This window comes from Pristiophorus japonicus, chromosome 15 (genome assembly GCF_044704955.1).
Source record: "Pristiophorus japonicus isolate sPriJap1 chromosome 15, sPriJap1.hap1, whole genome shotgun sequence".
NCBI lineage: Eukaryota > Metazoa > Chordata > Chondrichthyes > Pristiophoridae > Pristiophorus > Pristiophorus japonicus.
Genome location: NC_091991.1, coordinates 89,558,627 through 89,630,715, shown reverse-complemented (window position 1 = coordinate 89,630,715; position 72,089 = coordinate 89,558,627).

The following is a 72,089-nucleotide window of genomic DNA, read 5'->3' as shown; positions in this document are numbered from 1 at the left end:
CATCCGCTGTGTGCCAGCCAGAACACTCCACACCTTCAGTGGAAGTGGGTGCGAGGTGCCCACATATACCGCTCCATCAAAATTGCATCTAAGCTGCAATTGGGTGCTAAACCTGCAGGTTTCTGGTTAGGACCTCCAGGCAAGTTCAAACTATGGTAATCAGCAATTAGGACCAACATGGTGTACTAAATCTTCACTTTCACATAGGCTAGCCCTATTAGCATTGCACCCATTTAGCTACTGTTGTCATTCTTTGGCCAAAATAACCAAATAAGCTCCGTCTGCATCTCTTTAGGCCAATATCCAAATCTAATGATTGTTGTATGCCATGAGTTGAAACCGCCTCACTAATGTTTCTTTGGTCACTTGTCACTGCACAGACAAGTGTCCCGATGCACATCACACTGATTCACAGTGATGGGACAAGGTGCACAACATACAAAGACAAAAGGAGCGTTTTGCCCCTTATTACATGCATGGAGAGAAAGTGTGGGCGGTCATATGTTCAAAGCACAATTTTCCCAAGCGCAGGCTGAGAACTTTGCCAACCTTTGCATAAATTGTGTTTTAAAAATCTCTGGTCGTACTTATCCGCAGCAGTCATTGTGGTGACAAACCAGCGTATGTGTCTGAGGAAGGGAAGCATTGCTCCAGGTCTACTGAGATTTAAATATTTGAAACAGGAAAAGGAGCAAGCTTCTCCTGTACTGAGAGGGATCGAAGCTGACACTGGGCACGGAAGGTATAAGTCCGTTTCACATCGCTGACAGCCTTCATCTTGATGAGCGCAACATTAAATGGAAATTAGGTATTGCAGGTAGTCTGCAAGTTACCAACAGCAATCCTGGCTTTTGGTTCCAGGCGTGAACTCACGTGGGTTTGTGTTCACAGTTACAAAATGGCCCAGAACACCTGTGAGCTAATCATCCTGGCAACTCTCACACCCGCCCACGACTTAGAACATAAGAATATAAGAAATAGGAGAGGAGTAGGCCATACAGTCCCTTGAGCCTGCTCCACCATTCAATAAGATCATGGTTGATCATCGACCTCAACTCTACTTTCCCGCCTGATCTCCATATCCCTTGATTCCCCTAGACTCCTAATATCTATCTATCTCAGCCTTGAATATATTCAGAGACTCAGCATTCACAACCATCTGGGCGGAGAATTCCAAAGATTCACAACCCTCTGAGTGAAGAAATTCCTCCTCATCTCTGCAGTAATGGCTGACCCCTTATCCATAGACTGTGCCCCCTGGTTCTAGACATTCCAGCCCAGGGAAACAACCTCTCACTCTACCCGGCCAATCCCCTTCAGAATGGTGTTCGTTTCAATGAGATTACCTCTCATTCTTCTAAACTCCAGAGAGTATAGGCCCATTTGACACAATCTTCCACCACTAACCCTGGTAATATTTGGGGTCAGGGGAGGTCACTCAATTGAAACTTCCCTGGAGGGTGCTTGCACATTTCCGGTACAGGCCTTCCCCTCGAAACAACATACCATGACACAGTTAGTGGGCGTTGGAAGGAGGAGCTTGATCGTCCAGTAAGTTGAGTGACGTACCTCATGGCCCCCTTTGAAAGGAGACCAATGGGGGAAAGAAAACCTCACCTCTACTGTCAGCAGTCCAGGCCACGGCCCTTGGCCTAGTTCCCCAATTTGTGCCATAAGTCATTCAGCTGGCCGCTATGCCTCTTTTCACTGGATGTACTAGCCACTGAACCTGGTCCTAGACCAGGGAAACAGGATCTCTCAGGGGTAGAAATGTAGTTTCTACTACCACCCGTCACCGCGCATGGGAGGCGTCTAACCTGCGGCAAAGGCCGACCTTCGACAGCAAGCGCTGTCCACGCCTGCGCAGAAACTCAGTCGATTTGCCAAAGGCGCCAAGAGCTAACGCTGTATCGGCCAATGCCATCTGCGTGATGACATCATCCAGCGTACAACGCCTCCCTGGCGCCTCTAGCGCAATATTTAGTTTGAACGTTGGCCTTCCCAGCCGGCGTTCTTACAGCCTGGGAAAAGTGGTGAGTAAACAGCGGAACTCGGGCGGAATCGGCCAGGAGCAAGGTACGTTTATTTCTTTCTTTCTTTCTTCATTTTATTTCACTAGCTGTAACAGTGGGGAAGTGTGTGTGAGGGTCGGAGAAGTCTGCGTGCGTTTTCTTTATTCCCTTTTCTTCCCGTTTCCCAGCGAGCACGGCGGCAGCTCCCGATGGGAAGTTCAGTCGGCTTCCTGAGCTCCCGCCCGAGGATAAGTTTGGAACACCACTTTTTAGCGCTGCTCTCTCATCTTTGGGCATAAAAAACGAATTTGGCAGTTTGAGCCGGCACCTAAGGCCCGGCGGTAAATCATTACTCGTTTGGTGACATCGCCTCAAACACGGTGGTACCGAATTTCGAGCCCTCAGTGTAGGGAGACCCAGCCTCCAGCCCAACCCCTTCTGACCCCACCAGACACCCAAGGAGTGGACCGAAGCTTTGCCCCTGACAAGCTCCGATGTTGGGCTGGGAGCTGGCCTATATGGCTGTGTCCTTAATATCTCTTCACAGCAAAAACTTAGCTGCTTTCCACCAATGTTTGCAGCTTTGTTCACAGACCGTGCCTTAAATGATCAGGGTAACGGGAACTGCCCCACGATTGCTTTGATAATTGAGCAGCAACAGTTCTGTGCCAAGTGTAGAAAAAGTGTAAACTGGCATGTGGTATTCCTGCATGACTTAATTCTTTCAAGATGCTGAAAGTTGTTTTGCAATTCAGCAAAATATTTATTTTTGCCGACTAAGGCAACATTGAAATTCTCAGCTGCTAAGTACAAAGGGATTGTCTTCTCTCATTATAAACTCGAAGAGCCTGTCAGCGAGGAATATGCTCGTTTCTTGAGGTCTCGATGATGTTGGGAGGAATTTGATTTCTGTTGTTAAATCTTAGCTCAGTGATGTTGGGAGGAATTTCCCAGCCGGAGTGAAACTCCCTCTCCCTCCACTTCTGTAATCGAAAGAGGGGAGATGGCGGCTGGCTTCGTTTCAACCCATCAGACATCAAATAAATGCAATAACATGAAATGGTTTCACATGATTAAATCGACTTCATTCCTTTGACATATTTCCTGAATTCTCAGGAAAGATCAGCTCCCTTGTCCTTGACAAAAAATGCTCTGTTCTATCTCTCGTGCCGTGTGTGTAATTGCATAGACTGCGGGAAAATAGAAGTTTCCCTGGCTGAATATATATTTTAACGGCTTCCTCGAAAAAGGTAAAGGCATTGCTTGAAACGGTGTCTGATGTGTTATTAATGATTGACCCTTTCCACTTCCCCCGTTGACTGTTTTTCCTACGACATTTCATCTCCAATCTGTCTTATCAGGAAAACTGGCAGGCGGGCACCAGTGAATAATAAGTGTATCCCGGGGTGACTGTTGGGCTACCTCGTCTGTCACAAGTACAAAGGAATTATATGAAGAAGATGTGAGATTTTAGTAACAGAAAGCAAATCGTTTGGTGTAACAAGTCTACTTTTTTGATGGATCTCATTAACTTCCTTCCTGGGTTCCCACCACATCTGTAGGGTACAGTTTCTTATTTTTATTGCCCTACCCCATCTCCTTTAACTATGTGCTGGATTTATGGTTACTCATCACATTCCGTTACCTTGCACAAGTGACTATTCTTTGTATGCGACAACACTATAAGACATGACGTCAGGTTCCACATGTACGCTGGTGACAATCTTGTACTGATCAAGATTGTCTTGAGTGGCTCTCTGTGATGATCTATACCAGCTGTCTGCTATCCTTCGTGATTGCTACCACGAGGAGAGACTGGATCGACTGGGCCTGTATTCATTGGAATTTAGAAGGATAAGAGGGGATCTCATAGAAACATATAAAATTCTGACGGGACGGAACAGGTTAGATGCAGGAAGAATGTTCCCGATGTTAGGGAAGTCCAGAACCAGGGGATAAGGAGTAAGCCATTTGGGACTGAGATGAGGAGAAACTTCTTCACTCAGAGAGTTGTTAACCTGTGGAATTCCCTACCGCAGAGAGTTGTTGATGCCAGTTCATTGGATATATTCAAGAGGGAGTTAGATATGGTCCTTACTGCTAAAGGGATCAAGGGGGTATGGAGAGAAAGCAGGAAAGGAGTACTGAGGTGAATGATCAGCCATGATCTTATTGAATGGTGGTGCAGGCTCGAAGGGCAGAATGGCCTACTCCTGCACCTACTTTCTATGTTTCTATGTTTCTACCGTTCACAGGGAACCTTACCCGCCAATCTCATGTATTGGGAGCTCATGGACATTATGACTGCAATTTCCCAACATGGGCATTGCATTTATACAGAACCTTTCATGACCTCAGGACGTCCCAAAGTATTTTACAGCCAATGAAGTACTTTTGAAGCGTAGTCACTGTCGTAATGGAGGAAATACGGCAACCAATCTGCACACAGCAAGGTCCCAAAAACAGTAATGAGATAATGACCAGATAATATGTTTTTAGCAATGTTGGTTGAGGAATATCCGAAAGGAAAAGGAGGTGGGGTAGTTCTGTTAATAAAGGATGAGATCAGTGCAGTAGAGAAAAATGATATTGGCTCAAAAGATTAAGATGCAGAATTAGATTGAGTGAAGATAAGAAATAATAAAGGAAAGAAGTCACTGATGAAAGTAGTCTATAGACCCCCTAACAGTAGCTACACTGTAGGACAGAGTAGAAATCAAGAAATAATGGAGGCTTGTAAGAAAAGTACTGCAATAATCATGGACGATTTTACTCTTCATATTGATTGGACAAATCAAATTGGCAAAGGTAGCCTTGAGGAAGAGTTCATAGAATGTATTCAGGATGGTTTCTTAGAGCAATATGTTGTGGAACCAACCAGGGAGCAGACTATTTTAGATCTGGTAACGTGTAATGAGATAGGATTAATTAATGATTTCATAGTAAAGGATCTAGGGAAGAGTGATCATAGCATGATAGGATTTCAAATTCAGTTTGAGGGTGAGAAAGTTGGGTCTCAAACTAGTGTCCTGAACTTAAATAAAGGCAATTACAGAGTTGGCTAAAGTGGACTGGGAAAATAGATTAAAGTGTAAGATGGTAGATAAGCAATGGCAGACATTTAAGGAGATATTTCATAGCTCTCAGCAAAGCTATATACCAGTGAGAAAGAAGACTCTAAGAAAAGGATGTGGCTAATTAAGAAAGTTAAGGATGGCATCGAATTGAAGACAAAGGCATACAATGTTGCGAAGATTAGTGGTAGACCAGAGGATTGGGACATATTTAGAAACCAGCAAAGGATGGCTAAAAAAATAACGAGAGAGAAGATAGATTATGAGTAAACTAGCAAGAACTATAAAAACAGACAGTAAAAGAGCTTCTACAGGTATACAAAAAGGAAGAAAGTAGCTAAAGTAAACGATAGTCCCTCAGAGGATGAGACTGGGGAATTAATCGTGGGAAACAGGGAAATGGCAGAGACTTTGAACAAATATTTTGTATCGGTCTTCACGGTAGAAGACACAAAAAGCATCCCAATAATAGATAATTAAGGGTCTATAGGGAGGGGGGAATTTAAAACAAACACTATCACTAGAGATAAATTACTCGTCAAACTAATGGGACTAAAGGTGGATAGGTCCCCTGGACCTGATGGCTTGCATTCTAGGGTCTTAAAAGAAGTGGCTGCAGAGATAGTGGATGCATTGGTTGTAATCTACCAAAATTCTCTGGATTCTGGGGAGGCCCCAGCGGATTGTAACGCCCCGATTGAAGAAAAGAGGGAGACGGAAAGCAGGAAACTATAGATCAGTTAGCCTAAAATCTGTTGTTGGGAAAATGATGGAGTCAATTATTAAGGAAGAAATAGCAGGACATTTGGAAATCAGAGTGACTATTAGCACTAGTTTTTTTTGTGTCCCTTTGTCCATGTGCGCACTGGACCCCACCATCGTTTTGAGCATGGGCCCCGCGATTCGGTCGCGCATGCGCAGTGCGACATACAAGGAAGCTTGACAGAAAGACAGCCGTGTGGAGCTGCCGCAGGAGCTGGATTTGCTTCTAGCTTTTGGATTATTTGGAACATTTTCGCGGCCTTCTGTGAGAGAGAAACATTGGAGATAGTGGGAGAGTGAGAGAGTGGGAGGGGTGGGATTTCTCCAAAAGCTCAGTGCATCATTGGAGTGGATGAAATCCGGAAATCACAACACTGTCACTATTCACTTCATACCGAATAAACCTGCTAATACATGACCCACACACAATGCCCCATCTATGGTGGGGTGGGGGGGAGGGGGGGTAAGGTCAGGAACTTGTGCTGGGATGGGGCAGGACTTGGGCTGGAATGGGGTCAGGAACGTGAGGTGAGGGTGTCAGAAACTTGGGCTGGGGGAGCAGGAACTTGGGTTGGGTGGGGTAAGGAACTTGAGCTGGGATGGGGGAGCTCTATCCTGTCTGGGGTCTGAAGTCAGAATGGCTGGAATTACACTTTGCGAAGTCACTCAGAGCTTGGGCTGGGCGCTTCCAATTACACATTCCAGAAAGACTTCTGGGTGTGTCTTATCCTCCAAGGGGACCAATCAGCAACCAGGTCATGTGATCATGGACAGCCTATCAGAGACAATCAGAGCATTTTCTCGTGCAAATAGCTGCGTCCTTTAAAAAAAATCAAACAGAGTCAGCATGGTTTTATGAAAGGGCAATCATGTTTGACAAATTTGCTGGAGTTCTTTGAGGATGCAACGAGCAGGGTGGATAAAGGGGAACCAGTAGATGTAGTGTATCTGGATTTCCAGAAGGCATTTGATAAGATGTCACATAAAAGGTTACTGCACAAGATAAGAGCTCACGGGGTTGGGAGTATGGATAGAGGATTGGCTAACCAACAGAAAACAGAAAGTCGGGCTAAATGGGTCATTTTCCGGTTGGCAAACAGTAACTAGTGGGGTGCCGCAGGGATTAGTGCAGGGGCCTCAACTATTTACAATCTATATTGAAGAATTGGATGAAGGGACCAAGTGTAATGTAGCCAAGTTTGCTGATGATACACAGATAGGTGGGAAAGCAAGTTGTGAGGAGGACACAAAGAATTGAAAGGGATAGAGACAGGCAAAGTGAGTGGGCAAACATTTGGCAGATGGAGTATAATGTGGAAAAATGTGAGGTTATCCACTTTGATAAGAAAAATAAAAAAGCAAATTATTATTTTAAAGGAGAGAGATTAAAAAATGCTGCGGTACAGAGGGACCTGGGGGTCTTTGAACATGAAACACAAGAAGTTAGCATGTAGATGCAGCAAGTAATTAGGAAGCCAAATGGAATGTTGGCAGTTATTGCAAGGGGGATGGATTATAAAAGTAAGGAAGTTCTGCTGTAACTGTACAGGGTATTGGTGAGACCACACCTGGAGTACTGCGTACAGTTTTGGTCTCCGTATTTAAGGAAGGATGTACTTGCACTGGAGGCTGTTCAGAGAAGGTTCATTAGGTTGATTCCTGAGAGGAAGGGATTGTCGTATGAAGAAAGGTTGAGTAGTTTGGGCCTGTACTCATAACATAAGAACATACTATGCTTAAACAAAGGGGACTACAGTCGGATGAGGGCAGAGTTGGCTAAAGTAGACTGGGAACACAGAGTAAACGGTGGCACAATTGAGGAACAGTGGAGGACTTTTAAGGAGCTCTTTCATAGTGCGCAACAAAAATATATTCCAGTGAAAAAGAAGGGCGGTAAGAGAAGGGATAACCAGCTGTGGATAACCAAGGAAATAAAGGAGAGTATCAAATCAAAGACCAATGCATATAAGGTGGCTAAGGTTAGTGGGAAACTCGAGGATTGGGAAAATTTTAAATAACAGCAAAGAATGACTAAAAAAGCAATAAAGAAAGGAAAGATAGATTACGAAGGTAAACTTGTGCAAAACATAAAAACAGATAGTAAAAGCTTTTACAGATATATAAAACGGAAAAGAGTGACTAAAGTAAATGTTGGTCCCTTAGAAGATGAGAAGGGGGATTTAATAATGGGAAATGTGGAAATGGCTGAGACCTTTAACAATTATTTTGCTTCGGTCTTCACAGTGGAAGACACAAAAACCATGCCAAAAATTGCTGGTCACAGGAATGTGGGAAGGGAGGACCTTGAGACAATCACTATCACTAGGGGGGTAGTGCTAGACAGGCTCATTGGAGTTTAGAAGAATGAGAGGTGATCTTATTGAAACATATAGGATTCTGAGGGGGCTCGACAAGGTAGATATAGAGAGGATGTTTCCCCTCGTGGGGGAATCTAGAACTAGGGTACATTGTTTCAGAATAAGGGGTCGCCCATTTAAAATGGAGATGAGGAGGAATTTCTTCTCTCAGAGGGTCATGAATCTGTGGAATTCTCTGCCCCAGAGAGCTGTCGAGGCTGGGTCATTGAATATATTTAAGATGGAGATAGACAGATTTTTTAACAATAAGGGAGTCCAGGGTTATGGGGAGGTTGCAGGGAAGTGGAGTTGAAGCCAAGATCAGATCAACCATAATCTCATTGAATGGCGGAGCAGGTTCGAGGGGCCATATGACCTACTCCTGTTTCTATTTCTTATGTTATATTAGGGGTGTTACATTTGCAGTTTTCCAATCTGCTGGGACCTCCCCAGAATCCAGGGAATTTTGGTAAATGACAGCCATTGCATCCACTATCCCTGCCGCTACTTCTCTTAAGACCCGAGGATGCAAGCCATCAGGTCCAGAGGATTTATCTGCCTTTAGTCTCATTATCTTACTGAGTCCACCTCCTTCGTGATTGTGATTGTGTTAAGTTCCTCCCCCCTATAGCCCCTTGGCTATCCACTGTTGGAATATTGTTAGTGTCCTCTACCGTAAAGAATGATACAAAATATTTATTCAGAGTTTCTGCCATCTCCATGTTCCCCATTACTAATTCCCCGGTCTCATCCTCTAAGGGATCAACATTTACTTTAGCCACTTTTTTCCCTTTCATATACCTATAGAAACTCTTGCTAACTGTTTTTATATTTTGTGCTAGTTTACTTTCATAATCTATCTTCTCTTTCTTAATCATTTGCAGTTTTCCAATCTGCTGGGACCTCCCTAGAATCCATGGAATTTTGGTAAATTACAACCAATGCATCCACAATCCCTGCTGCTATTTCTCTTAAGACCCTAGGATGCAAGCCATCAGATTCAGGGGATTTATCTGCCTTTAGTCCCATTATCTTACTGAGTACTACCTCCTTAATGATTGTGATTGTGTTTTTATGTTCGTATATATATTGGCCAAGATACCAGGAAGGCTCCCGAGCTCTTCCTCAAAAATGCCATGGGATCTTATTCATTGATATGAGATGGCAGGTGGTGCCTCAGTTTAATGTCTCATATGAAAGATGGCACCTCTAGCAGTTCAGCACTCCCTCAGTGCTGCACTGGGAGAGTCTGCCTGCATTATGTGCTCAAGTCTCTGGAGTGGGGCTTGACGTGTTGCTGGCAGCTGAAGCTCTGTAAAAGTTGTGTACATTTGTGGTATCATCCCTTATAAGATCAGTGTTGGTGCAAAGCATTTTCTGCTTCATAACAACATTCAAGTTATGGTATGAATCCAGGGAAATATTAGGTGAACAGCAGAGAAATATCCATGCCCTTAAGTATTGTGACTGAGATAAAGGAAAAACTGCACAAAAATACTTAACGTCTGTCACAGGGAAATGGATACAAAAGCCAGAAGGATGTCCAAGACTTTAGGCACCCCGATACTGAAAAAATACTGGTGTCATGGGAGTGATGCAAAGTGAACTTACTAGGTTATTATCTTGGATAAGAAGATATAGTTATGATGAGAAAAGCTAGAACTGTATTCATTAGAGCAGAGAAGGAGGAATTCAATTTATGATTCAAAGTTTTGGAAGGGCTTGAGAAGGAAAATAGTGAGATTATTTGCACTGATCAGTGAATTGGTAACAAGGGGCATAAATTGAGGTTTAGTAGCAAAAAATAAAGAATTCTGTCTCGCAAAGCATTATTGGAATGTGGAATGTTAATGGCTATTGAAGCCATGTGAATCACAGAATTTAGCAGGGATTAGATAAACACTTGAATTGGAATAATATCAAAGGGTCCAGGGAAAGAGCAGGGAAAAGGAATTAGAGCTAATAGCCCTTATATGGAGCTCACTCTGGCACATCATGATGAGTCAAATGACATCCTCCTGCACTGAATTATTTATCATTCTGTGAAAGCCACTGGAATCATTTAGAGAATAGCTGGATGTTGGATGATCGGGCTCCTCCTGGATGGATGAGCTGGAATGTGTATTGATGTTCACATCAGTTTATCACAAGGTCGGTTCAGAAGAGGAGATCCTTTGGCTCAATTAATCTCGTCCTTCCAGAAAACCAATCCCTGTCCACCCTTGACAGCCTCTAGCTATTTCTTAAATTAATGTAGTGCCCTGTCCTCAACCGCCCTTCCTGACAACCTGTCCACCTCTATGTAAAGGAATACTTCAGAGCATCTCCCCTAGTTATGTGGGTTATATGCCTGACCCAGTGCCCTCTCCTTCCAGGCATATGCAGGCAACCAGTGCAGCATCAGCTCTCGAAGCTTTGAGAGCAGTGGTAAGCTGGGAAAATTGATTGTTCCAACAAAATGAAGTAAAACACAAGTGCGCACACACACACAAAGAGACACAGCAGACCCCTCCAAGTAGACGCAGGCTATTTCAACTCAGGAATGGGGGGACATTAGTGTGATTGCTGGAGCAGATTTTGAGCAGGTTGTTCGTATTGTGTTCCTAACACAGATGAGACTGCACACAGGGAGGTTAAAGTAACAGTGACCTCAGTCTTTATTAAGACACTCCAGAGTGAGGAACAGGCCTTAGGGGCCGGTTTATATACAGTGCTCCCAAGGATGCTGGGATCCCTTGGGACTTCAGAGGATGCGCTCCCTGGTGGCGGAACATGGGAGTGCATGCTTTACAGATACACAACAGTTCTGAGGAGAAAAATCAATGTGATTGCTCGTTTTCAAATCCACACACGGACAAACAATTGGCAGATACAAATGTGGCTATCTTTCCAACGCTCAGCTTCAGGAGAAAAATTAAAGCAGCAGATTATTTTAGCGAAGCTTGTGTTGAGCTCACAGTCTGTGAAACTATTTCAGGATGTCACTGCCAGCAGTTTTTTAAAAACCCTGATGTTATACATGAAAACATTAAGTGCTGGGTGTAATATATTTGCTTCATGGGTTCTTTGCTTAAGAATTCATAGCAACACATTGCTATTTAGAACTAGTTGGTTTATTAGCAAAGGTTGAACAATCACACTACACATTACCAGTTCATCGACCAGGCTCACAACCACCTGCCTCATCGTGGATCCCCCGAACCCAACTGGCTGGGGTTTTATTGAGTCTTGTGCACATCACGTGACTGGCTAAGCCACTCCCAACTCAACAGCTCCACAAACCTGTGAGCATAACCTTAAATCAAGAGTCACCTTTTCGTACTGGCACTAGAACCCACACATTTCTGAATAAAACTTTAAAGGAAACTTAGTTCAAATTAAACATTTGGATAATGGACTCCAGTCCCTCCAGCGCCCACCTCTCACAGAAGGCCACGAGCGTACCGGTGGACACCGCGTGCTCCATCTCCAGGGAGACCCTGGCGCGAACGTAGCCGCGGAAGAGACAACTGCTCTACAACTCTTTTCATTGTGAACAAAAATAAATGTTAAATCAAGTGCCTCCTGATTAAAAAGGGGGCGGAGGGACACTCCAAACACTTTTCAAGTTACCCTTTTTTTGTTTTTTTTAGGGCAGTAAACACATAAATTATACAAGTGCCCCCTGGCTACTAAAAGGCAGTTGGGGGGGGGCGCAGTCGCTAAAAACCGGCACAATAAACAAATTCAACTTTAGTCAAACATCAAATTAAAATTTGGTTGCCGGGGGTGATGATGCACTCCAGTCCCTCCGGTGCCCACCTCTCGCGGAAGGCTGCGAGCGTACCGGTGGACACCCGTGCTCCATCTCCAGGGTCACCCTGGCGGGAACGTAGCCGCGGAAGAGACAACAGCGCTAAAATTGGCAGTTGTTGAACTCGATGTTGAGTCCAGAAGACTGTAAAATGCCTAAACAAAAGATGAGGTGCTGTTTCTCGAGCTTGCGTTAAACATCATTGGAACAGTGTAGGAGGCTGAGGATGGAGAGGTCAGAGTGGGGCGGGGAATTAAAGTGACAGGCGACCGGAAGCTCGGGGTCACACTTAGGGACTGAGCGGTACAGTACAGTACATTTGTTTAGTTTTCAAGTTGGTGTTGCACTGCACCTGAGCACCAAGATTTAATAATGCATCATTGTGTGATGCTGTGAACGCATTTACATTTTATATCTGACTCTATGGGCTCAAAATTGCCCAGGAGTTGTTCCGTTTTTTTTTGGAGCAACTTGATTTTTCTGGAGTATCTTAAAAATCCCCATTTTGCACATTCAATTTGCGGCAGTGTAAATGAGTTAGTTAGGATTTTTTTAGTTTTGTTTAGTTTTTTTCAAAAGTGGATGTTACCAGCCACCTATGCCTGTTTTGGCCATTTAGGTCACTTTGGACAGCTAATAGTTGCTCCAAACTAAATTAGGCCAGTGTATGTGGTCACTTGTGGCCGCACAGAAAACCCTTGCGGAAAGTTAAGAAATCAACGCAGGTAGGTACGCATGACTCGACTAAAGAATGTGAATAGGATCAATATAATAAACTTCGCAAAGTCAATTTACTATACAACAGAAAAATTCATGAAAACTTAAACTACAAAAATAAAAGAAGTAGAGACAAAACATATTTACATAAATACCCAAATAAAAAATAGAAGTACCTCCTACTCATAATTCTTATGTTCTTATGTAAGAAAGTATTTTCATCAACAGGGTTAAGGAAAGTCTTGAGTAAGCTCATTAAAATTACTGGCTACACAGTTATCACCCCATCCCCTCCCCCCCGGATCAAAACTCCCCCCCGCTCCCCGATCAAAACACTACCACCCTCGAACAAAACTCTCCTCTCCCCCACCGATTAAAACTCTCCCCACACCAACCTGTTTGTTGTAGCCTTAGCCCAGGAAGGCAGCGGGCCCGCCTGTGCAGCAGGTCACTCAGCCCGGGATAGGGGCATTACGCATTGGGTCCCATGCTGCAGCACGCATCATCATCATCATCATCATCGGCAGGAGCTACTGCGCATGCGCGAATGCTCCAGTGCGCATGCGGAGAGCTGCCGGCGCTGTTTTTTGCACAGGGCCCTAGCTCCGCCCCCTAAATGACAGACCACGCTGCTCCAAGCCATGGGAGAGGCCACAGAGCGGCCAGAATCCGAAGACATCTTTTCGGCGCCATTTTCAGCCCACAAAGTTGGCACATCTCTGCTGAGTGTGCCGAAAAAACAGGTGAGCCAATTTTGAGCCCGTTGTTCCTTTATCCTTTGCCCCAGACCAAAGTGGGGTGACAGGCATTGCTGGAAGGCGGGTTAGATTATGTAGATATTCGCAAAGCTCCCCTAATTGTTTAGTTGGTTAGCACGGTGAGCAAACGATCCATACAAACCAGAAAGGTGCCATGTCCAGCCTTTGGTCTGTGTGAAGTCTGTTGCTGATTGCCATCCAGTGACCCTTGTTATGGTGCATAGATGTGGATGTGTTCTGAGATAGGATTGGGTTTAGATGTGATGTCCCCTCCACTTGAATAGCCTGCTAATGCTGCTGTCAATGAAAACCGCAACAACTTATATTTACGCAGCCTAATTAAAGTAGGAAAACATCACAAACCTCAGATTTTACCTCTGTTTCAGGTTTAACGTTGGCCGGCTGGGTTTCCCAGGCCTCGGGAAACCCGGCAGTTGAAGGGAGGCAAGAACAGTTGTGTGCAACAGGTAAGTGTCTTTCCAGCACTGCTTGTGGGCCAGAAGGAGCAGGACTGCTTCCCCCAGGACCACCGAGCTAACCTGCAATCAAAACCCCCTCCCCACCCCTCGAACTCTCCGCTCCACCACCTTCCTCACCGGCCCCCTTCCCCCAATGTCTCCATCCCATCCGATGTCTCCGATCCCCGACCAATCTCTCCAGCCCTCCACTCCAAGTCCAACCCGACCACAATCTCTCCAGCCCACCCTCTGATGTCTCCCCCCCACCATTGACCCACAGTCCCTCCCTCCCTCATCTCCGCTCCCTTATTGTGGCCTGGAACTGCAGACCTTCCACCAGACAGCCAGACTGCCCCGCAATCTGTTGGCTGTATCCGAGCATCCGAGACCATAAATGTTAATCAGGTTCTGCTGGTAAATTCGGCCGGACCTCTGGGAAAACTGTACTTCCGGGTTTCCTGGCTTCTAAACCGTCCTGGTAACTCTGGGTTATAATCGTGCCCATCACCAGCGGTAAGAAAGGCAGCAGATGCGCTGAGGCAGAGAGTGGAAACGGGCAATGTTACAGAGGTGGAAGTAGGCGGACTAGGTGATGGAGAGGATATGGGGTCGGAAGTTCAGCTCAGGGTTAAATTAGAGGCCGAGTTTGTGAGCGGTCTGTTTCAGCCTGAGACAGTGGCCGGGGAAAGGGATGGAATCGATGGTTGGAAAACAGAGTTTATGTCAGGAACCGAAGATAAATGGCTTTGGTCTTCCCAGTGTTTAATCGGAGGAACTTGCAATTTCCCCCAGGACTGGATGTCAGATAAGCAGCCTGACAACATCGAGGCAGTGCAGGGGTAGGCAGAGCTGATTGTCATCAGTGTACATGTGGAACCTGACGTCATGTCTTTGGATCTTGTCGCAGACGAAAAATTTTCATTTGTACAAGGTTATGGAAGGTGACTAGTAACAATAGATCCACACATGGTTAAAGGAGATGGGGTGGGGGCAATAAAAATAAGGAAACTGTACACTGGGTAATTAGACTTTCTTATTTCAGTTATAGGACAAGGATTAGCTTTGTTTCCAGCCCAATGTTAGAACTATTACCTAACCAACCCTCCATTGAAAGAGTATCCAAACACTCTTTAAAGTTGAACTGCTCAGCTTGGTAATCATGTCTGAAGCACATATTGTGGTACTAAAAAGAGGGCTGGGAAATTTGGAAGAAAGATGGGAATCCTCAACAGAACTCAAATCTGCTTTTCTCAAACATGTTGCAAACAGCCCAAGGATTCAATGATATTAGAATCATTTTCTCCCCTTTTCTACCGTTACAACATTGTTCTATGTTCGCTAGTCACCCTCTGGTGCTTTTCTAACTGGCTGGTTTTCATGTTGCAGGCTGTACAGTGAGTGTGAGAACTGCCTCACACCCGTGCCCACCTTTGCCTGATAGCCAGACATATGCAATCTCCAGCAATAGTGGCTCGATAATCACCAGTCAAAGAAACTGAGCCATTCTGTCCCCCTCACTCCTTAATAACACCACCCCCAGACCCCCATCGCAACTTAGCAATTGAATGGGGTTGAATTATCAATGTCTTGATGGATAGTCAACCTGTAAAAATCTGGGGCTGGATTTTAAGCTTTACAGTTTTCGGGACGAAAACAGAAGCGGGGCGAGAACGTTATCGGCCGGGAATAGTGTACGCTTTGGTAAGGAAGTTTTTGCATCTGGGCCCTGCGCCAGGGGGTGCAGCATGAAGGGAGACGTTGTACACTTTTCGTGGCGCAAGGATGGGAAACTTGTGAACTAAAGTGCCGGGCCGTGTGCGCTCCAGGAGCGGCCTGGGGGGTGGTTGGGAGGGGGGGAACCTTATAAAATGAAGACAAAAACATTCCTAAAATGTTGCCCACACCACAACAACACAAGTTGCCCTTACCTTCGGAGTAGTTTACCGACCTCACCGCCGTCGGCTATGCTGGACTGCTCTGATTTCCCAGGCGGTCATTGCGGGCGCACTTCCGGGCGGGCGAGAGGCGTTAGATGCAGGAAGAATGTTCCCGATGTTGGGGAAGTCCAGAACCAGGGGTCACAGTCTAAGGACAAGGGGTAAGCCATTTAGGACCGAGATGAGGAGAAACTTCTTCACTCAGAGAATTGTGAACTTGTGTAATTCTCTACCACAGAAAGTTGTTGAGGCCAGTTCGTTAGATATATTCAGAAGGGAGTTAGATGTGGCCCTTACGGCTAAAGGGATCAAGGGGTATGGAGAGAAAGCAGGAGTGGCGTACTGAAGTTGCATGATCAGCCGTGATCATATTGAATGGTGGTGCAGGCTCGAAGGGCCGAATGGCCTACTCCTGCACCTATTTTCTATGTATTTATGTTGCACACCGCCACAAAACCAGACCAGGGGATTGCAACGGGGTGCAGGAGACCTCAACACCACAGTTCACGCTACTCCGGGGTGAAACCCGTAGCGCAAAGGACCGGAAAATCCAGCCCCTGGCTCTTCCTGATTAACTCCGTATCATCCCAAATCTGCTACAGCTGAACCTCGGCATGCTGCATCCACCAAAATATTTGCAATATAATTCCCTCCTTCTCTCTCCCGCACACCGTGACCTTCAGAAGCTCCGTCCTTTATGTGCAGAAGTCCATTAAGGAGTGAACTATTAGTGCTGAAGCCAGCCTGGTGGAGCATGCTGTTTGGGCAGTCTCTAGCTTGCCCCAAGGCAGTACAGTATCAATATTCACGGCTTCCTGGCCGCTTACCAACTGCCAGAACACATTTTATAACAAATTGGGCTTCAGTTCTGTGTGGATGGGAGCTGGCTGGTCATGAGTTGCTTGTGTCCTTGGGAGGCTTCAGAAAACGGAAAGAGATGCACACCCACAAAAATACGTACACCATATTTGCAGGACTTGTTTTCACCGATTGACTTTTGTTTATGCACTGCACAGCTTGTTTTAAGTGGAAATAACATTAAACTTCACATCTCAAATCCATAGTGTTTTGTGATCTGAAACATAGGGGGTTAAATTGCATAACCGCCAGGCAACAGGCGTGGGGATGGCGGTCCGCGATTAACTCGCGCCCGTTCATTGCACTGCAGGCGGTACTGTAAATTGGTGCTGCCTATTGATTTCCATGATTCCTGCTTTCAGACAGTACTACCCGCGCCGTTCATTGGTTGCATGCGAAGGATGCCCGATATCGCGAGTGCATAGTGCTACTTAAAATCAGTCTGCGCCTCTTAAAGGGGAGGTGCATTGCAGCTGCAAGAAGGGGTGGGGGTCATTTGAAAACCAAATTTGACACTTTGAAGAGTGGCTGAACATGTGAGAGAGCGAGCATCAGACTCTTCGCAACCATGGTGTCATATTTGACCCTGAAATGAGCTTCTGGCCACATATCTGCGGCATAACTAAATCCGCCTATTTCCACCTCTGTCTCCCATCTCCGCCCCTGCCTCAGCTCATCCACTGCTGAAACCCTCATCCGTGCCCTTGTCCTCTAGGCTTGACTACTCCAACGCAGTCCTGGCTGGCCTCCCACATACTACCCTAAGTAAACTAAAGGTCATCCAAAACCCGGCTGCCCGTGTCCTAACTCGTACCAAGTCCCACTCACCCATCACCCCTGTGCTCGCTGACTTACATTGGCTCCTGGTTAAGCAACACCTTGATTTCAAAATTCTTATCCTTGTTTTCAAATCCCTCCATGGCCTCACCCCTCCCTATCTCTGAAATCTCCTCCAGCCCCACAACCCCCCGAGATGTCTGCGCTCCTTTAATTCTGCCCTCTTGAGCATCCCTGATTATAATCGCTCAACCATAGGTGGCCATGCCTTCAGCTACCTGGGCCCCAAGCTCTAGAACTCCCTGCCTAAACCTCTCTAACTCTCTTTCCTCCTTTTAAGACGCTCCTTAAAACCTACCTCTTTGAGCAAGCTTTTGATCACCTGCCATAATTTTGTATTTTATGGCTTGGTGTCAAATGTATTTGTTTTGTCTTTTAACACTCCTGTGAAGTGCCTTGGAATGTTTTACTACATTAAAGGCACTATATAAGTTGTTGTTGTTTGCAAACTATGCAAGTTGTGGAATGAAGGAGAGACATCCTGCATCTGTAGGGGGGCAGGAGGTCCTTCAGACAGCTGCTCAGGAGGCAGTGGGAACAAGTAGTGGCAGAGGTCAATGCCAGGAGCGTTGCTCCAATTATTTCGATGCAGTGCAGGAAAAAGTTTAACGATCTCACATGAGTTGTCAAGGTGAGTGAGTTCAAAAGCCATATCCGACCAACTGCGCCACTAGCCTCAACTACTGTTCAATTCACCACATCCCCATCATTCATCTACCTACAATCACTATCAATCAGGACTCAACCCTTCAGTTCATATGCTTTACCTCACCTTCACATACTTAGCACTGCTGCAAGTCTCACACCACACACACTGGCAGCTATTCACCCATGACAGCCACATCACTCAAACATATTGCAGGACACACTTCCTTCTTTCTTCCAAGAGAAGGCGGTTCATAACAGGAGGCAGTAGCAAAAAACTGGAGGAGGACAAGTGCACCTGCATGTTTTAATCCCCATGGAGGAGACGGTGCTGGCTATCTTGGGAAGTAAGTGGCATTGCTGAGGTCAAGGCCACTGGCAGCATGGGGGGGAATTGATGATGAGGGTCTCTGCATACCTAATCCTCCTTCTCTCATTCCACTTCTCCCTCGTCCTGCAATCTCTTCTGACTCGTAAGCTGCAGATGGTGTAAGCATACACTTCTTACCTTCACCTCTCTCCTCACCACAACACAACCCTTTTCTGATTTCAGATAAGCCAAGAACTGGAACCATCCCAGTCAGAAGAGGAAGAGGCTTCATGGGACATCATCATCATAGGCGGTCCCTCAAAACGAGGATGACTTGCTTCCACGCCAAAAAAAGGATGAGTTCACAAGTGTTTCAATGAAGGACCCGAACTACATCCTGAAGGGTGGAAGATGCCTGTGCGTGGATTTTTTTAACGTGTGGTGGCCATTTCACACCAGCCACCACACGAACTTGACAGAGCTAGGTCTTGGTCCAGTGGCAAGGGTTACCCAAGACACCTGGAGACCAACTCTGCTGCATGGACCTAGTGCGCACACATATCGCAGTGTAGGCTGGCCCGTGCTGCCCCTGGGCCCCTGGCCCTGAACTCACGTCTCCCGTGGGCCACGATCACATCCCAACACAGTCTCTCACAGCTCCTTCGCCCGACCTCGCCGCTCCTGCTGTACCTGCCCATGCTCCAATCACCGACCTGGACCTTGATGACGTCACTCTTCGCTGCCATCGCCCTCTTGCACCAGCTCGCACTGCTCCCTGGAGTAGTATACTCCACGCTGCTCCTTTTATGGTCCCGACCTGCCGCTGGTGTTCTCACGCAGGTCGGGGCCTCCACGCTGCTCCCCGAGGCCTCCACGCTCCTCTCTCGGGATGGCAGAATTCCTGCCACTCTGCCAGTGCCCTTGCTGGTACCCATCGGCCAGCTAACCCAGATTGCTGCACCCGGGCCAAGATGGCACAGTCTAAAACTGGGCCTTCTAGGCCCAGAGCTGTTCGAGAAAACCCTGCAAGGCCATCTGCAGTCTCCTCAATTGAAGGTCAGTAGCCTTTCACCACTCGTGCTGTAACCAGTGAGAAAGCACCTCGTAGGAACACTCGTAAAGGTAAAGGCACATTGAAGACAGGCACTAAGGGTGATTAGTTTTGCTTTGTATGTCAATGCAGTGTAGTCACTGTTGGAATGTAGCAAACACAGAGCCATTTTGTGCACAGCAAGATCCCACAGACAGCAATGACCCGATAATCTGTTATTTAGTGATATTGGCTGAGGAATAAATATTGGCCAGGACACCGGGAAGAACTCCCCCGTTCTCCTTTGAATAGTGCTATGGGACGTTTTACATCCACCTCAGAGGACAGACAGGGCCTCGATTTAATGTCTCATCCAAAAGACAGCACCTCAGGCAGTGCAGCACTCTCTCAGTAATGCACTGGAGCATCAGCCTAGATTTGGTGCTCAAGTGACCGGAGTGGGGCTTGAACCCATGGCCCTGTGACTCAGGCGAGAGTGCTACCACTGAGCCACAGCTGGCCCATTATTTGATGAGTTATTTAATGAGGGAATTTATACATTTGTATTTGTGTATGCATTTGCGGATGTATTTTATTTCTGTGGTGAACTGAGGGATAAACCAATACATGGAGCTGAATTTTCGGTACTGGCCATTTCGGGCGGTAATGGTAGCGGGGCGGTAAAGTTTACGCCCAGGAACAGTTTGCATCGGCAGCCACAAAATTTACCATCTGGGCCCTGTGTGGGGCGGGGCGCTAAGGAAAGCATTCCACACCTCTTTTAGGGCGCTAGACCGGCTGAGCAACTGAAAATAGCGAGCTAAGGAACTGGCCTCGAGTGCCCTGAGACAGGCCTCCCTGGGGAAAAAAACACCCCACAAAACACACAAAAAACATTCCCATAGCACTATTCAAAGGAGAACAGGGGGAGTTCATCCCAGTGTCCAGGCCAATATTTATCCCTCAACCAACATCACTAAATAACAGATATTCTGGTCATTATCACATTGCTGCCTGTGGGATCTTGCTGTGCACAACTTGGCAACCGCGTTTGCTACATTACAACAGTGACTACACTTCATTGACATACAAAGCAAAACTAATCACCCTCAGTGTCTGTCTTCAATGTGCCCCACATTAGGATAAATCGCAATGATATAAATAAACAAAACAATCAAACGTGTTGTGTCCTTAGATGCTCCAACAATGACCCCACCAGGCAATATGCTGTACTTGAACTGTAGTGACCTTAGTCCTTTATTAGTTAACTCCAGAGTGAGGATTACACCTGGTGGCCTGCCTTTTATACTAGGCCAGGTACACCTGTACAGGTAACCTACGAGTTTCTCACTGCTGTGCCCGCTGGTGGCACACCTTGATATAGTACCAACAGAGGCCATGTAAGATATATGACATCACTCCCCCCCGAACCCTTAGTGCAAATCGCCTCTGCATTAACTATGCTCTGGGCTTAGCTCTATATGGGTTCTGTCTGATGGACCTCTGGTGGGCCGGCTCAACCTTGGGTGGTTAGTTGGTGCAGTAGCATGCTGGTGGTTGCTGTTTGTGTGTGTGTGTTCTTGACCACTCCATTCTCCCCCCCTCCCACGTTGGTGTGGTGGAGGCTCCTGGCATTCATGTACCTACAAGCTCAGTTAAGTGTGTTTTGCATTTTTTTTGTCTGTGTGGTTCCGTGGTGCGACAAGAGCGTTAGATGCCTTGGCGATGCAGTGACCGGTGCGTAAGGACAAGCTAGTTCCGGAGCTGCTGGATGGTGTCCCTGCAGTCTGGTGGCGGCTTAGTGCCCAGTGCTGGCAGTGGGAAGTCGGTTGGCTTTCGTAGCTTGCTCTCGGGTCCCTAGCGGCCGGCAGGTTCACAAATGTCTGTGACCCCCCCCCACCCCCGTCCTTTCTTTACACCTTGGGTCCCAGCTGCTCCCTGAGGAGCTGTCGTCTAGCAGTGCACAGGGAACTGCTGACTCGCTGGCCTGAGCGTCACTTGGTTCGGAATCCCGGCTGGTGCTTGTTTCCTCTGGGGAAACATTGGCGGGTGACCCTACATCTAGGGGTATGGCCTTGGGGCAGTCTGCTCCTTCAGGCTTGTGGCCATTGGGGCCATCAGTTGCCTGAGAGATGGAGCCGACCCAGGGCATGGTGCTGTTGCCCTGCTGAGGTCGCTTGCTCCGCAGCTCGTGTGTGTTGGCTGCTTGTGACCACACTTCGTGGTGCATGACTCTGGTCCCCGGGATGCAGGCTACAGAATTGCGGAGCCTGCTGGACCTGTGTGCACCCGATGGGTGTCTGCCCATTGCATTGGTCGCATGCAGGGGGAATCCTGCATCGCACAGCGTTTCCTTGCTTATGATGGACACTCTAGGGGTCCGAACACGATCACGCGACTTTTCCTCGCTGGTTGCATGTATACAATTCCGATCATCTGTTACACATTTTACATGGTCAGTTACACACTTTACATAGTCCGTTACACTTTTACTCTCTAACTTACAATTCTTGTTACATTGCTTAACTGTGTGGAACTGTCCCTTTAATTGTAGTGGGTTGCAGGCCTGCTTTAAGAGAGCCTTGCTTGCTTTACCCCAATCCGCTTCTCCGTTTGGTGCCACGTGTTGCTCCATCAGCACCTCGTGGTCTGGTCGCGGCCATCTTTGTCTTCAGCGCATCGCCTCGTGGTTTGGGCGCCATCTTTTCTTCATCCACGATGTCGACCATGGTGATCCTCTTCTCCCCGGATTCTGCCTCCGCAGTAGGGAAGTCACTGCTGGATCCGATTTTCTCCCTCCAGAGTCCTGCCACCGGAGCCTGGAAGGTGCGTTCGGTTCATCTCAGCTGGATCATCTCCACACAGTCGTGCTGAGCAGGCTGTGTCTCGGGTGCCGTGCTGGTCAGCTCATTAGTACCGGGTCCACCCTCAGGTGTGGGCTTGCTTTGCCTCTGAGCGCAGAGGGCTTCGATCGCTGGAGGGGTGAAATCTTCCCACTTCCACTGGATCTTCTCCATCCACCTTCTGCCGAGCAGCGTTGGTCCATCACCTGCAACAATCCACAGAGGTAACTTGTGTACCGCTCCATCATGGAGTACCTTTACATTCACGCTACCAACGACTGGGATGATTTCACTGGTGTAGGTGCACAATTTTGCCTGAACCGGGGCCAACTCGGGTCATTGAGCCGGATTGTCCCATAGCCTCTCAAAGGCTTCTTGATTCATCACTGACTGGCTCGCCCCCATGTCCACTTCCATGAAGACTGGAACGCCATTTATCTCGACTTCCATCCTCAACGGGGAATACTCGGTGGTGCAGGTAAACATGCTATATACCTCATCGTGGGGCTGAGCTGCCTCTCTGTCTAATGATTCGTAATCCACGCTGGATTCATGGCCATCTGCAGACTCCTCATCGACACAGTGAGTCCTATTTCCTTTACACAATCACTGGAGGTGGCCCTTTGTGCTGCAGGCTTTGCAAACATAGTCTTTAAAACAGCACTGGTGAGCCCTGTGATTCCCTCCGCAACATCAGCATGGTGCTACTCGATTAGTCCCCTCGGCGGACTCTGAGTTGAGGGACTCGGGGGCCTGTTCTCTCTCCCCTGAGAGGATTCACGCTCTACAGTCCAACTCCTGAACGGCACCACTCTGTGCACAATACCTGCTGGGTTTGAGTCCTGAGGGTGAGACATCTGTCTGGAGCTGCAGGTCGTGGTCATGAATGCCTGGCTCACAGAGATGGCCTTCTGCAGTGTGACTGTGGTATCCGCCGACAGCAGCTTGTGAAGAAGGCCCTCATGGCCAATGCCAATGACAAAAATGTCCCGCAACGCTCCGTTGAGGTGGTCGCCGAACTCGCACGGTGCCGCCAGCCTCCTGAGGTCTGCGGCGTACTTCGCGACTTCCTGGCTTTCGGGCCGTCGGTGGGTATAGAACCAGTGTCTGGCTGTGACGATGCTCTCCTTGGGCTTGAGTTGCTCCTGGATCAGGGTTACGAGCTCCTTGTACGACTTGGTCTTTGTCTTCGCTAGTGCCAGCAAGTCCCCAACGATGCCATAGACGGTGGGCCCACAACTGGTCAGTAGGATAGTGCGGCGCTTATCAGCCAGTGCGGCTGGGTCGTCCCCTGCTAAGTCGTTTGCTGCGAAAAAGTGTTCTAGCCTCTCCACAAAGGTGTCCCAATCATCACCATCGGCAACGTACCAAGGGTAGCCATTTCCACGTGAAAGTTCTATTCTCGTCGTCAGTTATTGTATCCTTAGATGCTCTAACAATTACTCCACGAGGCAGTGTGTTGTACTTGAACTGTAGTGACCTTAGTCCTTTATTAGTTATCTCCAGAGTGAGGCTCACACCTGGTGGCCTGCCTTTTAAAGTAGGCCAGGCACACCTGTACAGGTAACCTACGAGTCTCCCACTGCTATGCCCTCTGGTGGCACACCTTGATACAGTACCAACAGTGACCATGTAACATACATGACATCACTAACCTCATTCATTGCTTACTGCCCTCAGTGCCACCAGGACAGCCCTGACCACCTGGTTTCCCCGGCAGTCCCACTACGGTGTGCTACGGAACACTAGAGGGTTGGCACCAATCAAAAATCGATGTGCTGTTGAAACGGGTGGTGTTCCGCACCGACTCGCGCTCCCGGGCGTTGCTGCTCAGCGTCCCTGCAAAACCCGCAACTAATTTCTCGGTGGGGCACTGGGAGCTGGCCGCCCGCCTGGAAACCATCCCCGCTGCCATTATCGTCACTCCGGGGCGTGAAAAGAGGTGGCAACATAGGGGAAATCCAGCCCATGTTGTCAGAAAGAAGATGGTTAGTGAGGGAGGAAAGATAACGAGTGTGGGGCTGTTGGAGAATAGGGAGGTGTAGTTGCGGTTTCTGGTATCACTCATGCATAGTCTGGCACAAAGGGGCTGTCTACGTTATGGATTTCATATCGTTCCCAATGAGCAGGGAGAGCCAGAATGAGCGAGCATGTGGGTTTGGCAGGATAGCGGGCCTTGCGATCACCATTTGAGAACGCAGCATTATTCAGAAACCGAAAGGGATAGCACTCCCTAAATGTGCAGCTGGTGTGCGACCCCATGCAACGCATCCTCGCAGTGAATGCCGGCTATCTCGGGAGCGCACATAATGCTTTCATCTTGCATGAGAGCAGTGTGTCACAAATGTTTCAGCCACCATGGGAAGGGCGCGACTGGCTGCTTGGCGACAAAGATTACGGCCTAGCCACCTGGCTAATGACTCCCCTCTGCACAAGCAGAGCAGCGCTACAATGAGAGCCATGCAGCCATCTGCAACATCATCGAGCAGGCAATCGGGGTGCTCAAACAGCTCTGGAGGCAGCCTTCAATATTCCCCTTAACAGGTATCAGAATTCATTGTCGTGTGCTGCATGCTACTCAACTTGGCCATCATGAGGGGCCAGGCATTGTCCATGGGGATTGCAGCCCCACCTCAGGAGGAGAAGGACGAGGAACAGGAGCCTTGCAAGTCCCCGAATGGCCATTCACACCAGGAGGAGCACCATCATGGAGGAGGCAGCGTGGCGATGCTGTTAGACCAAAAGCGCACGTCAGCGGCTCATAATGGATCGGTTCTCTTGAATGGAGGTAGGTGAGGGTTGCAGCTAATACTGACCGCGCTATGTGCCACAATAATGGCACATCTCCAGTAAAGTCGACAATGATACACAGGATGCCAATGCAAAACGGTCAAAGTAACATTTGACTAATGATGCCAATGTCGTCACCTCAACCAGCAGAACCAAACCCCCCCAGCAAGTAACAACAGAAAACACAACATGCACAATGAAACAACATATTTACAGATATTATTTACAGTGGGAGTACATGTTCCCATGGTTACATGTCAACGTCGTCAATTAGACCTCACCTGACATTTAACCCCCACCCACCTTTACACCCCCTCCCACTCCTACTGCTCCTCCTCAATGTGGCCTCAGTGCCTGCAGCAAGGCTGCTTGAGGGCTGCTGTGTGCGGGACAGACAGTACAGATGGCCTACAAGAATGCCCTGGACCAGCTCTGGCCCCGGAAGGCCCGGCTGCAGACTCCACCACCTCAGCATTGGCGGCAGCAGTCTGCGATGGCTCGGGGCTTGACTGCGATGGTTGCAAAGGCGAAGTGGCAGTGGTGGGAGCCGGAATGCTTTCATCTTGAGGAAGCTCAGCACTTTCCATTTCCAGGGGCCCACTGCCACTCACAGAGGGCGGAGCCTCAGCATCCAGAGCACGATGTGTGCGCACAACTTGCTGGCCTGCTTCGGCACCGTCACTTCCCCGTCCGACTGTGGGGAACACAGAGAGGAGGGTAGCAATCAGTGATCACATGGCATCACTCTGAGACTGACTCAGCACACTGAGCACTGAATCGCAGCAGTCTGTGAGTGCATGCCAGAAATCACTGACAGCATCACATCACGGAGTCCTTGTATGGCTTGAGCCTGTGATGGGATTGCTGTTGCCACGTCAACCATGGCACGCGCCATCCCTTCTGGGACTCCACTATCGCTCGTTGAGCCCATCTCCCTCTGTGAGCGGGCAAGGATGGGCTCTTGGGACCCCTGAGAGGCACGGGCAATGCTTGAGGTGGCCTCCCCCACACTCACAGCTAGTGCGTCGATGCTCTGCGGGACCCTATCCCATGCGCCCATGAGGTCGTGGTGCATTTGCGTGGTCTCCCTGGACAGAGCTGCCAAGTCTAGGTCCACGTCTGCCTGTCTCTCAGCGGGACTCCTGGCTGACTCAGCCTCCAGGGAGCTGGCCCCCGAGCTTGCCCTCCCGCTGGGCATGGCTGTAGGTCACTGGGACCAGGAGCATCAGTGTCCTCAAACCCCCCAAATTCAGGCTTTCTCAGTGGCCCCACTCTGTGGGTCTAATGGTGTCTCTCGCTCAGGCAGCACATTGTCATCCCCTCCCTCATCATCTCCCCCACCCTCAGATGTTGACGGTTCAGGGGCAGGCTGCTGTGCTTCTGGCTGGTCATCTGTAAGCACAAAGCAACAGACGTGTGGCGTGTGGTTAGCAGCAGGGGAGGGAGCAGGCAGGTAAGAGGAAGGTGGCATTGAACATGTATATGTAAAGGGGCTAGGCCACTTGATATCAGGCATTAAGGAACTCACATAAATCGCTAACGCCATTCACATACCGTCACTACCCATAGGGGCCTCTGCCTTGCCGGCCGGCACCACACACTGGAATGCCCATGAGGGCCGACACTCGCTGCTCCACCTCCGTGAGGTCCTGTAGGTCAGGCTCTCTGCCTCCGGTCGCTGCTGCTCACAGCAATTGCGCACCAATTTTGCTGACAACAAGAACAAGAAGAAGGTGTGAGTGAGTGTGCAGCTCATCCTGTGGCACATGTGCCTTCCATAGTATATTGGCTGCCACTGTCTGGAAGTGTAAAGATATGTATTATAATCAGCACAGAGCATGTGGGAAGGCTGGGAGGAGAACATAAGAACATAAGAATTAGGAACAGGAGTAGGCCATCTAGCCCCTCGAGCCTGCTCCACCATTCAAAAAGATCATGGCTGATCTGGCCGTGGACTCAGCTCCACTTACCCGCCCACTCCCCGTAACCCTTAATGCCCTTATTGGTTAAAAATCTATCTATCTGTGATTTGAATACATTCAATGAGCTAGCCTCAACTGCTTCCTTGGGCAGAGAATTCCACAGATTCACAACCCTCTGGGAGAAGAAATTCCTTCTCAACTCGGTTTTAAATTGGCTCCCCCGTATTTTGAGGCTGTGCCCCCTAGTTCTAGTCTCCCCGACCAGTGGAAACAACCTCTCTGCCTCTATCTTGTCTATCCCTTTCATTATTTTAAATGTTTCTATAAGATCACCCCTCATCCTTCGGAACTCCAACGAGGTGAGAGCCAGCTAGGATTGCGGCTCAGTCTGATGTTTTCCCAATGCATATCAAGAGTGCCAACTTATATTGTCGCGCCCTAAACTTTCGGCTGGCTTCGGGAACTATGGGGCGCCTCAGCACGTGCGCGAGGAATGGAGCTGTTTTTGCGCGGCGGTTTTCGGTTAGGGCGGCTAAGCACCTGCGTGTAACGCCTGATTTAGCATCCCCGATCACTGTCGCTGAGTTTTGGGCGAATTTCCCGGACGGAGGCGCAAATCTTTATAGGCGCTAAATTTACTGCCTCGCTGCCATTAGTTCCAACCGGAAATCCAATCCCAAGTGTGGTCTAACCAAGCTTAACATAACTTCTCTGCTTTTGTATTCTGTCCCTCTAGAAATTAACCCCGGTTCCTTATTTGCATTTTTTATGGCTTTGTGAACCTGCATTGCTACTTTTAACAAGCGTGAATCTGTACCCCAGGTCCCTTGCCCCTCTACACCATTTACACTCTTATTTTTAGAGGCACAGGCTCTTTATTCTTCCTACCAAAATGCAACACCTCACACATTTCTATATTGAAATTCATTTTGCATTTGCATGCCGATTATGCAAGTCTGTTAATGTATTTTGTTGCAGTGCCCCTCGGCACTAACTATGCCCCCCAATCTGGTGTCGTACCTAACTTTCGATATTGTTTGGCTGATACCCGAGTCCAAATAATAGTGTTCCCAGCACTAATCTCTGCCTTCTGCCTGTCTGAGTAACTGCCTTCACCCACGAGACACCGACAGGTTTTTACACAGGATCTCTGCACTTGAAATATGAACCCATTTTTTCTCTTTCAGATTCGGACAGACCAGTTATACATTTCATGGTTTTATTTCAATTTTCCAGGATTTCTGGTATTTCTTCTTTCTTCTGATTTTTAAAAATCAGATTTTGGATATGTAACAAAATCTATTATGAATTTTACCTTAAATTAAGTAAGTCAGTGTGTCCAGGTCTGATGCTTACTTTTATAGAATTCGGCAACAAATCAGCTTTGTGAAGATGATCCGCAATTCTTGAATAGTCTGCAGGGTTAGTTGTTAGGTAACAGTCTTAATTAGCAACCACTGCAAATTGAAGGAATAATGAGAGGTTTAATGGAAGCAGTTACTCTGGGGACTGATACTCCTGCACACGTGCTGAGCAGCTGGAGAGATGTTTCATTCTCTGAACCTGTAGAACTGCTACTGAGATTTAAAAAACAAGTTGATACATCAGCGGCTGGATTTTTGGTTTTCTGCGGCCCCTGTTAGTGCCCTGGAAGGGCGGCAATGGTGCCGGTAAGCACTTCCAGCGCCCCGTCGGGACATTTGGTGCATTACAGCCCGGAAGTGGCGAGCTGGTGTGCAACGCCCCTGGTTGTGACACCGGCTTGATTTTTGGCTGCCGCCTGATCCATAGCACCCTGTAGAGCGCCCCCTGGTGGGACCGTTGGTGGAAGCGGGCGTTCCGAGCTGTAGCGGCTGCTGTGAGATAAGTAATGCCAACCTCAGGTAAGTGTGATTGGTTTTTTTCTTGGCGATTTACATTGTGGTGGCGTGAGTTATGTATTGGGAATGTTTTTGGTGTTTTTTTCAGGTTTTTTTCTCCCCAGGCATCTCTTATGGGATTTTCCCTGGTTCAGCCCGCCTAGCCCCCTAAACGAGCCATGCAAAGCCTCCCTTAGCGCCCTGCTCCAAACTCCAGGCCCAGCGGCTGAATTTTGCGGTGACAGACGCAAACCATTTGCCGTTGCAAAATTTACCGCTCCGTCCGGGACACCGCCCCAACTTAGGCGCGACCAAATTTCCACCCCAAAATGTCTGGTACTCTTCAGTCTGCGGAGCTTTCGTTAAAGGTAGGAATGTTTGCTTGTTCAGGTCTAAGTGAGTAAGTGCACTGCGTCGTATGCTAGCAACTCCTCCAGGCTGGATGGTTCCAGGTTTTATTCCCGTTCTGGGCTGCCGTTTGCTCTCAGTTGGGCGAGTGAGAGTCCACACTGGGCTTGGTTTATAGAGGAGGAACATGAGCCAAGGTGGATTGCGCATTCCTTCCCCAACAATAGGTACCGGAAGTGGTGGTGGGTCACCTAACAACATAAGAAATAGGAGCAGGAGTTGGCCATACGGCCTCTCGAGCCTGCTCCACCATTTAATAAGATCATGGCTGATCTGATCACGGACTCAGCTCCAATTTCCTGCCCGCTCCCCATAACCCCTTATCCCCTTATCGTTTAAGAAACTGTCTATTTCTGTCTTAAATTTATTCAATGTCCCAGCTTCCACCGCTCTCTGAGGCAGTGAATTCCACAGATTTACAACCCTCTGAGAGAAGAAATTTCTTCTTATCTCAATTTTAAATGGGCAGCGCCTTATTCTAAGATCGTGCCCTCTAGTTGTAGTCTCCCCCATCAGTGGGAATATCCTCTCTGCATCCACCTTGTCAAGCCCCCTCATAATCTTATACGTTTCGATAAGATCACCTCTCATTCTTCTGAATTCCAATGAGTAGAGGCCCAACCTACTCAACCATTCCTCATAAGTCAACCCCCTCATCTCCAGAATCAACTGAGTGAACCTTCTCTGAACTTCCTCCAAAGCAAGTATATCCTTCCATAAATATGGAAACCAAAACTGCATCTTTGGGCTGCTGAGAGGTGATCATTTGTACAACTGAATAGCTCTTGAGACCACTTCGGACGGCATTAAGAGCAATGCAGTAGTGGGGCACTGCAGTCACGAGTGAGTCAGACAGCAGGGTGGCAGCAGGACTCCTCCCCTGAGCTTTCATGGTCAGTTTTCCTCGTGCTAAACCAGCAACCCTTGGCTGAAAGTCTTGCGCGTGTGCTTATATGTGTGTGTATACATTCATAGAAACATAGAAACATAAAAATTTACAGCGCAGAAGGAGGCCATTTCGATCCATCGTGTCCACGCCGGCCAACAAAGAGTCGCACAGCCCTTGGTCAGCAGCCCTGAAGGTTACATATAAACCTATGAACAATGAACAATGGCGGAAAGACAAAGAGCACCCAGCCCAACCAGTCTGCCTCACACAACTGTGACACCCCTTACACTGAAACATTCTACACTCCACCCCAACCGGAGCCATGTGATCTCCTGGGAGAGGCAAAAAACAAATAAAAACCCAGGCCAATTTAGGGAGAAAAAATCTGGGAAAATTCCTCTCTGACCCATCCAGGCGATCAAAACTAGTCCGGGAGATCACACTGGCTGTATTCTATTCCCTGCAGTACTTACCATTATATCTGCACCGTCCAACAAACGGTCATCCAGTCTAATCCCAATTACCAACTCCTGGTCCGTAACCCTGCAGGCTCCGGCACTTTAAGTGTCCATCCAAACATCTCTTAAAAGTGGTGAGGGTTTCTGCATCCACCACTCTTCCAGGCAGCGAGTTCCAGATCCCCACAACCCTCTGTGTAAAGAAGCCCCCCCCTCAAATCCCCTCTAAACCTTCCACCAACCACCTTAAAACTATGCCCCCTCATCACAGACTCCTTCACCAATGGAAATAGGCCTTTACTATCCACTATGTCCAGGCCTCCCAATATTTTGTACACCTCGATGAGGTCTCCTCTCAGCCTCCTCTGTTCCAATAAGAACAAACCTAGCCTGTCCAATCTGTCCTCATAACTAAGATTCTCAATTCCAGGCAGCATCTTAGTAAATCTCCCCTGCACCCTCTCTAGTGCAATCACGTCCTTATAATACGACGACCAGAACTGCACGCAATATTCCAGCTGTGGCCTCACCAAAGTATTGTACAATTTAAGCATATCTTCCCTGCTCTTATATTCTATGCCTCGGCCAATAAAGGCAAGCATTCCGTATCCCTTCTTAACCACCTTTTCCACCTGCCCTGCTACTTTCAGGGATCTGCGGACAAGCACTCCAAGGTCCCTTTGTTCATCTACACTATTAAGTGGCCTACCGCCTAATGTGTATACTTTTTCCTTATTAGCCCTCCCAAAGTGCATTACCTCACACTTCTCCGAATTAAATTCCATTTGCCACTGCTTTGCCCACCTGACCAGTAGATTGATATCCTCCTGCAGCGCATGACTTTCTTCTTCATTATCAACCACACAGCCAATTTTAATGTCATCTGCAAACTTCTTAATCATACTCCCTATATTCAAATCTAAATCGTTGAGATATACCACAAAAAGTAAGGGTCCCAGTACTGAACCCTGCGGAACCCCACTGGAAACATCTTTCCAGTCACAAAAACATCCATCAATCATTACTCTTTGCTTCCTACCTCCAAGCCAATTTTGGATCCAACTTGACACTTTGCCCTGTATCACATGGGCACAATACTTCAACAATTGTACATCCCTGTCTGGAGTAAAAATAAAATGGGGAAGGGGCTCAACCGAGGCTAACAAAGGAAATTAAGGATAGTGTTAAATCCAAGGAAGAGGCATGTAAATTGGCTAGAAAAAGCAGCAAACCTGAGGACTGGGAGAAATTTAGAATTCAGCAGAGGAGGACAAAGGGTTTAATTAAGAGGGGGAAAATAGAGTATGAGAGTAAGCTTGCCGGGAACATAAAAGCTGACTGCAAAAGCTTCTATAGATATGTGAAGAGAAAAAGATTAGTGAAGGCAAACGTAGGTCCCTTGCAGTCAGATTCAGGTGAATTTATAATGGGGAACAAAGAAATGGCAGACCAGTTGAACAAATACTTTTGTTCTGTCTTCACGAAGGAAGACATAAATAACGTTCCGAAAATACGAGGGGACAGAGGGTCTAGTGAGAAGGAGAAACTGAAGGAAATCCTTGTTGGGTAGGAAATTGTGTTAGGGAAATTGATGGGATTGAAGGCCGATAAATCCCCGGGGCCTGATAGTCTGCATCGCAGAGTACTTAAGGAAGTGGCCCTAGAAATATTGGATGCATTGGTGATTATTTTCTAACAGTCTATCGACTCTGGATCAGTTCCTATGGACTGGAGGGTAGCTAATGTAACACCACTTTTTAAAAAAGGAGGGAGAGAGAAAACGGGTAATTATAGACCAGTTAGCCTGACATCAGTAGTGGGGAAAATGTTGGAATCAATTATTAAAGATGAAATAGCAGCGCATTTGGAAAGCAGTGACAGGATCGGTCCAAGTCAGCATGGATTTATGAAAGGGAAATCATGCTTGACAAATCTCCTAGAATTTTTTGAGGCTATAACTGGTAGAGTGGACAAGGGAGAACCAGTGGATGTGGTGTATTTGGACTTTCAAAAGGCTTTTGACAAGGTCCTACACAAGAGATTGGTGTGCAAAATTAAAGCACATGGTATTGGGGGTAATGTACTGATTTGGATAGCGAACTGGTTGACAGACAGGAAGCAGAGAGTCGGGATAAACGGGTCCTTTTCAGAATGGCAGGCAGTGACTAGTGAGGTGCCGCAGGGCTCAGTGCTGGAACCCCAGCTATTTACAATACACATTAATGATTTAGATGAAGAAATTGAGTGTAATATCTCCAAGTTTGCAGATGACACTAAGCTGGGTGGTGGTATGAGCTGTGAGGAGGACGCTAAAGGCTGCAGGGTGACTTGGACAGGTTAGGTGAGTGGGCAAATACATGGTAGATGCAATATAATGTGGATAAATGTGAGGTTATCCATTTTGGGGGCAAAATCACGAAGGCAGAATATTATCTGAATGGTGGCAGATTAGCAAAAGGGGAGGGGCAACGAGACCTGGGTGTCATGGTACATCAATCAATGAAAGTTGGCATGCAGGTACAGCAGGCGGTGAAGAAGGCAAATGGTATATTGGCCTTCATAGCTAGAGGATTTGAGTATAGGAGCAAGGAGGTCATACTGCAGTTGTACAGAGCCTTGGTGAGGCTTCACCTGGAATATTGTGTTTAGTTTTGGTCTCCTAATCTGAGGAAGGACATTCTTGCTATTGAGGGAGTGCAGCGAAGGTTCACCGGACTGATTCCCGGGATGGCAGGACTGACATATGAGGAGAGACTGGATCAACTGGGCATGTATTCACTGGCGTTTAGAAGGATGAGAGGTAATTTCATCGAAACATATAAAATTCTGACGGGACTGGACAGGTTAGATATGGGAAGAATGTTTCTGATGTTGGGGAAGTCCAGAACCAGAGGACACAGTCTAAGGGGATAAGGGGTAGGCCATTTAGGACTGAGGTGAGGAGAAACTTCTTCACTCAGAGTTGTTAACCTGTGGAATTCCCTACCGCAGAGAGTTGTTGATGCCAGTTCATTGGATATATTCAAGAGGGAGTTAGATATGGTCCTTACGGCTGAAGGGATCAAGGGGTTTGTAGAGAAAGCAGGAAAGGAGTAATGAGGTGAATGATCAGCCATGATCTTATTGAATGGTGGTGCAGGCTCGAAGGGCCGAATGGCCTACTCCTGCACCTATTTTCTATGTTTCTATGTTTAACCTTCATGACCAGTCTACCATGTAGGACCTTATCAAAAGCTTTGCTAAAGTCCATATATACTACATCGTATGCACTACCCTCATACACCCTCTTGGTTACCTGCTCAAAAAATTCAATCAGTTTAGTCAGACATGATCTTCCCTTAACAAATCCGTGCTGACTGTCCCTAATTAATCCTTGCCTTTCCAAATGCAGATTTATCCTGTCTTTCAGGATTTTTTCCAATAATTTTCCCCCACTGAGGTTAGGCTGACAGGCCTGTAATTACTCGGCCTATCCCGTTCTCCTTTCTTAAACAAGGGTACTACATTAGCAGACCTCCAATCCTCCGGCACCATGCCCAGATCCAAAGAGGACTGGAAAATGATGGTCAAAGCCTCTGCAATTTCCTCTTTTACTTTGCTCAACTGCCTGGGATGCATTTCATCCGGGCCTGGGGACTTATCTACTTTATAAGCTGCTAAACCCCTTAATACTTCCTCTCTTACTATATTTATTTCATCCAGAATATCACACTCCTCCTCAATAGCAGTATCTGCATTGCCTCTTTCCTTTGTGAAAAAAGATGCAAAGTATTCGTTTCGAACCTTGCCAACATCTTCCACCTCCGCACAAAGATTACCCTCATGGTCTCTAATAGGCCCTACCCTTCCTTTAGTTTCCCTCTTACTCTTAATATAGTTATAGAATATCTTAGGGTTTTCCTTAATTTTACTGGCCAAGAATTTCTCATGCTCTCTCTTAGCATTCCTAATATCCTTTTTAATTTTGCCTCTTAACTTTATATATTCCTCTAAAGATTCTATAGTATTTAGCCGTTGGTATATGACATAATCGTCCCTTTTTTTCTTAATCCTCCCTTGTAAGTCCCTAGACATGCAGGGGGCTCTAGAATTATTTTTCCCAGCCTTTTTCTTTAAGGGCACAAATTTGGCCTGAGCCTTCCGTATCTCCTCCTTGAATGCCTCCCACTGTTCTGACACTGATTTACCCACAAGTTGCTGTTTCCAGTCCACTATGGCCAAATCACTCCTTAACTTAGCAAAATTAGCTTTTCCTCACTTCGGAACTTTTATTCCAGGCTTATTCTTGTCCTTATCCATAACCAACTTGAATCTGACTGAATTATGGTCACTGGCACCCAAGTGCTCCCCCACTGATTCCCCTTTAACCTGCCCAGCTTCATTTCCCAAAACTAAATCCAAGACCGCCCCCTCTCACGTTGGGCTTACTACATACTGACTAAAAAAGTTCTCTTGAATGCATTTCAAGAATTCTGCACCCTTTATACCCTTCACACTATATTTGTCCCAATCAATATTTGGAATATTTAAAATTCCCTACTATTACTACCTTATGGTTTTTGGACTTCACAGCAATTTGCCTACATATTTGCTCCTCTATCTCCCTCCCACTGTTTGGGGGTCTATAATACACGTCCAGCAGTGTGATCGCCCCTTTTTTATTTTTCAATTCGACCCATGTGGCCTCATTTGATGATCCCTTTAACATATCATCCTCCTCACTGCTGTAATAGTTTCTTTAATCAGTACCACGACACCCCCCCGCCCCCCCCCCCACTTTTTACCCCTCTCTTTATCTTGTCTAAAAATCCTGTAGCCAGGAATATTGATCTGCCAAACCTGCCCCTCTTTCAGCCATGTCTCTGTAATGGCTATAACGTCATACTCCCAAGTGTCTACCTGTGCTCTTAGCTCATCCCCCTTATTCGCCATGCTCCTTGCATTGAAGTATATACCATTAAACACAGGAAGACCTCCTTGATTACTACTTACTAACCCTTGTTTCCTCTGTCTTACAGATTCACTTTCTAAATTCTTGCTATCCAATTCCTGCTTTACTTCCTTCCCTTTTGAATTTGTTCTCAGGTTCCCATCCCCCTGCCAAGCTAGTTTAAACTCTCCCCAACAGCACTAGCAAAACTCCCCGCGAGAATATTGGTCCCGGCGCTGTTGAGGTGCAACCCATCCAGTTTGTACAGGTCCCATCTCCCCAGAAGCAGTCCCAATGCCTCAAGAATTTAAAGCCCTCCCTCCTACACCAACTTTCCAGCCACGTGTTCATGCTCTCTATCCTTCTATTCTTATACTCACTAGCACGTGGCACCGGTAGTAACCTGGAGATTACTAACTTTGAGGTCCTACCCTTTAATTTTCTTCTTAGCTCCCTGAATTCTTTTTGTAGGACCTCATCCCTTATTTTACCTCTGTCATTTGTCCCGATATGGACCACGATCTCTAGCTGTTTACCCTCCCCGCCCCCAGGATGCCCTGCGTCCATTCTGTGACATCCTAGACTCTGACACCAGGGAGGCCACAAAACCATTCGGGAGTCATGTCTACGGTCGCAGAAACGCCTGTCTGTTCCCCTAACTATAGAATCCCCCATCACTAGGGCTCTTTTGTTCTTCGTCCCTTCCCCCTGTGTAGCTGAGCCACCCGTGGTGCCTTGGGATTGGCTCTGGCTGCACTCCCCAGAAGCACCATCGTCCTTACCGATACTCAGAAGTGAACATTGGTTTGAAAGTGAGATGGACTCACGGGGTGACTCCTGCACTACCTGCCCAGCTCACTTACTACATCTGGTGGTCATCCACTTCCCTTCTACCTGCACGCCTTTAAGCTGCGGGGTGACCACCTCCTAAAACATGCTATCCACGTAGCTCTCAGCCTCGCGGATGCACCTTATTGACTCCACCCGCTGCTCCAACTCCGAAACGCGGAGCTCGAGCAGCTGAAGCTGGAGACTTCCACACACATGGTTGTCTAGGCTGCACGAAGCATCCAGGACTTCCCACATGCTGCAGGATGTGCACTCCACAGGTCAGAGCTGCACTGCCATCCCTGTAGTTAGCCTTATCTAATTTAAAATCTACTTAAAAAGAAATAATGAAAAGAAAGCTACTTACCAATTCACCTCACCGACCTCTGTGGCCTCCGACCTCCTGACCGCCGAACTCCCGACTCGCCGACCTCAGTGAGAACAACAACAACTTGCAGTTATATAGCACCTTTAAAGTAGTAAAACATTCCAGAGTGCTTCACAGAAGACAAATCAGACAAATATTGGAATCTATCCTGTTATGCATAAGAAAGAAAAAAGGCTTGCATTTATATAGCGCCTTTCATGACCACCGGACGTCTCAAAGCACTTTACAGCCAATGAAGTACTTTTGGAGTGTAGTCACTGTTGTAATGTGGGAAACGCAGCAGCCAATTTGTGCACAGCAAGCTCCCACACACAGCAATGTGATAATGAGCAGATAATCTGTTTTGGTGATCTTGGCGAAGTATCATGGAGATGAATAACCTCATGCCTCAGGTCCTGGGCTGTAGGGGGGCATATTATGGCCAGGGTCTCAGAACATAAAGTGAAGCAACCTATCAGGTTTTTCACTGGGTTGTTCCAGCTTTTTGAGTCAAAAGTCCATGGCCGAAAAATTCCGTAGCTCCTGAAAACGGGCGCGGGGGATCGCAATGCGCTGGCAACCCGTGTCCATTTGAAGGACTGCAGGAAGCTGCCTGCTGATTAGCTGAACGGGTGCTATTTTGGGTCGAAAATGGCGTCTGTGCAGCGCGCGCGCACTTCTGGTGCGGGCTGTGTCGGATGCCATCTTGGTACGGGCAGTAGCACCGGCGCTGGGAACATGTGCCAGAAGAATGTAGAGTCGGCAGATCATAACATAAGAACATAAGAAATAGGAGCAGGAGTAAGCCAAACAGCCCCTCAAGCCTGCTCTGCCATTTAATAAGATCATGGCTGATCCGATCATGGACTCAGATCCACTTCCCTGCCCGCCCCCCATAACCCCTTATCCCCTTATCGGTTAAGAAACTGTCTATTTCTGTCTTAAATTTATTCAATGTCCCAGCTTCCACAGCTCTCTGAGGCAGCAAATTCCACAGATTTACAACCCTCTGAGAGAAGAAATTTCTCCTCATCTCAGTTTTAAATGGGCGGCCCCTTATTCTCAGATCATGCCCCCTAGTTCTAGTCTCCCTCATCAGGAAACATCCTCTCTGCATCCACCTTGTCAAGCCCCCTCATAATCTTATATGTTTCGATAAGATCACCTCTCATTCTTCTGAATTCCAATGAGTAGAGGTCCAACCTACTCAACCTTTCCTCATAAGTCAAACCCCTCATCTCCGGAATCAACCTAGTGAACCTTCTCTGTACTGCCTTCAAAGCAAGTATATCCTTTTGTAAATATGGAAACCAAAACTGTACGCAGTAATCCAGGTGTGGCCTCACCAATACCTTATATAGCTGTAGCAAGACTTCTCTGCTTTTATACTCCGTCTCCTTTGCAATAAAGGCCAAGATTCCATTGGCCTTCCTGATCACTTGCTGTACCTGCATACGATCCTTTTGTGTTTCATGCACAAGTACCCCCAGGTCCCGCTGTACCGCAGCACTTTGCAATCTTTCTCCATTTAAATAATAACTTGCTCTTTGATTTTTTTCTGCCAAAGTGCATCATTTGTAAAATGTAGAGTAGGCAGCTTTGGGATGTTCTGAAAGGTGCTATATAAATGCAAGGCTTTATCCCTTATATGGTGCTGAGAGAGAAATGGATGAATAGGACACTGCAGTTCCTACAGCCCTGACTCTATGGGGGGATGAGTGGGTGGGGGGAGAAATGGCCAAACACTAGACGTGTGGTGAGAAGCCAGCTCCAACCCGCCGACTTCCGGCTTTTACCCAAGGCAGGACGACGGGCCGGCAGCCAACCCGCTTCCAGGAGAGGGCTTGACATTTGAAACGTGTCGAGTGGGCTGGAAACCTGGGACTGACTGCGGCCGGCGTGATTTCCTGAGCCTCGGAAACCCAGCATGTCATGTATCTCACACCACTGTACACAACTGTATCTTACCATGCTATACATGACTGTAACTAGATATGACCTGTAACCACAAGCATACTTTACCACCAGGGGTGCACTTGCAGGAGACACTGCACACCTGTCCCACATAGGTATGTAACGGGAGGTCTCAGGCAAGTGTGGCACTCGAGAGCTGTGAAATAAAGGTGCAGGTCCAGAGTGACCGTGACTTCAACGTATGCCTCGTGTAAGTCTGTACTGAGGGGACAGGACTTTACAGTGGCGACAAGTTACGGGATCATAGAATCCACAGAATGGCTACCAACAGCTCAGATGAGAAATACAATGCTGGAGACAATTGGGAGGACTTTATAGAAAGGCTCCATGAAAGCTTTGTAACCAAAGACTGGTTGGGCGACGATAAGGCAGACAAGAGAAGAGCCCATCTCTTGAGCATCTGTGGCTCGAAAACATACGCTTTAATGAAAGACCTGCTGGCACCCGAGAAACCAGCAAGCAAGTCGTTTGAGGAGTTGAGCACACTGGTGAGAGATCACCTGAAGCCAGTGAGCAGCCTACACATGGCCAGACACAGGTTCTACAACTATGACGCTGTGTGGGGCAGAGCATACCCGACTTTGTGGCGGAACTTCGGAGGCTGGCTAGTTTATGTGAGTTCTCCAATGAACTAAGGAGAGAAGTATTGAGAGACTTTTTAATTGAAGGAATAGGCCACGCAGGCATATTCCGAAAGCTTATAGAGACCAAGAACTTGACCCTAGAGGCAGCAGCACTGGTTGTACAGACATTCTTGGCAGGAGAAGAAGAAACGAGGTTGATCTATACTGCGGGTACGACAACTAACGAAATATCAGAAGAAGGGGTTCACAGCGTGAAACAAGCCGCTACCCCCACACACAGACAAAGGCAGGAGAGCAGGCCTTCAACAGCAGGCAGTAGTGCCAGAAGCCATCAACGGCCACATGAACGGCCGTTCACACCTCATCAACCCACAATGCGAGCAATCAACTAGAGACTGAGAGAAGCTCAAGAGAGATCAGCCAGGCGCAGCTCATCCTTCGGAAACAATGGAAGCGGTCTGTGCTGGAGATGTGGGGGAAGGCACTTCCCCCACAATCCCCAAACTTAAATAAAGCGAAACCATTTTTTTTCAGGCTAAAGTAGTGTGGAGCGTGCACGTCAGCAAGAGTCCGTTTGCGCCGTGTGGTGCCGGAATGCTAGGAGTCCAGGGGGTGTCGATTTCAACATGCTGCTTGCAGAAACTGCAACTATACAGGGCAACTGCCTCGCATGTGCAGAAAAACAGCAGCTCGGCTGGTATACGAATCGTAAGTGTCAGAAAGCGGACCAGAAGACGGTGGGGACAGTGCCCGGGACGCCGAGGTATAGCGGGTCAACACGATCAATGTCCACTGTTCTTACAACAAGACGCCTCCAATAATGATGAGAGTCCTACTCAACGGGATACCTGTCAACATGGAACTGGACACGGGAGCTAGTCAATCTGTCATGAGCGTCCAACAATTTGAACAGCTGTGGCCGCACAAAAGCAACAGAACAAAACTCACAAGGATCGACATCAAACTAAGGGCCTATATCAAGAAATCGTCCCAGTCCTTGGCAGCACCATGCTCTCAGTCACATACAAAGGGACGGTGAACCGACTTCCCCTGTGGATTGTCCCCGGAGATCTCCCAGCACTGTTGGGAAGAAGCTGGCTGGCACAACTAAATTGGAAATGGGACGATGTTCACGCCATGTCGTCAGAGGAACGGACCTCCTGCTCAACAGTTCTAAGTCGTTTTGAACATCTCTTTCAGCCAGGTGTGGGCACCTTCAAAGGGGTTAAAGTTAAAATCTACATCACACAGGATGCCAGACTGGTCCATCACAAGACTAGAGCTGTGCCTTATCTGATGAGGGAAAAGATTGAACACGAACTGGACTGGCTTCTGCGGGAAGGCATTATCTCACCCATGGAATTTAGCGACTGGGCAAGTCCCATCGTCCCCGTCATGAAGCCTGATGGATTTGTACGAATCTGTGGGGATTACAAGTCTATCATAAACAGAGTCTCCCGACAGGACCAATACCCGCTGCCCAGAGCGGAGGACTTATTTGCCACGTTGGCTGGAGGAAAACTTTTCTCGAAACTAGATCTCACATCTGCGTATATGACGCAAGAACTGACCGAAGAGTCTAAGCTACTCACCACCATCAACACACATCGAGGCCTTTTTATGTACAATCGATGCCCATTCAGCATCAGGTCGGCAGCTGCTATATTTTAGCGCAACATGGAGAGTCTGCTCAAGTCCATCCCGGGGATGGTTGTGTTTCAAGACGACATACTTATCATGGGCACGGACATCGACTCCCACCTCCGCAATTTGGAGGAAGTACTAAGTCGATTGGATCGGGTAGGCCTAAGAGTTAAGAAATCCAAGTGTCTGTTTCTCGCGCCTGAGGTTGAATTTTTGGGCAGAAGGATTGCCGCTGACGGAATCTGCCCAACAGAATCCAAAACCGAAGCAATTCGTCTGGCACCCAGGCCCCGGAATGTTTCGGAACTGCGCGCCTTTCTCGGGCTACTCAATTACTTTGGGAACTTTATGCAGAACTTGAGCACGCTGCTGGAGCCTCTCCACGTGTTACTCAGGAAGGGGTGCGATTGGTTTTGGGGAGATAAGGCATGCAACCTTCTATGTTCCAACAGTGTTTTAGCCTTTTTTGACCCAGGTAAAAAGCTAGTTCTTACATGTGATGCGTCAGCATACGGGATCAGGTGCGTTTTACAGCATGTCATTGATGCGGGTAAATTACAACCGATCGCTTATGCCTCCAGGTCACTTTCGCGGGCGGAGCCTGAGTACGGTATGGTTGAGAAGGAGGCGTTCGCGTGCATATACGGTGTCAAAAAGATGCACCAATACCTTTTCGGGGCCAACTTCGCGTTAGAAACCGACCACAAACCCCTCACGTCCCTGCTATCTGAGTGCAAGGCAATAAACGCCAACGCCTCGGCGCGCATTCAGCGGTGGGCACTCATGCTGGCATCCTACGACTACAAAATAAGGCACAGACCAAGCACAGACAACTGTGCCGACGCACTTAGCAGGCTACACCTGGCGACCACAGAAGGATCCGACAAACAGGACTGTGAGATGGTCATAGCAATCAATGCCTTTGAGTCCACAGGTTCGCCCATGACGGCTCGCCAAATCAGAGCCTGGACGACCAGCGACCCCACGTTATCCTTCGTCAAAAGATGTGTTTTAACTGGTGACTGGGCAGAGACTCGCGATGACTGCCCCGAGGAGATCAAACCTTTCAATAGGCCCATGCATGAACTATTACTACAGGCAGACTGCCTAATTTGGGGCAGCCCAGTAGTTATGCCCTTGTGAGGCAGAGAGGCGTTTGTCCGGGAGCTCCACTGCGAGCACCCGTGGATCGTCCTTATGAAGGCCATAGCCAGATCTCATGTCTGGTGGCCTGGCATTGATGCGGACTTGGAACTCTGCGTACGGCGGTGCACCATTTGTGCCCAACTCAGTAATGCCCCCGGGGAGGCCCCCCTAAGCCCCTGGTCCTGGCCCACCAAACTGTGGTCGCGGGTACATGTCGACTATGCGGGCCCATTTATGGGCAATATGTTCCTCGTAGTCGTCGATGCATTTTAAAGTAGATCGAATGCACCATTTTAAACTCGAGCACCACCTCCACCACTGTGGAGAGCCTGAGAACCATGTTTGCAATGCACGGAATTCATGACATATTGGTCAGTGAGAATGGTCCGTGCTTCACCAGCGCAGAATTTCAAGATTTTATAGTTGACCATGGCATAAATCAGGTTAAGACGGCACCGTTCAAGCCAGCCTCCTATGGCCAGGCGGAACGAGCCGTGCAAATCGTTAAACAAGGCATGCTAAAAATCCAAGGTCCCACGCTGCAGAGACACCTGTCGCGACTGCTGCTGGCATACAGATCTTGTCCACATTCATTGACTGGAGTTCCCCCCGCGCAACTATTGATGAAACGGACCTTAAAGTCTTGGCTCTCGTTAATCCTCCCAGACAGGCATGAAATTGTTGAGGCAAAGCGCCGGAAGCTAACTGAGTACCATGACCGAAATTCGAGGGGGAGATGGAATGAGATAGGGGACAAAGTGTTTGTGCTAAACTATGGCAAGGGTCCCAAATGGCTTGCAGGGACAGTAACAGGCAAGGAAGGAAACAGGCTACTGGTGTACAAATGGACAATGGCCAAACCTGCCGGAGGCATGTAGACCAAGTAAAAAGTAGATTCACCAACAACCCTTATGAGCCAGAGGCAGACTACAATGTGGAACTCACACCACACCTGGTGGACAGACAAAGGGAACAACCTGAGGAAAGGGCAGTCTCAACAGACAGCCCAGGCGAGATACCAGCAATCACACGAAAGAAAAACAGGCACCAAGGTAAACAACTGAACCACAACTAAGATGCTCCATGCGAGGGTGTAGATCACCTGAGAGACTGAATCTATAAAAACAATAAGATCTTGGTGGAGGGTGATGTCATGTATCTCACACTACTGTATATAACTGTATCTTACCATGCTATACATGACTGTAAGTAGATATGACCTGTAACCACAAGCATACCTTACCACCAGGGGTGCACTTGCAGGAGACACTGCATACCTGTCCCACACAGGTATATAAAGGCAGGTCTCAGGCAAGTGAGGCACTCGAGAGCTGTGTAATAAAGGTGCAGGTCCAGAGTGACCTTGACTTCAGCATGTGCCTCGTGTAAGTCTGTTCTGCAGGGTCAGGACTTTACACAGCAGTTACAGCAAGCGAGGGCAGCTTCGGGGAGCAATCCTTGTGGGCCAGGAGGAGCAGGCATGCTTCCCCCACTCCCCAAGCTCGCCCACCATCAGATCGTACCCTTCCCCCCAGTACAAACCCATCCTGGGATCGGACCCCCCTTGGGATCGGACCACTCCCGCCCTGGGGGCTGGGGCCTCCTCTGGAGCATTCCCTGCCTGACTGCAAGCCAAGTCTGTCAATCAGGCTGACCTCTGGGCGGAAAATCTGTCACTGACATAAGACGCACGCTGTTAACGGGGTTACCGGACAACATCCTGTACCGCCGCCCCCGCCCCCACCCCTCCCACTGCCCCCCGCCCAGCACATCAGTAATTAAAAATTACCCCCATTATTTTTTCTCCTACAGACTGACGGCTCTTAATATCACTAATTGTGCCAAAAATACCCCCAAAGTATTGTCATCTGCTGCCAACCACTCCTTTCATCCCCTGTCTCCCTCCATATTTATACAAGTATGTTTATGCCTTTGGCTTAAAGTATTAGAATTTAAACAATGTGAATGGAGTTCAGAGTGACTAGTTATTAATTAACTGCAGGAGCCAAGTTGCTTTCAGTCCATTCTGCACTGGCCCCAAGGCAGTGCTGTTCTATAGAACAGCTGGGTAGAGTAACTTTGAAGAGCACTTTCTTCACTTGGAGGCATGAGTTGTATAGTGAGTGAATGATTTTGGAGCTGCGTCCTTTGCCATATCTCATTTAAATATTTGACCCCGAGGTGGTGCTGTGAATAGTAGTTCTACAGGAAAACCGACTGAGAGATCTGTGATTGCTATCCTTGGACTCATGCATCAGTAGACACCTCAAGTCGCTGGAGAAATACCACCAACGATGTCTCCACAAGATCCTACAAATCCCCTGGGAGGACAGACACACCAACGTTAGCGTCATCGTCCAGGCCAACATCCCCAGCATTGAAGCACTGACCACACTTCATCAGCTCCACTGGGCAGGCCACATTGTCCACATGCCAGACACGAGGCTCCCAAAGCAAGCGCTCTACTCGGAACTCCCTCGCGGCAAACAAGCCAAAGGTGGACAGCAGAAACGTTACAAGGACACCCTCAAAGCCTCCCTGATAAAGTGCAGCATCCCCACTGACACCTGGGAGTCTCTGGCCAAAGACCGCCCTAAGTGGAGGAAGTGCATCCGGGAGGGCGCCGAGCACCTCGAGTCTCGTTGCTGAGAGCATGCAGAAATCAAACGCAGACAGCGGAAGGAGCGTGCAGCAAACCAGACTCCCCACCCACCCCTTTCCTTCAACGACTATCTGTCCCACCTGTGACAGGGACTGTGGTTCTCGTATTGGACTGTTCAGCTCTCTAAGGACTCACTTTTAGAGTGGAAGCAAGTCTTCCTCGATTCCGAAGGATTGCCTATGATGATGATGATGCATCAGTTCCTATGAACTCCTACTTCAAAACCACAAGACAGCGAAGATCACACACTGTACTCAAATATTTCAAATGAGTAACATCCATCACTGAACACAAAGCAATCTGATTTCTTGTTGCTTGTATCTCACATCTAAACGAGGAGAATCATTAGTTTTCCTTCTGATTCTTTTTCCAGCTTGCTCCCCTCCTCGTGTGAAGATGCTGGTCCCTGCTGGCTTGTGGTTCCATGTCCTCACAGACCTGCAACATCTTGCCCAAGTAATCGTTCACCATGTGAGCGCCTGGAGAGTGAGGTGGTGAACTTTCTCTGTGTGTTCGCGCTGATGCACCTACAGTGTGTGCATTGGAGTGCAGCGGTTTGATGTGCCGCCATTAAGAAAGTAGTCATTGATTTCCCCAGAGCTGTAAAATGGCTTTCATGTGCAGAGGTGCTGTTAGTTTTTGTTTTTGGCTTGTTAATTATTTCTCAAACAGTAAGTCGTTGGGAACTTGCAGATTTACTCAAGATTGTTACCAGTGCCACGTGATAGTCAGAGTAGGAATCGCAGGATAGCGCAGATGAATACGTGGCTTGAGCAGTGGTGCAGCAGGGAGGGATTCAAATTCCTGGGGCATTGGGACCGGTTCTGGGGGAGGTGGGACCAGTACAAACCGGACGGTCTGCACCTGGGCAGGACCGGAACCAATGTCCTAGGGGGAGTGTTTGCTAGTGCTGTTGGGGAGGATTTAAACTAATATGGCAGGGGGATGGGAACCAATGCAGGGAGACAGAGGAAAACAAAAAGGAGGCAAAAGCAAAAGAGAGAAAGGAGATGAGGAAAAGTGGAGGGCAGAGAAACCCAAGGCAAAGAACAAAAAGGGCCACTGTACAGCAAAATTCTAAAAGGACAAAGGGTGTTAAAAAAACAAGCCTGAAGGCTTTGTGTCTGAATGCAAGGAGTATCCGCAATAAGGTGGATGAATTAACTGTGCAAATAGATGTTAACAAATATGATGTGATTGGGATTACGGAGACATGGCTCCAGGATGATCAGGGCTGGGAACTCAACATCCAGGGGTATTCAACATTCAGGAAGGATAGAATAAAAGGAAAAGGAGGTGGAGTAGCATTGCTGGTTAAAGAGGAGATTAATGCAATAGTTAGGAATGACATTAGCTTGGATGATGTGGAATCTATATAGGTAGAGCTGCAGAACACCAAAGGGCAAAAAACGTTAGTAGGACCTCCAAACAGTAGTAGGGATGTTGGGGAGGGCATCAAACAGGAAATTAGGGATGCATGCAATAAAGGTGTAGCAGTTATAATGGGTGACTTTAATATGCACATAGATTGGGCTAGCCAAACTGGAAGCAATACGGTGGAGGAGGATTTCCTGGAGTGCATAAGGGATGGTTTTCTAGACCAATATGTCAAGGAACCAACGAGGGGGGAGGCCATCTTAGACTGGGTGTTGTGTAATGAGAGAGGATTAATTAGCAATCTCATTGTGCGAGGCCCCTTGGGGAAGAGTGACCATAATATGGTGTAATTCTGCATTAGGATGGAGAATGAAACAGTTAATTCAGAGACCATGGTCCAGAACTTAAAGAAGGGTAACTTTGAAGGTATGAGGCGTGAATTGGCTAGGATAGATTGGCGAATGATACTGAAGGGGTTGACTGTGGATGGGCAATGGCAGACATTTAGAGACCGCATGGATGAATTACAACAATTGTACATTACTGTCTGGCGTAAAAATAAAAAAGGGAAGGTGGCTCAACTGTGGCTATCTTGGGAAATCAGGGATAGTATTAAAGCCAAGGAAGTGGCATACAAATTGGCCAGACATAGCAGCGAACCCGGGGACTGGGAGAAATTTAGAACTCAGCAGAGGAGGACAAAGGGTTTGATTAGGGCAGGGAAAATGGAGTACGAGAAGAAGCTTGCAGGGAACATTAAGGCGGATTGCAAAAGTTTCTATAGGTATGTAAAGAGAAAAAGGTTAGTAAAGACAAACATAGGTCCCCTGCAGTCAGAATCAGGGGAAGTCATAACGGGGAACAAAGAAATGGCAGACCAATTGAACAAGTACTTTGGTTCGGTATTCACTAAGGAGGATACAAACAACCTTCCGGATATAAAAGGGGTCAGAGTGTCTAGTAAGGAGGGGGAACTGAGGGAAATCTTTATTAGTCGGGAAATTGTGTTGGGGAAATTGATGGGATTGAAGGCCGATAAATTCCCAGGGCCTGATGGACTGCATCCCAGAGTACTTAAGGAGGTGGCCTTGGAAATAGCGGATGCATTGACAGTCATTTTCCAACATTCCATTGACTCTGGATCAGTTCCTATCGAGTGGAGGGTAACCAATGTAACCCCACTTTTTAAAAAAGGAGGGAGAGAGAAAACAGAGAATTATAGACCGGTCAGCCTGACCTCAGTAGTGGGTAAAATGATGGAATCAATTATTAAGGATGTCATAGCAGCGCATTTGGAAAATGGTGACATGATAGGTCCAAGTCAGCATGGATTTGTGAAAGGGAAATCATGCTTGACAAATCTTCTGGAATTTTTTGAGGGTGTTTCCAGTAAAGTGGACAAAGGAGAACCAGTTGATGTGGTATATTTGGACTTTCAGAAGGCTTTCGACAAGGTCCCACACAAGAGATTAATGTGCAAAGTTAAAGCACATGGGATTGGGGGTTGTGTGCTGACGTGGATTGAGAACTGGTTGTCAGACAGGAAGCAAAGAGTAGGAGTAAACGGGTACTTTTCAGAATGGCAGGCAGTGACTAGTGGGGTACCGCAAGGTTCTGTGCTGGGGCCCCAGCTGTTTACATTGTACATTAATGATTTAGACGAGGGGATTAAATGCAGTATCTCCAAATTTGAGGATGACACTAAGTTGGGTGGCAGTGTGAGCTGCGAGGAGGATGCTATTAGGCTGCAGAGTGACTTGGATAGGTTAGGTGAGTGGGCAAATGCATGGCAGATGAAGTATAATGTGGATAAATGTGAGGTTATCCACTTTGGTGGTAAAAACAGAGAGACAGACTATTATCTGAATGGTGACAGATTAGGAAAAGGGAAGGTGCAACGAGACCTGGGTGTCATGGTACATCAGTCATTGAAGGTTGGCATGCAGGTACAGCAGGCGGTTAAGAAAGCAAATGGCATGTTGGCCTTCAAAGCGAGGGGATTTGAGTACAGGGGCAGGGAGGTGTTGCTACAGGTGTACAGGGCCTTGGTGAGGCCACACCTGGAGTATTGTGTACAGTTTTGGTCTCCTAACTTGAGGAAGGACATTCTTGCTATTGAGGGAGTACAGCGAAGATTCACCAGACTGATTCCCGGGATGGTGGGACTGACCTATCAAGAAAGACTGGATCAACTGGGCTTGTATTCACTGGAGTTCAGAAGAATGAGAGGGGACCTCATGGAAACGTTTAAAATTCTGACGGGTTTAGACAGGTTAGATGTAGGAAGAATGTTCCCAATGTTGGGGAAATCCAGAACCAGGGGTCACAGTCTGAGGATAAGGGGTAAGCCATTTAGGACCAAGATGAGGAGAAACTTCTTCACCCAGAGAGTGGTGAACCTGTGGAATTCTCTACCACAGAAAGTAGTTGAGGCCAATTCACTAAATATATTCAAAAGGGAGTTAGATGAAGTCCTTACTACTCGGGGGAATCAAGGGTTATGGCGAGAAAGCAAGAAGGGGGTACTGAAGTTTCATGTTCAACCATGAACTCATTGAATGGTGGTGTAGGCTAGAAGGGATGAATGGCCTGCTCCTGCACCTATTTTCTATGTTTCTATATTTCTATGTTTCTATGGCACGGCACTCAAGTGTGCATTGTTGTGTCTTTAAGGTGTGGACATGGGTCCCGCACAGAGCAGAGAGGGAGATGCTGAAAGGGGAAACTGCACTGCTTCAATCCCCACAGCAGCATGGTATCAAGCAAATCTTACCCTGCTGGATACATTGGCTGGAGAAGGACACCATGGTCCAGGCAATGTCTCTCCCCCAGGTAATAGAGCTGCACCCATCTCACCAAGCAGCACTGTGTGAGGAGGCTCTTGCTTGAGTTTCTTCTTCATGCCACCTGATTTGCAGACTGAGTTGCACTGGATCCTCGCCCATTTTGTTGCCTGTCAGATTTCCAAGCTGCCTGCTCGAATCGGGATGGCCTTATGTAAAGGCTCTGGTGAAAGAGTCTCACCTGTTTGTGGATTAGGAGCAGCAACAAACCAGGAGTAGGAGGAGAATGATGAGCAGAAGCACATCGTGCACAATAAGAAGCAATGGATTTGTCAGATTATAACTGGCAAGTTCTTTCCTTGAGGCCTGTCAATGTTTAGTTTCTGAATATCTTTTTTAATCCAACCATTTATTCTTACTGTTATTTTTTTTTAAGCTTCAAGACATCAGTTTCAACAGAAAGCAATTATTGCGAAGCTTAAGGTGATGTCTTGCTCTTTATTACAATATAATAACGCAGTGTAGCTTGGCAGTGTTGTGCTTTTCCCTTGTGCTTTGGGTACTGGTGTGGTGCTGTCCTTCGAGTGCATTACTGCAATGTAATATATAACTGGAAGCAGTAGGTATGGAGACTTCTCCCGAGCTCTACTGGGGATCTGCTCCGGATTCAGCTGCTTGCCTTTCTCATCTAGTTGCAGGTAGCCCTGCCTATGCACCAGAAATGGCATTTCCTAATCTGGTTCTGGGACCTGTTTGTTTTGGAATCTTAGAACTTGTCCAGAGGCAGGCACAGACTGGTGGCGACTGGTGGTCACCCATCTGTTCCTGTGCAAACCACTACTGGAGGCTGATTCCCAACATCGCCCAATGATCCTCAGCAAGACTATTTCAGTGCCGCGGTGTCTCTTGCTCTCACATGTCGTTCTCTGCAATCTATTTCAAAGCATAGTGAAACGAGCCATTATTGCATCATTGAGTATGGAGCTCATGGCTAGCGACATCGATGGAGCATTCCTGAAAGGTTCTCCAATTATGTTTCCCCAATTGTGCCGAAGGTATCTCTTGCAATTGACAATCTGCCGACCAGAGAACCCTTGGCTACTGTATAAAACCTAGCTTGCAACATGCTCTGCATGGAGACATGTACAGGCTGGGCACCCATTTGTGCTCTTTTTATTTTTATTCATCACTGGCAAGGTCCGTATTTATTGCCCATCCCTAATTGCCCTTGAGAAGGAGGTGGTGAGCCACCTTCTTGAACTGCTGCAGTCTGTGTGGTGAAGGTGCTCCCACAGTGCTGTTAGGGAGGGAGTTCCAGGATTTTGACCCAGAGACGATGAAGGAATGGCAATATATTTCCAAGTCAAGATGGTGAATAACTGGGCGGGGAACTTGTAGGTGCCCTTGTCCTAGGTGGTAGAGGTCACGGGTTTGGGAGGTGTTGCCAAATAAGCCTTGGCGAGGTGCTGCACTGCATCTTGACGATGGTACACACTGCAGCCACGGTGCACCGGTGGAGGAGGGAATGAATGTTTAAGATGGTAGATGGGGTAACAATCAAGCGGGCTGCTTTGCCCTGGATGGTGTCAAGCTTCTTGAGTGTTGTTGGAGAGTGTGATGTATGCATGCTTGTATTGTTGTATGATGTCTGTAACACTGAATGTACCTTTACACTGTACACACCTTACCTGTACACCAGAGGGTACTGCTGTAGGAGACCTAAGGGTTATCTATACACTGCAGGTAACCCAGTATAAAAGGAAGCTCACAGCTTGGTGTCCTCACTCAAGGAGCTGTAAATAAAGGACTACAGTTTACACAGTTAAAGTACCTTACCCTGCCTCGTGGATTCATTACTAAAAGTGACTGCATAAACTACAACTGGCGACGAGGTCACGAACAATACGCTCAGCATGTCGAATCTCAGCAACTTTAAGCAATTCACTGATGGGGAAGATTGGGACACTTTTGTAGAAAGATTGGAACATTTTTTCATAGCCAACGACCTAGATCGGGACACACCGAAAAAACGCAGGGCCATCCTGCTCAGCAGTTGTGGGCCCAACATCCATTGTCTTGTCAGGGACTTGCTAGCTCTGGAGAAGACAACCACCAAGAGCTATGAGGAACTTGTAAAACTTACACAGGAGCAACTAAAACCAAAAGAAAGCATCCTCACAGCCTGGTACCGGTTCTACACTTACCAGCGACCCGAAGGCCAAGAAATTGTTAAGTATGCTGCACATTTAAGAAGACTAGCTGCACCGTGTGACTTTGGCAACCACCTAAATGAAGCACTAAGGGACATATTTGTTAACGGAATCGGCCACGAAGGTCCCCTACACAAATTGCTCTCTGCAGACATCACAGTCACCCTGCAGAAAGCAATTCAAGTGAGCCAGGCCTACATGGTTTTGGCCGATGACTCTAGCTGAATACTGACCCATGAGTCTAAATCGGCGAACGCAGTGCACCACATGGATACTTCTAAAGGCAGAAATGCTGCCCCGAATCCCGCAACCCTGAGTCCGCCACATAGGGCAAACCGGATTGCCCCGTGCTGGCGCTGTGGAGGAAACCACAGGGCCCACCAGTGCCGCTACAAAGACTATGTATGCAAAAGCTGCAAAGAAAAAGGGCACCTCCAGAGAATGTGCAGAAAAAGCTTTACTCACCACGTCACCGAAGAGTTGGCTGATCATCGGAGCTCCGACACAGATGAAGATGAAGCTGCTCAACCCCTGGAAGAAGAGTATGGAATCTATACCTGCTCCACCGAAAGTTCTCGATGGAAGATGGAAGTTAACATCGATGGAGTCCCAGTTTCAATGGAGATCGACACAGGGGCAAGCCAGTCTGTGATGAGCCAAACGACCTTTGAAAAAATTTGGATAGATCCTGCCGATCGATCAAAACTGTCTCCTGTCCAAGTGAAGCTGCTCACCTACACCAAAGGTAAAATCCCGATTGTTGACAGCGTGGACGTCCAGGTCTCCCAGGGCAGCGTGTTGAACAAACTTCCCCTGTGGATCATTGCCGGCGACGGTCCCATGCTGCTGGGAAAGAATTGGATGAACCCGGTCCAAGTCGGTCGAAGTGGCAACGGCCTCTGGGCTCCAGCAATCGACATCGAACATGGATCCACTGCTGCAGCCAGAGATCCCACCGTCCAGCTCGACTGCACGGCGACGACTCCACAACATCGCGGCGAAATCTCCAGGACCGAAAACTCCACCTTCTAGGCCGGGGCAGGACTCCAAGAGGCGAACATCGTCGAGAAAAGTGGATTCCCGACATCCATGGCTGAACCTGAGGAAGAAAAGACCACCACAGCCTACCTGGAGGAGAGCCAGAAGATGGCAGCCGCACCACAAGGAGAAGAACCTACAATCAAAATGGCCGCGACCAAACTATGAGGGGCAGCGTTGGAGGAGCAACACGTGGCACCGAGCGGCCAATCGGATTGGAAGGCTCCCTTAAAGGAGACTGGTAACCCAAAAAATTTAAAGGGACAGTTTCAACTTAATGATGACAAGGACTTTAAAGCTAAAAATGCAGTAAAAGGATGCAAATATGATAATGTAACCAAGAATTATGATGCTGGTGTAATTAATGTGACAAATGAAATGAATGCTTATGTAAGTAAGGTTAAGAACAAGCTTATTATGTTTGATGATTATAACAGAGAGTTTGATATTCCCAATGTAACCATGTCTGGTGAGACCATGACACCAAAAAGTGATGCAAAAGTTGTAATTTATAATGTAAAGGCAGTCAATAATGCAGGCTCGACTATATGTGATCAGAGCCAAGGTGTCATGTATACAGGTAGGACACATTGGGTTCTACAGGGACCATGCAAATGCTAGAGGAATTGCCCCGTAGGAGACCCCCAGGTCCAGCTGGCTACCAGACCATGTAGCCCGGACCTTTGGAACAAATGTGATGCCCCAGGAAGGGCTCACACATACTCAATGGGAGCAGACCCACTACAGGGACAGTGGTCATTGGGCAGAATAGCCACCACCACAGGCAACCTGCCCCAGACCGGCCCTACACCCCCTGGCCACCAGGGCCAACACCAGGAGCGAGAAGCCAATACCCTCCAGCTTTCCTGGCAAACCCTGGGATGACCAGACTCTCATCCCAATTGGAGGACAAAGAGCCCACCCAGTCCTGTGGCCCTGCCCACCACCACACATTTACCCGCACCACAGAGTATGGACCCTACCCACTGCTTCAATGGCTACCCCACTGAGGGATTCCACATGGTCTGTGTGTGAGAGGGGGGGGGGGAATGTATGAGGCCAGCCTCAAGTACAGGGATCACACCTGGCACCCACACAACCCTCACCACAACCTCCCATAGCCCACCTCCCCAGGTCATGACAATAAGGACTTGAAAAATGCTTAGGGGGGGAGTGTTGTTATGTACGCATGCTTGTATTGTTGTGTGATGTCTGTAACACTGAATGTACCTTACACTGTACACACCTTACCTGTACACCAGAGGGTGCTGCTGTAGGAGACCTAAGGATTACCTGCACACTGCAGGTAACCCAGAATAAAAGGAAGCTCACAGCTTGGTGTCCTCACTCGAGGAGCTGCAAATAAAGGACTACAGTCCACACAGTTTAAGTACCATACCCTGCCTCATGGAGTCATCACCAAAGGTGCCTACATACACTACAGAGAGTATTCTATCACACTCCTGACTTGTGCCTTGTAGATGGTGGAAAAGCTTTGGGGAGTCAGGAAGTGAGACACTTGCTACAGAATACCCAACCTCTGATCCGTGCTTGTTACCACAGTATTTATGTGGCTACGAAGTTTCCGGTCAATGCTGACCCCCAGTATGTTGATGGTGGGGGATTTGGCGTGGTAATTGTTATGTATTTAACCCCTTGTAACCTGCATCACACCTGTCCACCAGAGGGCCTACCTGTTGGAGTCCTAAGGGATCCCAGCATCCCTAGGGAGCACAGTATATAATCAGGCCACCCACGAGGTACCTGCACTCTGGAACTACAATAAAGGAGCTAAGGTCACACTTGCTCATTACACACAGTCCTCGGTCTGACCATTTATTATGAGTATAACGTTAATGCCGTTGAATATCAAGGGGTAGTGGTTCGACTCTCACTTGTTGGACATGGTCATTGCTGGCACTTGTGTGGTGCGAATGATACTTGCCACTTATCAGCTCAAGCCTGATTTTCATCCAGGTCTTGCTGCATGCAGGTCTTGTGGACAGGACATACCTGGGCAGCTTTCCACAGTGTCGGGTAGATGCAAGTGTTGTAGCTGTACTGGAAGAGCTGACATATCAGCCAATTTATTGCAGGTCCTCTAAGTTCTGAACTGTAAAGAGATTTCACAGGCACTATCCTATGCATTGACCAGCTCTCTGAACCTTCCACACCTTTGAAAAATGATTTACCCTGTGCTTCTTCTTCTAAAAGGAGAGTGGGATAAACCCGACAACTACAGGCCAGTCAGCCTAACGTGGATGGTGGGGCAACCTTCAGAACAATAATCCGAGACAAAATCGCTTGGAAAAATATGGGTGAATAAATGACAGTCAGCACAAATTAGTTAAATGCAAATCGCGTTTGACTACCTTGATTGTGTTCTTTAATGAAGTCACGGAGAGGGTTGATGTTATGTATATGGACTTTCAAAAGGCGGGAATAGGACAGGGGACTGCTCATTGGGCAGCTCTTTCACAAAGTCGGCACGGGTACGGTGGCCTGAATGGCCTCCTTCTGTGCTGTATTATTCTATCATTCTATAAATTAGCAAAATGTGTGTCTCTGAGCTGGTACCTACTTCAATTTATGATGCACTTTTATGAGGCGTGTTGTTGGGTGGAATCAGCTAGCTGCTTCTTGGAGTGCAGCCTATCCTGTGACAAGGAATAGGGACATACATGGCATGTTTTGGTACATGTTGTGGCATGGCATGGCGCACCACAGTCAGTGCTTGCCACCTGCTGAAACACATTGGCACAGATAAACCATGCAATTATAATTGTAAGGTTGAGCGGGCTGAGTGGCCCCCGGCCTGAGAGCACCATCGGAGCAGGCCAGGGAGCGGAAGGAGTAGTGTAGAGGTGTACAACTCCAGGGAGCAGCACGTGCTGGAGCAGGAGAGGAACAGCAGTGAAAAGGGACCTCACCAAGATCCAGGTCGGTGATTGGAGCGTGGGCAGGTACTGCAGGAGTGGCGAAGTCGGGGCAAAGGAGCAGCGAGAGATTGTAGAGGGACGTGATCGGGGTCCAGGAGAGGCGAGGGCCCAGGGGCAGCACGGGCCAGCCCACACTGCGATATGTGTATGCACTAGGTCCGTGCAGCAGAGCTGGTCTCCAGTCGTCTTGGTTAACCCTTGCCACTGGACCAAGACCTAGCTCTGTCAAACCCATGTGGTGGCTGGTGTACAACGGCCACACATTAAAAAAATCCACACACAGGCATCTTCCACCCTTCAAGATTTAATTCGGGATCTGGAATATTAGGTCCTTCATTGAAACATCTGTGAACTTCTTGACGTGGAAGCAAGTCATCCTCGATTCGAGGGACTGCCTATGATGATGATGATGATAATTGTGTGAGCCAGCAGGGTGTTCCTCTGCTCCAGGCGTTGTGTCCCACAGTCCGCTGGCCTCCAGCAACATAGAAACAAGAGGAGGCCATTCAGCCCCTCGAGCATGCTTCATCCTTCAAGTAGATCATGGCTGATCTGTACCTCAACTCCATTTACCCACCTTTGCTCCATAATCCCTTGATAACCTCACCTAACAAAAATCTTGTGATCTCAGTTTTGAAAGCTCCAATTGACCCCCAGCATCTCCAGCCTTTGGTGGAGAGAGAGCTTCAAATTTCTACTGCCCTTTGTCTGAGAAAAACCTTCCTGATTTCCCTTTTAAATGGCCTAGCTTTAATTGAAAGGTTCTGTTGCGTATGCAATAACTGTTAGACTGAGTACTGTTTAACCCCAAGAGGTATAACCTTGGCTCTGCTTTGCAAGAAGTATAACCTTGGCACACACGTGCGTGCAGCCCAATGGCATCCAACAGTTACGCCATCTAGTGGCTAGTGATCCCAAAAGTACATACATGACAGGTTCTGTCCCCTGATCCTTGATATCCCCACTGTAAAGTATGCAACTGTGAGCATGCTCACAGGTTGTAGAGCTGTTACCGTCTTGCCGTCCGGAGGAGGCAGGAGTCCCAGATGGAGGGCACTCTACGCGGGAGTCCTCCCTCTATTTATTGGGGACTTGGCCTGGAGGGTGGTGCACGGAGCAGTCCCGTGCAACAAATTTTTAAGTCGGTTCATGGATTCCCAGACAGCCTGGAATTTCTGCCGTCTGGATGAGTCCATGTTCCATGTTTTTATGGAATGTGCCAGGTTGCAGCTGCTCTTCCAATATTTAAAGGGGCTGCTGCTCAAATTCTGGCTTCACTTCAGTCCCACACTCCTGATCTTTGGGCATCCTGTGCGGAGGGGAGCAGGCAGGTCGGAAGGCCTCTTCGTAGGACTGCTCCTGGGCACGGCCAAGGGGGCCATCAGCCGGTCCAGGCAGCGGGCGGTCGAGGGGGTCATTCAGCCCGACTGCCTGCCTCTCTTCCGTGGTTACATCCAAGCCAGGGTGTCCCTGGAGATGGAGCACGCGGTGTCCACCAATACGCTCCCGGCCTTCCGCGAGAGGTGGGCACCGGAGGGTCTGGAGTGCATCATCACCCCCAGCAACCAAATTTTAATTTGATCTAAGTTTCCGTTAAAGTTTTATTTGGAAATTTGTGGGTTCCAGTGCCCTTGCCAAAAGAGGGCACTTGATTTAAAGTTCCACTTAAAATAGTTGTGGAGCTGTTGCACTGTGAGTGCTTTAGCCAGTCATGTGATGTTCAGAAGACTCAATGCACACCAGAGGAAATAATTTCTCCGTATCTACCCTATCGAATTCTTTTAACATTTTAAACACCTCACTTACCCTTCAATCTTCTGTGCCTTTTGTTGTAAACAATCCTTTTCTCCAAGAAAATATTAATGGGCTAGAAATTGGTCTTTTGGCAATAGCAGTATTTATTTGACAATTTTCACAAAAAATGCCTTTAAAAATACCACTATTTTTTTAAAGGCATAAAATTGGCAATAAAATGCAGCTGATAGTAAAAATCGGCATTGCACGAGCATTTGCGGTGGAAACCGGGGTCATTACCAACTTTAGTCCAAGGCTGATTAAAAAGACAGGCCCTGGGAGGGGGAAAACACAAAAAATTGCAAAAATCTAAAAAAATCACAAAACATTGATAAGAGCCTTAACCAAGTATTTGCTGCAAAAGAATTAAAAAATAAAAACTTTAACTTACCATTTTGCAGGTCTTCATACGTACTGCTGTTTCTGGGACTGCCACGCGGGCTTTTCTCGGGCGTGTTTTTCCGCGCAGAATCATCATCATCATCATCATAGGCAGTCCCTCGGAATCGAGGAAGACTTGCTTCCACTCCTGAAGCGAATTCTTTGGTGGCTGAACAGTCCAATACGAGAGCCAAAGTCTCTGTCACAGGTGGGACAGATAGCAGTATACGGGTGTGCCGAACGGCCAATTTAAAGCGATACCGCTTTTTTTCGTCTTGCACAACAGCGGTCCGCTTTTAAGCGGTATTTAAAAACCGTCAGTGCACAACTTTGGCCAATTTAGGTGAACACCTGTTACCATCAAAAAAGGTGAAATATCGCCAAGAAAACGGGTGCAAGGCTGGCCAATTTCCAGCCCAATATGTATTATATGAATGGCTACATTGTGACAGTGGTGCAGTTTTATGGCCTTATAGCTAGCTTCCCTGAGTATAGAGCATCTTCATATAGGCGGTTTGAGGGCTGACTGAGTGCATTAAAATTGTCAACTGCATGTCTGCACAATGGTGGCCTTCAATTTTCCTCATCTTTCCAGGTCATCCTTTCTGATCTGTTCTAGCAGTTCTTCATCATTTTCATTACTTCACTTTATGTTTCAATTGCAACAGATTATTGGGTCAATTTGAGTGAAGTGTGCTGAGCTGCTCAAGCACACACATCTGAGAGCTTAGAGTGAAATAAATGGCTTGCATAGATTTGTTTATTCGTCGTCTCCCTGAACTCTCCTGTGGCATTTATTTGCAGGTGAAAGGAATTATTTTTGCTGATATTCTTCCAGCTTTTTCAAGCACGCAAGTCCCAATCACAGCGAAGAGTGGTGCGCCCCTTGCCTGTTTTGTCCTCAGGTTATTGGCGGGTGATCCATTCGCACTTTGCTCGGCCCTCGAGGCATCTATTCTGAGCTATATATCATCGCTGAATCTGGACGTATGCCTTTGGTGACATGGTATGTCAGCTGTGGCTCAGTGGATTGGTCTCTCTGAATCAGAAGGTTGGAGGTTCAAACCTCCCTCCAGGGACATTAGCACAAACATCTAGGCTGAGAGAGTGCTGCACTGTCAGAGGTCCTGTCTTTCAGGTGAGACATTAAATTGAGGTCCCACCTTCTCTCTCAGGTGGATGGCCACTATTCAAAGGAGAGCAGTGGCGATATCCCCAGTGTCCTGGCAGATATTTATCTCTCAACCAACATCACCAAAAACAGCTTATTTGGTCATTATCACATCATTCCTGTGGGATCTTGCTGCTGCGACTACACTTCAAAAGTATTTAACGAGCTGAAAATCACTTTGCGAGATCCTGAGGTTGCGAAAGGTACGACATAAATGCAACATCTTTCTTTATTTTTCCATCCTCTGCCTCTGTTTATAGAATCATAGAATGGTTACTGTACAGAGCGAAGCTGTGGTATATTCTCTACATCACAAACACACACTTACACAATGGCTTCAACTCAGGAACTTGTCAGGTGACCTGACCTTTTCATTATACAGGTGCAGCGTCCAAAATCCGGAGTTGTGGAACCCGAAATGTTCCGGAATCCGGACTGCGGACCAATCGGTGGCAGGGTCGCCCGGAATCTGTAAAACGTTCCGGAATCCAGATCTGCCGCCGCTGCCCGATCTCAGGCCTTGCCCCACTCGCCACCATTGCCCTTACCTCGGGGCCTCATTGCCGGCTGGCCCGAACAGCTCCTCGGCGAGGGCCCCCTCTTTCTGACGTTCCGAAATCCGGAAATACCCAAACCTGGGCTCGAGTGTTTCCGGATTCGTGACATCAGAATGATGATTGAAAGTCCGGAAAAGCTCGTGTAAGGGGAGCTTGGGGTGTGGGTTCGAATCCACACTCCCCTGAGGTTCTGTACGTGCGATTTATGAGGATGGGTGAGGAACGAGGCACCAGACACAGTGGGTAAGAGTGAAAAATGGCTAATGTTGTTTTTTTAGAATAGTAAACACAAAGATAGAGGGCATAGGAAGAGGTCGTAAATAGCAGTAATGGCAAAATCTCACTCAACAACACGCAAATATTCTCGCAACAGGGATGGGGAAGATAAGAGGTTGAAACATTCCACCCACACACAACCCCACCTCCCACTTCCACCCTTCTTACCAATTCCTATCCTAAATTGAGTCTGTGAGGGGGTTTGGGCTATACTCACAACCCTATCAACTCCGGGGTTCTGGGGGGCACTTATTTCAGCTCGGGGTCCCTCTGGGGTGGCTTTTACATTGTTGGTCAGTTCGGTTTTCCTCCTCGATGTTGCGTCGGTTTCTTCTATTTGTCTCTCGGTCCTAAACAAAATGCTGCTGGAGTTAAGCACACCTTCCGCAGAGCGAGGGCCCTGTGAAGAGCTGACTCAACGCCCCTTTACCTCAACTCAACCACAACGAAAACTGACTCCCACCTTCTTAACTCAACTCTACAACTCAATGCAACAGCTGACTCCAACCTCCAACCTCCAAACTCCAACCTCCAACACCCCCAACACCTCCAACTTCCAAACTCCAACCTCCAACTCCCCCCCAACCTCCTTGTGTGTTTTTGCAGCTTTTCTTATAGTCCATTCATCTTCCCGCCAAAACTGCATGCCATTCTCTTGGGTCTTCCTTGAATAAAATGGGGTGTGAATGGCAGTTCGATGTGTATCGATCTGTCTGGAATGGGAGATTAGCCACACCTCCTGTATCCTGTCGCTCGCTGATGGGGTGAATGAAGATGATTGTTCACTATCCCGACAGAGGTGCCATCCTGTCTGGGCTGGCCAAAATGATTGCATCAGACCTGTGGGCCTTTGTTTAATTATTCAAACTGATACCCTTTGTGTTGCCTTGTGTATTACTAGGGAGATTTTGCCTGGACATGTTGCCTCTTCTGTGAGGGTTTTACATGAAAAGCTGGAGAAATGTCCTTTTAAAACATAAAGTTGCCTTGTATCCATTTTCCTGGAAGAATCGAATGTACACTCTTCCCCCTTACGGTAGCTGGCTCATCCCCCGTCCGGTTCCGTAACCCTGTAACACTGTCTGTTACTGTACAGGGTGGCCAGAGTCCCATCATCCTCTGCGGTTTACAGGCTGTTGTCTGCAGTTGGTCATTTTAAACATGGCATCTTCCCATTCTCCCTGCCACATGTCTCTGTGGTTGGTTTTGCAGAACCTTACACTCGGAATCCGGATTGACCTCGGTCCCAAGGCTTCCAGATTCTCGACGCTGTACCTGAATACAACAATAATTGCTTTACCACATTAGCCCACTAAATGGAGCTATATATTATACTTCTCCCTCCTTAATGAATAAATAATTATAGCAAAATAATTATCATACATAATTTGCATGGTTATATATAACAAAAGATCTGGACTTATTTTGCCATATTTCCAAATCAAGTTTAACCACTTGTTTTCTGTTTTGAAGATACCTTCACTCTCGACAGAACTTTCCAAACATGGTGCCGAACTTAGACTCATTCTAGGCTGATCCTGAGGAAAGTTTTCCTCCAAGGGCAAACCTTGATCTATATTTTGACTCTTCACATCTTCAGACTGCCTGACTCGCACTCAGATCAAATTCTGCATTCTCAAACTTGTTTCGAGTACAACTGATGTAAGATTTGCTACTGGTACTCTACTTGTAACAAGACTATCTGACTCATCAGAACTAATCGAATCATTCCAACTTACAACTCCTTTCACATCTGTAGGTAAAATATGATCAATGTGAACAAACCTAACCTTTCCATGATCAAACATCTTGACCAACTATATGCGAGGACCACATATCTTCACCACTCTTCCTGGTATCCACTGTACTCATTTATGGTGATGGTTCTTCACTCTAACTCTAACCTTCTGATTTAATTTCACACTTCTCTCCCTATCGGGTGCAACTTGTGATGGGGATGGCAACTTAGACAGAGCATCAGCATTACTGTGATCAGCTGATCGTCTGTACTCAATGGGATACGTATATGCTGACAAAATCAAAGCCCATCTCTGCATTCGGGCTGCAGCTAATTTTGCAACTGGGGACTTTGGATGGAAGATTGCTGTCAGGGGCTTATGGTCCATAACAATGGTAAACTTATGACCATACAAGTATTTGTGGAACTTCTTGACCCCAAAAATTAATGCCAAGTCTTCCCTTTCGATCTGCGCATAATTACTCTCACTGGCACTGAGAGTGCGTGAAGCAAAAGCAATTGGGCTCTCCTCCCCACTATGTAGTACATGAGAGATCACTGCCCCAACTCCATATGGAGAAACGTCACATGCCAGCTTGATCTCCTTAGATGCATCATAGTGAACTAAATGGTTCTCTCTACCTTCTGGCTTTTACCTACTGGCTTTTACAATGCTTGCATGCTGTATCGCATTCTTCTGACCACTCCCAATGGATCTGTTTTTTCAACAGTTCATTCAGTAGATGTAACACTGTAGCCAAATTTGGTAGGAATTTCCCATAATAGTTCAAAAGATCCAAAAATGATCGAAGTTCAGTGACCTGGGTGTCATGGTATATCAGTCATTGAAAGTTGGCATGCAGGTACAACAGGCGGTGAAAAAGGCAAATGGCATGTTGGCCTTCATAGCGAGAGGATTTGAGTATTGGAGCAGGGAGGTCTTATTGCAGTTGTACAGGGCCTTGGTGAGGCCACACCTTGAATATTGTGTACAGTTTTGGTCTCCTAATCTGAGGAAGGACATTCTTACTATTGAGGGAGTGCAGCGAAGGTTCACCAGACTGAATGTTGGGATGGCAGGACTGACATATGAAGAAAGATTGGATCAACTAGGCTTATATTCACTTGAATTTAGAAGAAAGAGAGGGGATCTCATAGAAACATATAAAATTTTGACAGGATTGGACAGGTTAGATGCAGGAAGAATATTCCCGTTGCTGGGGAAGTCCAGAACCAGGGGTCACAGTCTAAGGATAAGGGGTAAGCCATTAAGGACCGAGATGGGGAGAAACTTCTTCACTCAGAGAGTTGTTAACCTGTGGAATTCTCTACCGCAGAACATTGTTGAGGCCAGTTCATTAGATATATTCAAAAGGGAGTTAGATGTGGTCCTTACGGCTAAAGGTATCAAAGGGTATGGCGAGAAAGCAGGAATGGGGTACTGAAGTTGCATGATCAGCCATGATCATATTGAATGGTGGTGTAGGCTTGAAGGGCCAAGTGGCCTACTCCTGCACCTATTTTCTATGTTTCTATGTTTCTTGGGAGTGGGTGCATTTCTAATTGCATCCAGCTTTTCCTTGGTTGGATATAAATCATCATTGTCTACTCTGTGCCCTAAGTACTCCACTGAGCTTTGAAATAACTCACATTTGTGAGCAGTCACTCATACTCTGTGCTTCTCTAGCCATTTGAGCACTTAATTCAATATGTTATCATGGATTTGCCTGTTTGGTGCTGAAATTACTATGTCATCTAAATAACATACTACCCCTCCAATGCCTTGCAAAATCTGGTTCATCGCCCCTTGGAATATGGCAGGGGCGGAAGACACACCAAATGGTAGTGTATTAAATTGATATAGGCCGAGATGAGTATTTATAGTCAAGCATGACTTGGACTCCTCATCTAGCTCCCGTTGTATGTAAGCATTTGTGAGATCTAACTTTGTGAAGATCTCACCACCTGTCAACGTTGTGAACAAATCTACATTTGGCAATGTATTGGGGAGATTACCCTCTAGAACCTGGTTTACGGTTACTTTATAATCACCACACAACCTTCCCTTACCAACTGACTTAGGTACAACAACAATGGGTGTAGCCCAATTAAATAGATCTATCTTAGAGATAATGTACTCAGTCTCTAGTCTTTTGAGTTCTTACTCAACTTTCTCCTTGAGTGCATATGGTACGGGACGTGGCTTGCAGTAAACTGGTCTAGCGTCCTTCTGCATTCTGACACTCACCTTGAAACCTTGGATCGGACTGCCTGTTTCACAGAACACCTTCGCCTACTTCTTGATCACTTCATCCTTTAATGCAAATCTCGTTTCAACATGAAAAATCTCATTCCAATCCAGCTTTAATGATCCCAACCAATTTCTACCTCGTAAGGCAGGCTTGTCTCCTGCCACTACTAAGAGAGGCAATCTCTGAAACTTATCCTTGTATTTCACCGGTATGGTGATACGTCGTACCACAGGGATTTGCTCTCCTAAGTAGCCTCGCAGCTGAATCTTTGACTTCGCCAGTGGAAAAATCACTCAACTTGTCGAGATATAGTGATTCCGGTACTATGCTCACGGATGCACCAGTGTCAATTTCCATGGGTATCTTGGTTCCTGCAACGTCTACTTGGATGACGATACTTCACGAATCGTTGTTAGATACCTTCGTGCTCCTGATGATGTGTATCTTCAAAACCTCCTTGTCCTGTTGCTTCTCTTCAATGTTATGTAGTCTTTGGCGATTTCTACTGATAGCATTGAAAGTTGGTTTACTCTTCAGTCAGTATGCCTTTGCAAGATGTCCTGTTTTCTTGCAGAAGAAGAACTCTGCCTTCACATATGGAGAGCTTTGAGCAATGTGTTGGCCCAGGTACCGATAGCACAACTTCAATGCTCTGTTACTGTGGCCAGTTGCTGAGGCCTTGGGGACCAATTGCCTTTTACTTTTAACCTGCAGGCGATTCACCTCGGTTGTCTGACAACTGGAAATGGTGCAAAATTCTCGGGAGTAGCGGTCGGCCATATCCTTCGACATAGCTGTGTGACAAGCTAAATCAAAAGTCAAGTTAGGGGTTGTCAATAACTTCCTTCTGATTGCTTCATTTTTCATCCCACAAACAAAGCCGTCACGCAATGCTCGGTCCTGAAAGTTTCCGAAATGACAGTGAATGGATAGCTTTTTTAATGCTACAAGGTACTCACTGATACCTTTGTGAATGAATTAATCTCGTATTCCAAAACGATAACTTTCAGCAATTTCCAGGGGCTCAGGACTGTAGTGCTGTTCTAACTTCTCCGTCAGTGATGTGGCCTTGGACTTGATGGGAGCAAGCACATTTTTTTAGGGTTTCATACAACTCGGGGCCTGCTTCAGTTAAGAAAATAACCCTTTTTTTTTCCAACGCCACCCGGTTGGGGTTATCAACATCGGGGACTTTAATTATATTATTCGCAGTGAAAAACATTTCTAGCCGCTCCACATATGCTCCAAAAGTCTCTTGGTCGTGATGGAATTTACCCAAGCGCTCTATTATTCCCATAGGCGCGGCCATCTGGACTCTTCACTTCCTCCAAGTATGCTGTAATTTGCCTTGGATTTTTAGCTGCTCTGCAACACAGAGGACCTCTGTAGTTGCTCTGCTGTTTGGCTGGAATCATCCACTAACAAAAATTTCAGCTAGGTGGAGCAGTAGTCCACGAAGTGGAGCTATATATTACAGAAGCCATTTAGCCCATCGAGCCTGTGCCAGCTCTCTGCAAGAACATTTCAGCTAGTCCCAATCCCCCACCCGTTCCCCGTAGCAATGCAATGTTTTTCCTTCAGCTACTTATCCAATTCTCTTTTGAAAGCCACAATGAATCTGCTTCCACCACCCTTTCAGGCCGTGCATTCTGGATCCCAACCACTGGCAGCATAAAATAGTTTTTCCTCATGGCGCCTTTGGTTCTTCTGCCAATCATCTTAAATCTGTGTCCTCTGGTTCACGACCCTGCTGCCAATGGGAACAGTTTCTCTCTATCTACTCTGTCCAGACCCCTCATGATTTTGAACACCTCTATCAAATCTCCTCTCAACCTTCCCTGCTCTAACAAGAGCAACCCCAACTTCTCCCGTCTATCCACGTATCTGAAGTCCCTTATCCTTTGAACCATTCTCGTAAGTCATTTCTGCACCCTCTCTAAGGCTTTCACATCCTTCCTAAAGTGCGGTGCCCTGAATTGGACACAATACTCCAGTTGAGACTGAACCAGTGTTTTATACATGTTCGTCACATCCTTGCTTTTGCACTCCCTGGGGTGGAAATTCGGTTGGGGGTTAATTAGGGAGCTAAAGGCATAAATTTTGCACCGGGAAATGGTTCGCGCCTGCAGCCACAAAATTCATCAGCTGGGCTCCGAGTGTGGAGCGGAGTGTAAGGGAGGCGTTCCACACCACTTTAAGGGTGCTAGGCCAGATTGAGGAACTGAAAATCCCGAGCAAAAGCTCCGGCCTCAGAACACCCGAAGAGAGCACATGGTATTGGGGGTAATATACTGACGTGGATAGAGAACTGGCTGGCAGCAGAGAGTCGGGATAAATGGGTTCTTTTCAGAATGGCAGGCAGTGACCAGTTGGGTACCGCAAGGTTCAGTGCTGAGGCCCCAGCTATTTACAATATACATTAATGATTTAGATGAAGGAATTGAATGTAATATCTCCAAGTTTGCAGATGACACGAAGCTGGATGGCAGTGTGAACTGCGAGGAGGATGCTAAGAGGCTGCAGGATGATTTGGACAGGTTGGGTGAGTGTGCAAATACATGGCAGATGCAGTATAATGTAGATAAATGTGATGTTATCCACTTTGGTGGTAAAAACAAGAGGGCTGATTATTATCTGAATGCTGACAGATTAGGTAAAGGGGACCTGGGTGACATGGTACATCAGTCATTGAAGGTTGGCATACAGGTGCAGCAGGCGGTGAAGAAGGCAAATGGTATGTTGGCCTTCATTGCGAGAGGATTTGAGTATAGGAGCAGAAGAGGTGTTACTTACAGAAGAGAATGAAACAGTTAATTCAGAGATCATGGTCCAGAACTTAAAGAAGGGTAACTTTGAAGGTATGAGGCATGAATTGGCTAAGATAGATTGGCTAATGATACTTAAGGGGTTGACTGTGGATGGGCAATGGCAGACATTTAGAAACCGCATGGATGAATTACAACAATTGTACATTCCTGTCTGGCGTAAAAATAAAAAAGGGAAGGTGGCTCAACCGTGGCTATCTAGGGAAATCAGGGATAGTATTAAAGCCAAGGAAATGGCATACAAATTGGCCAGAAATAGCAGCGAACCTGGGGACTGGGAGAAATTTAGAACTCAGCAGAGGAGGACAAAGGGTTTGATTAGGGCAGGGAAAATGGAGTACAAGAAAAAGCTTGCAGGGAACATTAAGGCGGATTGCAAAAGTTTCTATAGGTATGTAAAGAGAAAAAGGTTAGTAAAGACAAACGTAGGTCCCCTGCAGTCAGAATCAGGGGAAGTCATAACGGGGAACAAAGAAATGGCAGACCAATTGAACAAGTACTTTGGTTCAGTATTCACTAAGGAGGACACAAACAACCTTCCGGATATAAAAGTGGTCAGAGGGTCTATTAAGGAGGAGGAACTGAGGGAAATCTTTATTAGTCGGGAAATTGTGTTGGGGAAATTGATGGGATTGAAGGCCGATAAATCCCCAGGGCCTGATGGACTGCATCCCAGAGTACTTAAGGAGGTGGCCTTGGAAATAGCGGATGCATTGACAGTCATTTTCCAACATTCCATTGACTCTGGATCAGTTCCTATCGAATGGAGGGTAGCCAATGTAACCCCACTTTTTAAAAAAGGAGGGAGAGAGAAAGCAGGGAATTATAGACCGGTCAGCCTGACCTCAGTAGTGGGTAAAATGATGGAATCAATTATTAAGGATGTCATAGCAGCGCATTTGGAAAATGGTGACATGATAGGTCCAAGTCAGCATGGATTTGTGAAAGGGAGATCATGCTTGACAAATCTTCTGGAATTTTTTGAGGATGTTTCCAATAAAGTGGACAAAGGAGTACCAGTTGATGTGGTATATTTGGACTTTCAGAAGGCTTTCGACAAGGTCCCACACAGGAGATTAATGTGCAAAGTTAAAGCACATGGGATTGGGGGTAGTGTGCTGACGTGGATTGAGAACTGGTTGTCAGACAGGAAGCAAAGAGTAGGAGTAAATGGGTACTTTTCGGAATGGCAGGCAGTGACTAGTGGGGTACCGCAGGGTTCTGTGCTGGGGCCCCAGCTGTTTACATTGTACATTAATGATTTAGACGAGGGGATTAAATGTAGTATCTCCAAATTTGCGGATGACACTAAGTTGGGTGGCAGTGTGAGCTGCGAGGAGGATGCTATGAGGCTACAGAGTGACTTGGATAGGTTAGGTGAGTGGACAAATGCGTGGCAGATGAAGTATAATGTGGATAAATGTGAGGTTATCCACTTTGGTGGTAAAAACAGAGAGACAGACCATTATCTGAATGGTGACAGATTAGGAAAAGGGAAGGTGCAACGAGACCTGGGTGTCATGGTACATCAGTCATTGAAGGTTGGCATGCAGGTACAGCAGGCGGTTAAGAAAGCAAATGGCATGTTGGCCTTCATAGCGAGGGGATTTGAGTACAGGGGCAGGGAGGTGTTGCTACAGTTGTACAGGGCCTTGGTGAGGCCACACCTGGAGTATTGTGTACAGTTTTGGTCTCCTAACTTGAGGAAGGACATTCTTGCTATTGAGGGAGTGCAGCGAAGATTCACCAGACTGATTCTCGGGATGGTGGGACTGACCTATCAAGAAAGACTGGATCAACTGGGCTTGTATTCACTGGAGTTCAGAAGAGTGATAGGGGACCTCATAGAAACGTTTAAAATTCTGACGGGTTTGGACAGGTTGGATGCAGGAAGAATGTTCCCAATGTTGGGGAAGTCCAGAACCAGGGGTCACAGTCTAAGGATAAGGGGTAAGCCATTTAGGACCGAGATAAGGAGAAACTTCTTCACCCAGAGAGTGGTGAACCTGTGGAATTCTCTACCACAGGAAGTAGTTGAGGCCAATTCACTAAATATATTCAAAAGGGAGTTAGATGAAGTCCTTACTACTCGGGGGATCAAGGGGTATGGCGTGAAAGCAGGAAGTGGGTACTGAAGTTTCATGTTCAGCCATGAACTCATTGAATGGCGGTGCAGGCTAGAAGGGCTGAATGGCCTGCTCCTGCACCTATTTTCTATGTTTCTATGTTTCTACTGCAATTGTACAGGGCCTTGGTAAGGCCACATCTTGAAGATTGTGTGCAGTTTTGGTCTCCTAATCTGAGGAAGGAAATTCTTGCTATTGAGGGAGTGCAGCGAAGGTTCACCAGACTGATTCCTGGGATGACAGGACTGACATATGAAGAAAGACTGGATCGACCAGGCTTATATTCACTGGAATTTAGACGAACGAGAGGGGATCTCTTAGAAACATAAAATTCTGACGGGGTTGGACAGGTTAGATGCAGGAAGAATGTTCCCAATGTTGGGGAAGTCCAGAAACAGGGATCATAGTCTAAGGATAAGGTGTAAGCCATTTAGGACCGAGATGAGGAGAAACTTCTTCACTCAGAGAATTGTGAACCTGTGGAATTCTCTACCACAGAAAGTTGTTGGGGCCAGTTCGTTAGATATATTCAAGAGGGAGTTAGATATGGCCCTTACGGCTAAAGGGATCAAGGGGTATGGAGAGAAAGCAGGAAAGATGTACTGAAATGCATGATCAGCCATGATCTTATTGAATGGTGGTGCAGGCTCGAAGGGCCGAATGGCCTACTCCTGCACCTATTTTCTATGTTTCTATGTTTCCCTAAATCAGCACAAAAACCACCAAAATCATAAACAATACCTTACTGACGCCGCATAAACATAAATCACAACAGTAACACAAAAACCCACATTTCCTCAGGGATACATTCCTTCCCTTACTGTGGCAGCTGCAGCTCAGACCACCCGCTTTCCCAGGCGGTCCCACTAGGAGGCGCAATGAGGCGCTGTGGTTCCCGCAGAAAACACATTGAAGAGCGATGTCGCAACCAGGGCCGTTGCACACCGGCTCTGCCTCTGCCCCACCTCCGCAAACCCGGCACCGAATATCCCGGCGGGGTGCTGGAAGCTGGCAGCCCGCCTGGGAATGCTTTCCGCCGCTATTACCGCCCCTCTGAGGCACGAACAGAGGTGGCAACACATTAAATTTCCCCCCATTATGCCTCTGTATATGAAGCCCAGGATCCCATGTACATTTCAGTCAAAAACGATAAACTCCTACCATTTATACTGGATACGTAGCTGTTTAGCTACTCGCCGGTCATCACGCCAAGGTTCTTTCTAAGTCATCAGTGAGTCGTGTGTCAGTGCAGCACACAAGAGCTTGCAGAAAGCGCATGGAGTAACAGTATGCATTCCTGATGAATCTAAAAAAGGCAAATCAAAACTGAATTCCCTTGTATGTATTGCCTGCATGCTAAAAGGAAATTGCCTTGCGTGTTGGCAGATTAATTGACTGTGGGATCGTCACAAGTGAGTCCAATCCTGCCCTCAGTCTACATCTGAATGCACACTTGCCATCAGGGAGTCACGGAATAGCAGTCAGGGGTGGGAGCCCTGACTGATTGCTTTTTGATCCTTCCCAGCTATGGGCACCAATGTAATGATTCAACTGCCGCCCTGGCTGAGATCAGCGAGCTCAGCACAATGTGCTGTTTCAACCTGACATGTTTGCTTTAACTATGTTTAATCCCCCCATCGGGGGAGCCTGAGTCCGTCACTTGCACCAAAGCGGTAATGGAAGAGGACGCAGATTCTGTTAAAAGGCACAAAACTGAATTCTCAACTTGTTTCTGTGAGAGGCTGCTGTGTTAACTAAACTACGGGTCAATCTCATTTACAGTGCATAAGCACAGTAAACGCTCAATCAGTAGATTAATTGTTCCCTCTGACACCTTTGCAGAATACTAAAACTGCAGATGGTTCATCTAAATAAGACCATTTCACACCCTGTCTACCCACTGCAAAAGTTGCATAATTCCCACTGATGACAATTTATTCCGAGCCTTTAATCCTCCAACGGGGCTTATTTAAGCAAGGTTTACTTGTTCCAGTCTTGGGAGCACACTGTCTGTGTTTCCCCAGTTCAATTTGTTGTTAGGGTGTCATTCTCTGTAGACTGAGCTCTGCTATGCAAAATGACTGCAGAAGCAGTACAAATTGTCAAGACTGGCTCCCTGGATTTAGCTCGGGTAACAAAAGGCACTCGATCCACTTGCAGATTCTATAGATCATGATGTTTAACCTTAGGAGCCAATGCAGAGTGCTATTGCTGCACTCAATAACATCACCACCTTGCATTTATAAAGCACCTTTAACGTAATAAAAACATCCCCAGGCACTTTACAGGAACACGATCAAACAAAATTTGATACGTAAGAGGATAATAGGGCAGGTGAGCAAAAGACGTGGGTCTTAAAGGAGGAAAGCGAAATGGAAAGCAATGTTCTCTCTAACGTTGCTCTCTACCTCTCGACCTGAAACGCTAACTCTGTCTCTCTCTCCATGGATACTGCCTGACCTGCTGCGTATTTCCAGCATTGTCGGTTTTCATTTAGGCTACATATATCCCGGTAATAAATTGGTAATAGAGAAGAGACAATAAGAGTGAGTCCAGAGTTAAAGTCAGAGGTCCCGTGGTGGGATAACGTTGACGTAGGTCAGGTGAAGTCAGCATAGAGCTGATGCCCAGGTTCGGAGACAGGTGTGGAGGGTGAATGATCCAGAAACTATTTGAAGGATAGAGTATTGGAGGAAGCACTGCTGGAGGTATTTCCGTAGGAACGAAGAGCCAGGCGATGTGCAGAAACCAGCACAGCGCAGAAAGACAGCGGTGAAGTTGGAGGTTACCATAAGATCCAGAGGCGGTGATGGGAGTGAATGTTTGGCCAGGAACCAGACTGTAGTTGAAGCTAAAAAACCCATAGGACCAGTAGAACAGTTACAGGCTCAGCAGGTAACAGCAGCGGTGGGGGAGAGGCTGGAAGTTAGACAAAATTACTTTAAAATTTACAGAACTGAACACAGCTGAGCCTTACAGTGTAGACCAGGGTACAAGTGTAGTCCTGATGTCCAGAGAAGTTCAGCAATTTGGTCACCAAATTCGAGGCAGATCCAGCGGTATATTTCTTTCTCTCTTTCTCTCTCGTTCTCGCTCTCTCTCTCTCTCTCTTTCTCTCTTACTTTCTCTCTTTCTTTCTCTCTTTTTTTTCTCTCCCTCTTTCTCTCTTTCATAGAAACATAGAAACATAGAAAATAGGTGCAGGAGTAGGCCATTCGGCCCTTCTAGCCTGCACCGCCATTCAATGAGTTCATGGCTGAACATTCAACTTCAGTACCCCATTCCTGCTTTCTCGCCATACCCCTTGATCCCCCTAGTAGTAAGGACTTCATCTAACTCCTTTTTGAATATATTTAGTGAATTGGCCTCAACAACTTTCTGTGGTAGAGAATTCCACAGGTTCACCACTCTCTGGGTGAAGAAGTTCCTCCGCATCTCGGTTCTAAATGGCTTACCCCTTATCCTTAGACTGTGACCTCTGGTTCTGGACTTCCCCAACATTGGGAACATTCTTCCTGCATCTAACCTGTCTAACCCCGTCAGAATTTTAAATGTTTCTATGAGGTCCCCTCTCATTCTTCTGAACTCCAGTGAATACAAGCCCAGTTGATCCAGTCTTTCTTGATAGGTCAGTCCCGCCATCCCGGGAATCAGTCTGGTGAACCTTCGCTGCACTCCCTCAATAGCAAGAATGTCCTTCCTCAGGTTAGGAGACCAAAACTGTACACAATACTCCAGGTGTGGCCTCACCAATGCCCTGTACAACTGTA